The sequence below is a fragment of the Papaver somniferum genome, chromosome 8 (genome assembly GCF_003573695.1).
Source record: "Papaver somniferum cultivar HN1 chromosome 8, ASM357369v1, whole genome shotgun sequence".
NCBI lineage: Eukaryota > Viridiplantae > Streptophyta > Magnoliopsida > Ranunculales > Papaveraceae > Papaver > Papaver somniferum.
This window is the reverse complement of record NC_039365.1, coordinates 68,956,423-69,028,511: the sequence shown is the minus strand read 5'-3', so window position 1 is coordinate 69,028,511 and position 72,089 is coordinate 68,956,423. Positions and strand designations below refer to the sequence as shown.

The 72,089-nt window shown below is 38.3% G+C and overlaps 1 protein-coding gene across 2 annotated transcripts; it reads left to right on the top strand.

Moving 5' to 3' along the window:
* The first annotated feature begins 40,478 nt into the window (after positions 1-40,478).
* LOC113301457 lies at positions 40,479-49,081 on the top strand. 2 transcript variants are annotated; one of them, XM_026550231.1, is made up of 10 exons: positions 40,479-43,468; positions 43,564-43,665; positions 43,763-43,915; positions 44,692-44,855; positions 44,967-45,114; positions 46,152-46,274; positions 46,382-46,469; positions 47,545-48,029; positions 48,642-48,733; positions 48,958-49,081. In XM_026550231.1, the coding sequence occupies exons 1-8, from the start codon at positions 40,910-40,912 to the stop codon at positions 47,709-47,711; spliced, it is 3,504 nt and encodes a 1,167-aa protein (XP_026406016.1). In that variant the 5' UTR covers positions 40,479-40,909; the 3' UTR covers positions 47,712-48,029; positions 48,642-48,733; positions 48,958-49,081. The 2 variants fall into 2 exon arrangements, with proteins under 2 accessions (XP_026406016.1, XP_026406015.1); XM_026550230.1 differs by having other exon boundaries at positions 48,642-49,027.
* The last annotated feature ends 23,008 nt before the right edge of the window (positions 49,082-72,089 follow it).

Genomic DNA, 72,089 nt, shown 5'->3' with positions numbered 1-72,089 from the left:
CATTGGTGAAACACCTTAGGTAAGTGGTAGACTTGACACTTCTCCCTTATCTGTTACAAGGGTAATAAAATTAGCTGAATATATAGTGTGAGTTAGTGGTTGATTTGAAAATCCTAGTATCTTCATTCTCAGTGTTTACACCTTGTGTTATTTGCATAATTTACTTCTATTTACTCTCTGTTATTGAATCTCTGCCAATATCTTGTCGTATCGACACAAACAACCCCTCTTTTTGTTACTACTCATTGAATCAGTATAAAAAGACTTTAGCTTCAACTTTACACCCTCCAAGTCCCTGAGGATCGACCTGTATTTTCACCTTACACAATAAGGCATCGTGCACCTGAAGTTTATTGTAGGCACTCTTTCTAGACCTACCAAGTTTTTGGCGCCGCTGCTGGGGACTCGGTAGCGGTGTAGTTGAATTTGTAGCGTAGCTTCACTGGTTCACAGTTTAATCATGTATATATGTTTTTAGAGTTTTCAAATGTTAGTTGTAGCTAAGTGTAGTTGATATCAGTTGTTGTAGCTGGTAAGTTGTTGTTATTACATTATTAGCTTTATCTTTTGTTTCTATAAGTTCTTGAGTCTGTTCTATTTAATCGCAACCTGTAGTTAGAGTTAATTGCATCTTGTTAAGTTTTCTTTCAGTTTGAATCACCTGCATCTAGGATTATTTGCCGCATCTTTATATTTATGTAGTTTCAGTCATTATATATCAGTCAATTTCATCTGTAATACATTGCAATCAGTAAGTTAACCATTACATGTTTCTATCATTAGCACGACTTAGGGTTTGTTAGTTGTAATCATCTGTTTATATTCCTCAGTAGTAGTAGCTGTAGTTCTTTTTAAAATTCTCAATCATTCTGAATCTGCATCTCAGTATTAGTGTTAGCTGTAACTTTGGATTTTCAGTTACTCCCTTCTCAGTCACGTAGTTTCCTTTTTGTTAGGCTCAGTCTGTGTAAATACCTGCATCATTGTCTTGTCTGTAACATAATTTGCGCATCTGTAGAAGTAGATGTACCGTAGATTTCGTTAGTTAACCACTAGTACAAAAGTTCTCATCCCCCTGTAACCATTCCCATCACATAATTTGTTAAATTTTCATCATTAGCCTGTAATATAGCAGTTAAGCATTGCATCTGTTCCCATTTCCAATTTGTCTGTATTTATGTCATATGAGGAACTCCATTATGTCCTGTTCAACAAACAACTTAATCTTCAATATTTCTTTGCTTTGACTGCACAATTCTGGGAACTGAAATTCTCTTATGAGTAAGCAGGTATCCGTGGTGCTGCTGTACAAACCAAAGAAAAGGAGAAGAAATAGGGCAGCAGAGCACGTTGGATTATCGTGCCTAAACCTGGTTTATACCGACGATATCGTTCTCAAACCATGTTATACTTGATATTTCTGTGAATGATATATGACTGGATGATAAATTAACTGCGTTACTAAGCATCTGGTATTCATGAGAAGGATTCTATGATATCTGAGTAAACTGTTTGCTTAATATCCATCAGTCAATCTCTGATCCTTTTATGCTCTGACTGTTTATGCCATGCTCACCTGAGAAACTCGTTTGCTTATTGTAATCACCCATGCAACATCTTGAGTTCGCATATGAATCTGTGAAGTTTGAATAGCATATCTACTTGTGAAGTTTGTTATTTTGATGTGCATCTCTTAATATCAATAGAGCCTGAACTTTGTGTGCATAATTCTGAAAGAAACCTTTGGGTCACCCGAATACTGCTTCCCTGTTTTGAAGATTGTTTGATTATTTGATTGTTATCATGTCAACTGATATACATTCTACGTTATGATTTTCACCTTCCATGACCAAACCAATCGACTAGTTAGAATCAGTCAAGAGGATATTGTTTATATTCCTAGCTCTGAAGTAGGCAACCCTGACCAATCTGAGACCATGGGTGAAGGATTAAACCAGGACCGTTGTATGAAGGAATACATGTACCCAACTAGGGCAAGCCAGCCCTCTTGCATCATTCTATCAGCTGATATTGGCCAGTTTGAACTAAAAGCAAGCACAATTCATATGTTGCCTGTGTTCAGGGGGGTTGATGCTGAAGATATCAGTGGGACTCTGCTTTTCGACCAAATGCCGGAAAAGTCCCTCAAACTGAGACTTTTTCCTTTCTTTTTAAAAGAGAAAACCAAGTCTTGGCTGAATGCACTACAACCACAGTCCATTGGAACATGGGAAGAGTTAACAAAAGAAATTTTCAAAAAAAAAATTCCAGACCATAAGACCGTGGAAATTCGTCAAAGTATGAATAGTTTTATGCAATTAGAGGGTGAGACCTTGGCCAAATACCTGGAGAGATTTAGTGAATTATTGCTCCAATGTCCTCACCATGGATTTGAAAAATGGAGACTCGTGAAAATTTTGTATGAAAGTCTAAATGTCAGTACCCAATCCACAGTTGAGTCAATGTGCAATGGTGCATTTATTGATAAAAGTTCTAAAGAGGCTTGGGATTTCTTATTCGAAGTTGCTGAAAAGACTCAGCAGTGGGAGTCCATTTGTGAACCAAAAAAAAAAACCCTGTAGTCAATGTCCATAAAATTAAGTCTGACTTTGAGGGAAATGCAAAGATTGCATCCCTAGCAAGGAGAGTATAAGCGTTAGAGCTGCAGAAGAATGTGAAAACTACTGCCCCTACTCTCCGTGAACAAATTGACACAACCACTTGTGCTACATGTCACAATTCAGAACACCTAGTGGATAGTTGCCCAGACCTACATGCATTTCAAGAATCTAAACTTGAGCAGGTTAATGCTTTGTATCATAAGCAAGAGAACAATCCTTATTCTCAGACCTACAACCCAGGGTGGAGGAATCACCCTAATTTCTCTTGGTCTAAAGGGCCCGTACAAGGGGGTACAATGAGTAATAACCAAAGATATGCATATCCTAGAAATCCCCAAGTACAAACACACACACAGTACCTTGTAATGAGATTCCACGTGATCATGTGAACGCTGTCACCACTCTTCGTAGTGGTAAGGTTGTTGATAACAACGTAGGTGTACCACAGTCTATCGAGTCTAAATCAGACTCACCAGTGCATACAACTCCACAGAAAATAACCGTGGTGGAAAAGGAATCTGAGCATGATAGTGACTCTAAGAATTCCACTGATGTTAATGTCCCTGCACCATCTAATGTGCCTGTCGCCCCATTCCCTCAAAGGTTGGTGCAACAAAAAGGTGGTACCTACTACAATGAGATGTTGGAAATGTTTAAACGTGTAAACATAAACATTCCATTTCTCGAAGCAATCAGGCAGATACCTACCTATGCTAAATTTTTTGAAAGATCTATGCACACAAAAACGTAAACATCATGTGCACAAGCGTGATTTTCTTACTGAGCAGGTAAGTTCAATTATTCAAAGCAAAACTCCACCTAAGTTTAAAGACCTAGATAGTCCAACTATCACATGCACTATAGGTGACGATACGGTCGATAGGGCTTTGCTTGACTTAGGTGCTAATGTGAACTTACCGCCATATTCGGTATATGTGCAGTTAGGTCTTGGGGAGCTAAAACCCATTCCTGTTACGCTACAGTTAGCGGGCAAATCTGTTAAAATCCCTCGTGGTATTGTTGAAGATGTGTTAATTAAGGTGGATAAATTTTATTTTCCTGTGGATTTCATTGTTCTAGACACTCAACCTGTACAAAACCCAGACTCCACATTCCTGTCATTTTAGGACGTCCTTTTCTGGCGATGTCCAATGCTATCACAAATTGTCGTAATGGAGTGTTGAACTTGTCATTTGGGAACATGACTGTGGAATTAAATGTTTTCCGGATTAGCCAACAACATATGGATTTTGATGATAATGAATTGCATGAGGTTAATATGATTGAGAGTCTGATCCAAGACTCATTTCCTGACATCTTATCTGTGGACCCTTTGTAAGCATGTTTAGATAACTTTGACTTAGATCTTTTTGATTCTGAGTACATTAGTGAGGTTCACTATTTGCTTGAATCTGTGCCTCCCATGAATATTGCTATATGGCAGACTGCAGTAGAACCACTTCCACTCTCTGATTCCGAATCTGCCCCAATTCATGTCGAACCACCTAAGCTTGATTTGAAACCATTGCCTGATACTTTGAAATATGCTTTCTTAGGTTCTTCTGAGACTTTTCATGTTATTATTGCATCATGTTTAGACTCGGAACAGGAAAACCAACTTTTAGAAGTTCTTAAAAAACATAAAGAGGCCTTAGGTTGGACCATCTCAGACCTTAAAGGTATAAGTCCCACAATTTGCATGCATCACAAAATCTTGAGGAAAATTCTAAACCATCTAGGGAAATGCAAAGGAGACTTAAACCCAACATGAGAGATGTTGTTAATAGTGATATTCTGAAATTGCTTGATGCGGGTATCATATACCCAATTCCAGACAGCCAATGGGTCAGTCCCATTCAAGTTGTACACAAAAAGTCTGGCATTACTATAGTTCAAAATGAAATGAATGAGCTAGTCCCCACTCGAATGACCAAAGGGTGGAGAGTCTATATTGACTATATAAAATTGAACACTGCAACAAAGAAAGACCATTTTCCTTTTCCCTTCATTGACCAAATGTTAGAAAGGTTATCAAGACATAGTCACTATTATTTCTTGGATGGCTATTCAGGTTATAACCAGATTCACATGGCACCTGAGGACCAACCAAAAACCACATTTACCTTTCCTTATGGTACATTTGCTTATCGTCGCATGCCTTTCGAGTTGTGTAGTGCACCTGCTACTTTTCAACGTTGTATGATGAACATCTTTTCTGACATGGTAGATAAATTTCTTGAAATCTTCATGGATGATTTTCCTGTCTTTGGTTCTTCTTTTGATGAATGTTTGCATCATCTTACTCTTGTGCTGATTCGATGTAAAGAAAAGAATTTGGTTTTAAACTGGGAAAAATGTCATTTCATGGTCAATTCAGGGATAGTCCTGGGACGCATCATTTCTGAAAAAGGCATAGAAGTAGATAAAGCCAACGTTTATCTCATTCAAAACTTACTAAAACCTCGCTCTGTGAGGGAGATAAGATCATTCTTAAGCCATGCCGGTTTTTACCGATGATTCATCAAATACTTTAGTAAAATTTTAAGACCCTTGTGTAGTCTTCTTGCCAAAGATGCTGCTTTTTGTATTTGATGATGCTTGTGTGCATGCATGGGAAGAGCTCAAAACTCTCCTCACATCTTCTCCTATAGTCAGACTCCCCAACTGGACTTTACCATTTGAAATTATGTGTGATGCGCCTGACTATGTTGTAGCAACTGTTTTAGGACAGCGAGTAGATAAACTCCCTTATGTGATCTACTATGCTAGTAAAACCCTTAATGATGCTCAACTGAATTTTTCAACAATTGAGAAAGAATTGATAGATGTTGTGTTTGCATTGGATAAGTTTAGATCTTATTTGATAAGATCTAAAGTCATCATATATTCTGACCATGTTGTATTGAAATATCTTTTGTCAAAAAAAGATGCTAAAGCTCGTCTAATTCGATGGATACTTTTGTTACAAGAGTTCAATCTCGAAATTCGAGATAAGAAAGGGTCAGAAAATGTTGTTGTTGATCACTTGTATAGGTTGAATGTTGAATCTGTTGATGAATCCTTGCTTATTAGAGAATTATTCCCTGACGAACAATTGATGCTTGTGTATGAAATGCCCTGGTTTGCCGATATTGTTAAATACCTTGCTACGGGTAGAATGCCTTTTGCATTGGTCTAAACAAGACCGATCCAAGTTCTTATCTGAAGTAGAACACTTCTTTTGGGATGAACCATACTTGTTTAAATACTCCCCTGACCAACTCATTAGGAGATGTGTCCCCTCTGAACAAAGAGATGTCATCTCTTTCTGTCATAACCATGCATGTGGAGGTCATTTTAGTGCCAAGAAAATTTCTGCAAAGATTTTGCAGAGTGGTTTCTATTAGCCATCATTGTTTAAAGATAGTCATGCCTTTTGTGTTGCTAGTGAACGATGTCAGAAATTATGAAGTATCTCAAGAAGAAACATGATGCCCTTACAACCCATTTTGTTTGTTGAATTATTTAATGTATGGGGAATTGACTTCATGGGTCCGTTTCCTAATTCTGAAGGTAAGCTATACATCCTAGTTTCTGTTGATTATGTTTCTAAGTGGGTAGAAGCTATTGCAACCAAAAAAAATGACCACAAGGTGGTACTTTCGTTCTTAAAAGAAAACATATTTTCTCGTTTTGGCACCCCTAAATCTATAATCAGTGGTGGTGGTTCACATTTCTTCAATAGATCTTTTGAGTCTTTAGTATGCAAGTATGGAATAACTCATAAAGTCGCAACCTCATACCATCCAAAGACCGGTAGACAAGTAGAGGTATCTAATAGGGAGATTAAGCATATTCTAGAAAAGACGGTTAACCCGTCTAGAAAAGATTGGTCTTTACGGTTGAACAATGCTTTATGGGCCTACAGAACAGCCTATAAAACCCCTATTGGCATTTCTCCTTACCGTCTTGTGTATGGAAAGCCTTGTCATTTACTTATTGAGTTAGAACATCGACCTTTTGGGCTATCAAGAAACTTAACTTTTCTCTTGATAAGGCAGGTACTCAACGAAAACTTCAACTCAATGAGAAATGATGCTTATGACAGTGCTAAGCTGTACAAGAACAAAATGAAAATGTTCCATGACAAGCGCATTTTTCGCAAGTCATTTACACCTGGCCAAAAGGTTTTATTGTACAACACTCGTCTGCATCTCTTTCCAGGTAAGTTACGTTCTCGATGGCACGGACCATTCCCGGTACGTACTGTTTTCCCTCATGGAGCTGTAGAACTTGAAAATCCAGGAACTAAGAACATCTTTAAGGTCAATGGTCAGAGATTGAAACCATTTCTGGAGCCACTTCCACTAGATGAGACCACCGACTTGGAAGACCCTGTTTATGTGGACTAAACCGGTTCACCTATGTACATACTTATGGATTAAACGTCCATTTTCTTTCCCATGTCTTTTATTTTTGTATAGTTTTCATGTGTGCTAACCGATCTTTTTGTCTTCTCGCAAATGTTGTTTGCTTTCAAAGCACTCATCTTTTTATGGTTTAGCACCATCCTTTTGCATACGGTAAACTCTTTCCTTTAGTCTACTCCGCACTGTTCTCCTGGTATGTTGTTTTAATTATTATTATCTTTTGAAACATTGAGGAAAATGTTAGGTTTAGGTTTGTGGGAGTATTTGCATTATCTTGCATATAGAGTTTTTAATATTTTGCATAATTCAAAAAAAAAAATCAAATTTTTTTTTTTTTGTAAATACTTGCATAAAACCTCCAACTTTTAGAGATTTTAGAGTCACTAGCATGCTTCTAACTATGTTTACATAGACAGTCTGATCGAATAAATGAACTTGGAAGTACTAGAGAACACAATCGGGTTTTTTAGTTGTTAGAGCGTTAAAATTGGATTTAACCATGCTGGTGGGAAAATTAGGTGTTGCAAAGATATGTGGTAGTATAATTGTGATCACCCTTAGTGGAGACTACTTATTTGTACATCAAGCGAGACACCAACCTTCATTTTTTTTGACTATCTAAAAAGTCCTTTTAGAGTGTGTGTCACCGTACGTAAATTACGGGTAGGAATGGTGAGCTACCCAACTTCGCACCACTTTCAGCACTATTTTTGATCTCTTGAGTGCTAATTCCGTCAATCATGAGGATGACGTCTAAAGATGAAACTCCTTCTTGTAGTTTGATTTGCAGTTAGCACCATTCTCTCTCACTCGACAACATCAAACAGATCCATATAAACACACCATCATCAACAAGCAGCGCAACATCAGAATATTTGAAGAAAGTTGAAACAGTCCAACGTTTACATGCAACAATACAAGGAATAGAAAAAAGTTCTTATTCAAAGTGAAGATACAGTACAAAAAGCAGAATTCTATATACAATTGAAGACTTATCTTACAAGATCAAAGAGAACAAAAAAAAGACGAGAATTAGTGAAGTTCATAAAATCAAGACAATACAGGTTGTGAAGAATTAAGTGATAAAGTCCTTCATCCATAGATTTAGTAGTTTTATTATCTATTTTGTTATTTTCAGTTTGTCATCTTATCTTAATCAAAAAAAAAAAAGAATATATATTACAGTTTGTTTTTAGTTTTGTTTAATAAACACCATAATGAAGAAGAATTTAAGAGGAAAATTCAAGCAACAAGGAAATTGAAGAGAAGAATTAGAAATTGTCAAGGTTCTAAGAAGTTTAAGAGTTTATCATCAATAGTTGAAGACCGAAGATTGAAGACGTTTCTATGGATGATGTGAGAGTGGTGTTGATTGCTGATCAAATGTGAAGGTAAGTGAGTACTCCCATCCTTGCTAATGATTGATTTCCTTTCTTAGAGATCATCATAAAAAGATTCTTTTTGTCCACAATTTTGTGGAGTCTCCAGAAATTATTTCGGAAGGTTTCCTTCCCACCATTCAACGTGTGCAGGATTTCTCTCTTTATTCCTATCCGCACACATGAGAGACTAAAAAAGTGGTATTTTTGAGTGCAATTATCATAAAACCCTATTGGTGAGGCAGAAGTCGAGGCATGTGATCACTCTCAAACCCTAATTCTTTCATATGGTATGGTTACTTCTCGCTCAACTCTTAAGGATGAGAATGCGTTCTTTGGTAGTTCTAACTTCTTATTACTAGCATGCAGAAACTCTATGTCCTCATAGCTCCTGGGATGCTTGGGACTCTATTACACTCTGAAGTTGGAGAAGGTTTTGTGGGTACACCTCTGGTAGGCCCTCACGAGACTACAACTCGTCCACTAGGTACACCTGGGGGTTTAAAGGCTTAGTGCATACGCTAAATGCATTCGAGAGACCAGCGACAGTGGTATAGTTAGGGTTTATTAATTTCTGTTTCACTTGAGGACAAGTAAAATTCAGGTTTGGGGGCATTTGGTGAGTGCCAAATATTGCATATTTCTACATCTTTTTATTGGCATTTAATCATCTTTTGTGCTCTAAATCTCTGTTTTATCCCAAATTCTGTATTTTCATTGTTTTCAAGAATAAATACTTGTACTAATTAATTTTGTATTTTTAGGTACTAAATAAATCTTGGATGAATTTAGAAGCTAAAAGAGCATAGGAATGATGGCTAGCGACTACGAAAGAGAAACAATGCAAAGCTCTCACGAGAAGGCCGTGAAGCGCGAAGGAACAACGTGTAAAGAGGATCCGCAATCCGTTTGCACTCGCTCCGCAAGCTGTTTGCAAAGCCTAAACCGAGTCATGGGCTTGGTAGAGAACCCAGAACCCAAACCCAAGATCCAAACCCGTTCCCAACCTAAGCCGTCAGATTTTATTGATCAGTTGCTCAGATCCAACGACTCATCTTCCTGGTACATCAATATTTGATACAACTTCTTTACACCCTATCTCCCTTTATTCTCCACCTTATCGACCAGAAATGTATCCACCTTCAATTTCATCTTCTTCTCTATTTCACAGAGCCAGCACCTTCAATAACTCCTCCGTACACTGAGCCCAGCTTCACCATCATTAACGCCACCATTAACTCCTAATTCTCCATCTCTCTCTATCTTATCTCTATTCTTATCAAGAACAGTAACCCTAGAAGATAAAATCTAGAGAGATAGAGTTAGGGTTAGATGTAAAAGTAGGGTAGCATCGATTCAATGAAGTTGCAGAGGAATTGAAGAAAGGGAAAGTCAAGAAACGCGTTTTGGTGAGTGGGTATTCATTAACTATCAATTTGAAGGTGAATTGAGTGAAACATTGTGTATAAATAGAGGCTTGCTTCTCTGTAACAAGGCATCCGGATTTAGTTGGATCAATTGCTAGTTTTCATAATATAATTTGTGTTTTAATCATCTTCATCATGTTCTAAATTCATATGTTAGGGTTTAGATGAATCCCTAGCTCCCTGCTATGTTATTCATGTTATTTGTGTTGCTCTTGAATGCTTAAAATATTCTAGGACGGATTCAATGTTAGTGCTTCAATACTTTGCTCTCACAGTGTATGTCAGGCATCCATTGTAGTTAGGATAAAACTGCGTTGATTGCGCTGCAGCTCATGCTTTAGAGACTATTGTTAATCTCTTGACTAGTTGTGCTTAATTAGACAGTTAGTGATCCGGATTGATACTTTAGTTGCGATTGAATTATCCATTGGTGAAACACCTTAGGTAAGTGGTAGACTTGACACTTCTCCCTTATCTATTACAAAGACAAGAGTAATATAATTAGATGAATATATAGTGTGAGTTAGTGGTAGATTTGAAAATCATAGTATCTTCATTCTTAGTGTTTATACCTTGTGTTATTTGCATCATTTACTTCTATTTACTCTTGGTTATTGAATCTCTTCCAATATCTTGTCGTATCGACACAAACAATCCCCCTTTTTGTTACTACTCATTGTATTAGTATAAAAAGACTTTAGATTCAACTTTACACCCTCCAAGTCCCTGAGGATCGACCTGTATTTGCACCTTACACACTAAGGCACTGTGCACTTACAGTTTATTGTAGGCACTCTTTAGAGGCCTACCACCTTGCCAGGATGAAGGATGAAATTGTAGGTTTAAATCGCCTGTGTTCTTAAAAAATGGTTTAGAAAATAAAAACTTAATTACTTGTTTGTGTTTCTTAAAATTGGGTTGTTTGTTTAATGAGTTTTTCATGTCTTATTCCATGTATATTACATAGCTGAATTCTAGAATAACATCTATATAAAACCTTGGTGATATATGGTTTATGAGTATCCTTTGACAACGTATGCCATGTATGCATAGTACTTTAGATTTCTATCATTAGGTTGAGAACAAGCATATCCTTTGATGATTCTTGTCTAAAATTCTTAAGCGAAAATACCTTCCATGTATCAATAGTCAGGTTTGCTATTGTACATGAGTTAATACAAGACCTTTATGACAGACATAAGTGAAACCTAGCCTTCAACAGATTTCATCACCTTGACACGTTTAAATCCTTGATATCCCTTATAAATTCCTTTAGTTTATTTTTTAGCTTATTTTTTTAGGAACATTATTTAAATACCCCTCAAAATTCTTCCCTTAAAATATACCCTTATTCAATTTTTAAAAATACCCCTACCTTCTGAAAAGTGGAAACAACTAGCACAAGTTGCTTTCACTTTTTGGAAGCAACTTGTATAAAGTTGACTCCAAAAAAATTATTTATTACCCATCAGGGGTATTTGTGTAAGATCAACAAAAATGGAGGGTGTTCATAACATTTCCACTTTTTTTTTTCCGTAGTACAACAATTTCTAAAATATTGAATTTTGGTTAGTTAGTTCTTGATATTGATTAGTAGTAGTTTTCACGCTCCTTCAGGAAATGAGTCGTGCTTACTATTATGTGCAATTTTGACATCGTGCACTTGCGGTAAAACAAATTCAGTCTACCGACCCATCAACCACCACCTTCAATTCCATGTCATAAGCCCCTTAACTCTATAACATCAACAATCTTCAACTGTGATTTCCATTAGCTTCCCAATTTCAATTAGGGTTAAACATATCACCATCTTTAATCTTTAGCAGAACAATCAAACCCATCTTCTTTGTCTCTGAAAATTCAAACCCATTTTTATATTCAATCTCACATAAATCCGAGTTATACTTCCATGTCCCATCTACACAATCCTACTAGATCTCGAAAACCCCCATTTAATCTCCTTCATTTTTCATTGCAAATCGATAACGACATTATTTCTTTCTTGATTTCTTCATGTACGGAAGCAACAATTCCTCTTCCTTCACCTGTTAGAGCTCATTACCATCATCAGTTTCTTCACCGATTCGGCCGACACAACCACCATATCTTCTTCACCTCTTTTACAGCTAAAGAGAAAAAGGAAAATGTTGTCAGAACATCAACTCTACCTAATTAGGTCTAACTCATTGGGATGGATGTTGGCACTCCTAGAATATATATGGGCCACTAGAAGTGACAAACCCTACTTGTGAAATGATGATTTTGCTCTTCTTGTTCTACTTAAATGATTTCTTCTTCTTTCGCCTCATATGACTCTGAAGTACCTAAAAACTCATAACAATTATAAAATGCATGAATTACAAAAGAAATAACTACAAAAAAAAACATAAATAATAAATAGTAAATCAAGATGTTTTAGACACCCATCGGTGTGACTGGTTGGAATTCCACCCTTTTTTGATCACCCGGGTTGGGTTCCTCCCTTTTTCAGTCACTTAGTAAATCCCATGGTCTCTCTCTTTCCCCAAAAACTATTCTCGTTTTTTCTTATCTTCTTCATCCTGAAATTTAGATTTTTTCTCGGTTTATGATATGAGATTTCATATCTGTCGAGCAAATCTAGATAGCATTATTACCACACACCTTCTATAAATAAATAAAATAACATTTTTTGTGAATTAGGTTTTGGTTTTATGTTTTTCTTTTTTTCCTGTTTAAATGAATAATATCTCTATGGCAAATCTATGTCATATGATGTTTCTATCCGCTTTCACAGTGATTTATTATAGTCCTTGGGTTTCTATGAAGGGCGTTTATATCGATTTCAATTATCGGTTCAAATGGATCACTAAAGATAATTTCTTCTGGCATGACGTAGATCGATGTTTCTATTAAGATCCATGGTTATCTAGTTTGATAGTGATGATGATTTACTGTGCATATTACTCTCCATCCATGAGAGATTTTAATCTTATTGAAGAAGAAGAAGAAGAAGAAGACAAGTTCAAATGGCTGATAGGTTGTCAATCGTCAAATATAATTTCACTTTCTTACTTAACTACAATAATATAGTAAGTGGTAGGAAAGAGTTCGTATCCACAGAGAGGCTTTTGTTGTTATGTAATTTTCAGTTTCTAAGATAACCAAGGGGGATTTTTGTTTTAGCAAATATAATAAAATAAAGTAAAGCAAAGCAAATAGTTGGAATAATCAATAAGGAGAAGATATTGGTCATGGGATAGTATCATTCACAAACATGTATTTTCATCAATGACTAGAATTGATATTTTAATCTCTCATCTATTAAAAGCCCTACGATATCTTGATCGCAAGAATATCCCGCTAATTCCCTAATTTCATCACAACCACATTAAAAGATGCATATGTGAATTCTTCCTAGAAAGTAACCCAAAGTGTAAAAGCACAATTAAGTTTAACTCCCTAAAAGCTTTAAGATTTATGGAATAAGACTAATCAAAGCAATCAAACGTGTAAAAGTACTAATTGATTTAACCAAGGTTATGATTCATATGTGACTAGTAGGATATATCGCTACAAGCACTAACCAAAATTATGCTACTTAAAATCGGGGACAAACAACTTTTTCGTATTGAAAACCCTAATATAGCTTTAGAGATGAATGCAAATCGGATTGATTCCGGACTCAACCAATCAAACAATCAAATCCTATAACAATATAGACCATGAATAAAAACAATAAAATATTGAGACAAAACTAATCCATAGATTCAAATAACATATTTGAGAAATCAACTTTTATCCCATAACCAATAGTAGTATTTAATTACTCATAATAATGGAGCTCATCATAATCATTTTCATAAAATAATGAAATGAAAAATAAACGAAAAGCATACCCTAGTAGAATCGCCGCTCTCCTCCCAAAACTCCAAGTAGTAATACGTGATATATAAAGGAAGTAGAAAACCTTCCTTTTTGTAGATCTTCTTGTTTCCAAAACTAGGTCTTCAAAGCCCAAAGCCCAAGTGTTCCAAAAATCCCATATGTGAGACAAACCCATGTAGAAAAAATGCCCAGAGAATCTGACTCAGTCAACTCAGCTGAGTCAGGGTCTAACTGGTTTGCCAAGTGATGGACACATTTTTGTGTCTAATTTTTCCTCAATGTTTCGTATTGTTAGTACTCGATTTCGTACTTATTATGGTGTTTTGTGTGTTTGTAGGTATTTTTTTGGAAATAAATATTGTAGGAAAATTCGGCTCGAAAAGTTGCTCGGAGCACCCGGGAGGACATTTGCTATACGGACCCCCATTTTTGCTAAATGTCCCATTTTTGTCCACAACACCCATCTTCTTCAAATCAAATTTTTATTTTGGCGGGAAAGCTTTCCAAGACAGCAGCATCTCTTCTGATTGGATTTGTGGCGAGTTTTAGGGAGATTAGAGCGTGTAAATTGGTTGGAGTTATCCTGTTTCGATTAAACAAGACTGGTATGCCAGTTGGATTCGTCTAAATTTGGCTGCAATCTCGTGTGGAAGCAAACAGAGGAGGAAGATACTCGGAATTGTGTTGATGCTGATATGGAAAGATTGCATGCATTTTCAACGTCGTGACCCATTCCTTGATGATCCGGGAGCATGTTGACATCCACAGACGCGTGAAGGAAGCAAGAATTCGAAGAAAATATTCCCAAGAATATTTTTCTTCAATGCCGATAATGGAATATTTGCTGGAGTTATGGAGGATTATTTTCGGTTCTAGAAGGCTACATAAGATGTATAGGAGCATTAGAGAGTTTGGGAGAGGCGGAGAGCAACAACAGAAGAGAAAAAAATCGCACCAGAGAACCACCATTTCTGCTGCTGCTGAAGAACACGAAGAACAAAAGACCACCAGAGCCAGTCGTTCATGATACAGTGACAACGACAGTCACACGAGGGTCGCAGAGATACATCAACATCAACAGTTCAATTTTATCGTTCTTTGTTACAGTGTTTTGCAACAATTATAAATGTTGCAAACACCCGATTTTCATTATTTTCTCTCCATTTCATCTTTGTAAACAAATTTTGAGCATGAATCAATATTTTGAGCAAGTTTACACAATGATGAGCTAAACCCATCCTCTGGGGCGACAGAGGAAGCTATTTCGCCAATGAAATGTGGTAATCTCTATTTTATTTTATTTATGCAATTATTATATGATTATTTGCCTTGATAAATAAATAGATAAAATGTTTTTTGTTAAACAATTGTTATTTCAATTGATGGAGCATGCTAGCCTAGGGTTTTGATGTCCCATACTTTCGATTTACAATTGTTATTTCTAAAAAATCAACTTTTGCAATATTAAGAATCAATTTGAATGAAGGATTTGCATAATTATAATTAGAGAATATAAATCACTTTGATATTGGTAATTAGTGGAATCCATAGCCCCAGTCTTCTCCATATTTTCCATATCACTTTTATTTAAGTTTCCTATATTTTTTTATCTAAAATTAAGTCTAAAATCTGCTTTCACAAGTCTTGAACGAATCTTATTTCTACAACAACATTGAAAATATCATCAATTTTTGGCGCCGCCGACGCGGAATTTTCTTTAGGATAGAGTTTTTAGATTTTGTTTTTTTTAGGTTTTTTTATTTATTTGTTCTTCTTTACGTTTTTGGATTTTTGTCTTTTTCTTACAGAATTCGGAATTTGGAGCGAAAGAAAATTTTGCCAAAGATTTTGGTGAATACTTAAAGACTTCGAGTAAAAGGTAAAGCGAAAGGAGCGAAAGAAGAAGAATTTTTTATTTTATAAAAAAAAAGAGAGAAAAAAAAAGAGAGACATTTTTATTTTTGTAGATTCTTTTTTTTTAGACTTTCTTTTTCTTTTGCACTTTATATTTTTGGACTTTGAACTTTAAATTTTGGGACATTATTTTTAAACCCTACGGAAGGGTAGTTTAAATATAAACTGTTTGCAGAGAAGGACGGTGATTACGATATCACCTCGGCCCCTCGGGTTCGTACATGACATATGAGTCGTGGCCCGAGTCGACTACAAAGGTTCATCCCCCGTCTGGTACGGGAGGTAAGTTTGTCGAAACACTCGCGAATCCCCTGTCAGCGAGTTACTGTCTTCCTTCGTATGCATATATGTTGAGGACTTGAAAACGGCTGCTTTAATTTCCTAGTAAAGGAAAAGGACAAGCCATACAAGATAAGGGTTCAGATTTCATCACCGTTCTCTTCTTGCCCGCCTTAGGAAAACGACACCAAACGCGAACCTAAGCCTAAAATTTTGACTAGAACGAGATTGATAGGGTAACGAGCTTAACAGGAAAGTCATTCGAAAAATATTGGTTACTCTTTTAAGCATACTTCGAAGTTCTTGACGGTTTCTGTAAGTTGAATGCGTGACTGCGCCGCCTTGTAATACTGGTGAGGCCTTGGGTATCAAAGCTCCACCGAGCTTCCCTCGCCTCTATTCAACTTACTTTAACTCGGATTGATTCCAGAGGGGTTTGATTAAATAGTAACGAATTCCCGTTTGAAGGATTAGAAGCTGGTCTAGAAACAATCTAAGTGGAGCCATCATGCTTTTTGTTTGCTAGAAATCAGTAGGTTTGCTGTGGTGGAGTCAGCCTTGTTTGTGTTTGCATAGAACATACCTTCCTTTTTAGGACTTTTCTTTTTAATTTTGTTTTTCTAGTGTATGCCCGAAGTTTTTAAACGGGCTTGGAAAAGAAAAACTCTAGGTCGTTTGATTAGTGACAAACCTAGTAGTTCTTCTTGTGAAGGCGGGGAGCTCGAAGACTCTTCTTTTGAGAGCCCTGTTTTTGGAAACTTCAATTTTGAGAATCTGTCTCTTCGTGAGGAAAGTACCCCTAGTACTCCTAGTCCTTTGGTAGTGCCAGAAATGACAACTTTGAAAGCTTTGCTAAACCCAACTAGGACCTCTCGTCCGTCTTGTATCAAGTTAGCTGAAACCGAGGCAAATTATGAACTGAAACCTGGGACTTTACAGATGCTCCCAATATTTTTAGGGAAGGAGAATGAGAACCCCTATTTTCATGTTAGAGAATTTGAGGAAGTTTGTAGTACTCTGAAAATTAAAAACCTAAGTGATGATGCGTTGAAACTTAGGTTATTCCCCTTTTCCTTAAAAGATAAAGCCAAATCTTGGTTGTATAGTTTGGACTCTGAGTCAGTTGAAACCTATGACCAACTTACTTATGCCTTTATACATAAGTTTTTCCCAAGGAATAAAACATCGTCTATTAGGACACAAATATGTACTTTTTCCCAACAAGAGGGAGAATCTTTATATAGGTACTTAGAAAGGTTAAATGACTTGATATCTCAATGTCCTCATCATGGTTTGGAGAAGTTTAGGTTAGTTCAGATCCTCTACGAGGGTTTAGATTATTCAACAACAACCATGGTTGAGTCCTTATGCACAGGTGGGTTTGAGAATAAAACTGTTGATGAAGCGATGACATTTTTGAATGAAATCGCCGATAAGACCCAACAATGGGAAAATAGTAGGGAACCCCAGAAAACAATTCTTCTAAGTAGAGGAAATGTTAATAGGGTAGAAGGATCTTATGAGCCAGATGCCAAAATAGCAGCTATAGCCAAAAGGTCAGAAGCCTTAGAATTAGGTCATTCTAGTGGTAGTAGTGGAAGAAATGAGCCTTTTTGGGAAGGCCATGCTGTTGAAGAGCAATCCAATGCTCTTTATAACAACACTAGGTTTGATAACCGACAGAAATTTTGACCCATATTCAGAAACCTATAACCCTGGCTGGAGAAACCATCCAAACCTTTCTTGGTCCAAGGACCAGAATCAAGGTCAGTCTAGTAATGCTCAGGTTCCCCCAGGTTTTGGCTATACTAAGAATCCTTCAGCTCCGACACAGTTTCAGAACCCTTCAGATAAGAAGATTATGAGTTTAGAAGAGTCTCTTGCTGTGTTAACTCGTAACACTATGCAGTTTCAGCAATCTGTTGCTCAAGGTTTAGAACAAAATAAGAGAATAGGTCAGGCTAACTCTCAGGCTATTTCCGAGTTGAAAACCCAGGTTAGTCAGATAAATGAGTCTTTAAGAGAAAGAGGGAAGTTTCCTAGTCAGACTCAACCCAACCCTAGAGGAATTAATGAAATAGGTGAAAGACCATCTGATCATGTGAATGCTACTAAAACCCTTAGGAGCGGTAGAATGATAGACAACAAGGTTTCCATGCCTGATAGTGAACATGTTGTAGTTCACCCTTCTGAACCAGAAACTGAGGAGACTGATAGAGTCTCTAAAGAGACCAATAAGGGTCATATTGAGCCCGGATTTGTCCCTAGAGCCCCATTCCCACAGCTGCTAGTTCCAACTAATAGGGAGTCCAATTTTAATGATATATTGGAGGTTTTTAAGCAGGTAACTATCAACCTTCCACTACTAGATGCAATTAAGAAAATTCCCTCTTATGCCAAGTTTCTCAAGGATATGTGTACGCGAAAGGGAAAGCTTAATGTCCAGAAGAAATCCTTTCTAGCTAGTCAGGTGAGTTCTATTATTCAAAATACCACTACTCCTAAGTATAAAGACCTAAGGTCCCCTACCATTTCTTGCACAATAGGTAAATACCGTGTTGAGAAAGCGTTGCTTGACTTAGGAGCTAGTGTGAACTTACTACCATATCATATGTACCTTAAGCTAGGACTTGGTGAGATGAAACCTACCCAGATGACACTTCAGTTAGATGATAGGTCCGTTAAAATTTCTCGTGGTGTGATCGAGGTTGACAAGTTAATTTATCCAGTGGATTTTGTTATCCTAGATACCCAACCTGTCCCTGACCCAGAGAACCAGATACCGGTAATTTTAGGTCGCCCGTTTTTAGCTACATCCAATGCGATCATCAACTGTCGAAATGGTATTATGAAATTGTCTTTTGGTAATATGACTATTGAGCTGAATATTTTTAATATTAGTAAGCTACCCTCTGAACTAGATGACTCGAACATAGAAGAGGTGAACATGATAGGAACATTAGTCGAGGAGTCATTACCAAACACTTTGTTAGAAGATCCATTAGAGAAATGCTTAGCTCACTTTGGGATTGATTTTGATGATGATAATGTGATTAATGAGGTGAATGCTTTGTTATATTCAACCCTTTTGTTAGATACTAGTAATGGATGGAAACCTAAGTTCGAACCACTACCAGTTTCTAAGTCTACCCTAGTTCTTTCGTTAGAAGAGCCTCCTAAGTTGGAGCTAAAACCATTGCCAGATTTCCTGAAATATGTGTTTTTAGGCCCGTCTGAGACTTTACCTATGATTATTTCTTCCGTCTTGGATAGTAATCAGGAAAGTAGGCTAGTAACCATACTTCAAAACAACAAGGAAGCTTTAGGGTGGACCATAGCTGACATTAAGGGTATAAGTCCCACTGTTTGTATGCATCAGATCTATTTAGAGAGTGATACCAAACCTTCTAGGGAGATGCAATGTCGACTAAACCCTAATATGAAAGAGGTAGTTCAAAACGAGTTCCTTAAGTTGTTAGATGCAGGCATTATCTACCCCATTTCAGACAGTAAGTGGGTCAGCCCCGTTCAGGTTGTACCCAAGAAATCCGGTATTACTGTAGTCCATAATGATAACAATGAGTTAATCCCGACCCGAGTGACCACGGGTTGGCTTGTTTGTATTGACTATAGGAAATTGAACAAGGTCACTAGGAAGGACCACTTTCCCCTTCCCTTCATCGACCAGATGCTAGAGAGATTAGATGGACATAGTCACTAATGATTTTTATATGGATACTCTGGATATAATCAGATCGTTATTGCCTTAGAAGACCAGGAGAAAACCACTTTTACCTGTCCCTTTGGTACCTTTGCGTATAGACGCATGCCTTTCGGGCTTTGTAATGCCCCTGCGACTTTTCAGCGTTGCATGATGAGCATATTTTCGGACATGGTTGAACGGTTCTTAGAGGTATTTATGGATGATTTTTCAGTGTTTGGTTCGTCTTTCGATGAGTGCTTGCATCATTTGTCATTAGTGTTGACTAGGTGTAAGGAAACAAATTTAGTGCTTAATTGGGAGAAATGTCACTTCATGGTTCGTTCAGGAATTATTTTAGGGCATATCGTATCTTCTAAGGGTATAGAGGTAGATAAAGCCAAAGTTGACCTTATTAAGACTTTACAGGTCCCAAAAACCGTAAGAGATATTAGGTCATTCTTAGGGCATGCAGGTTTTTATCGTCGATTCATTAAGGATTTTAGCCTAATTTCTAGACCTCTTTGCAATTTGCTTGCAAAAGATGTTAAGTTTGTCTTTGATGATGCTTGTTTAGAGGCTTTTGAGAAGCTTAAGAATTTATTCACTACCTCCCCCATAGTCCAGGCACCCAACTGGAACCTACCCTTTGAGATCATGTGTGATGCTTCAGATTATGCTATTGGTGTTGTGCTAAGTCAGCGAGAAAAAAATTACTTCATGTGATTTACTATGCTAGCAAAACTCTGAATGATGCCCAGTTGAACTATACCACTACCGAGAAGGAACTGTTAGCCATTGTGTTTGTCTTAGACAAGTTTAGACCATATCTCTTAGGTTCTAAGATCATCATATATACTGATCATGCTGCTTTGAAGTATCTTTTGTCTAAGAAGGATACAAAACCTAGATTCATTAGGTGGATCCTTTTGTTGCAAGAGTTTTCTCCAAACATTAGAGACAAAAAGGGTGCCGAAAATTTTGTAGCAGACCACTTGTCTAGGCTAGTTGTTAGTTCCCCTGATGATTCCCTTCCTATAAGGGATAGCTTTCCTGATGAACAATTGTTCTTTGTTACCCAATTACCTTGGTATGCGAATATAGTGAACTATCTTTTTACTGGTCGAATGCCCCAACATTGGGGTAAACAAGATCGTTCTAGGTTTTTAGCTGAGGTTAAGCACTTCTTTTGGGATGATCCTTATTTGTTTAAGTATTGTCCAGACCAGATTATTAGGAGATGTATACCTGAGAGTGACCAGTTCAGTATTATTTCCTTTTGTCATGATCATGCTTGTGGGGGTCACTTTTGTGCTAAGAAAACTGCTGCTAAGATATTGCAGTGTGGATTCTATTGGCCTTCGTTGTTTAAAGACTCCCACAGTTACTGTGTGACTTGTGAACGTTGCCAGAAATTAGGAACCATTTCCCGTAGGAACATGATGCCCTTGAACCCTATTTTAGTTGTGGAGGTCTTTGACGTGTGGGGTATTGACTTTATGGGTCAGTTTCCTAATTCTTTTGGTAACTTATACATCCTTGTCGCTGTAGACTATGTCTCTAAGTGGATTGAGGCGGCTGCGTGTAAAACCAATGACCATAGGGTTGTGATTGAGTTCTTGAAAAATAATATACTTACACGTTTTGGTACACCGCGAGCTATAATTAGTGATGGAGGGTCGCACTTTTGTAATGGACCTTTTAGGCTTTTGATGAAAAATATGGTATTACACATAAGGTAGCTACCCCGTATCATCCACAGACTAGTGGTCAGGTAGAAGTTTCCAATAGGGAGATAAAACGTATATTAGAGAAAACAGTTAATCCTAATCGGAAAGACTGGTCGTCTAGGCTTACTGATGCCTTATGGGCTTACCGTACTGCGTTTAAGACCCCCATTGGAATGTCACCTTATCGTGTTATGGAAGGCATGTCACTTACCTGTTGAGTTAGAACATAGAGCTTATTGGGCTGTTAAGCAGCTAAATTTTTCACTCGACAAGGCAGGAGCCCATAGGAAACTCCAGCTCAATGAGTTGGAAGAGATTCGTAGAGATGCATACGATAGTGCTAAGGAGTATAAGAACAAAATGAAACTTGTGCATGATAGAAATATCTTAAGAAAGTCATTTTCTCCAGGTCAAAAAGTTCTTCTGTATGATACCCGCTTGCATCTTTTCCCTGGGAAGTTACGTTCTCGGTGGACGGGTCCTTTTATTGTTCGCACTGTCTTTCCTCATGGAGCTGTTGAGATCGAGACACCGGATGGTAGTAGTTCTTCGAAGGTTAACGGTCAGAGATTGAAACCCTTTTTAGAGCCCTTTCCTACAGGTGATATTGAGGAGGTCCCTCTGGAGGACCCTGTTTACCCTTGATTGACCATCGAGGCGATTGTATGTTGTTTTATTAGTTTTTGATTTCTCTCTTCACCCTACTATCTTTCCGACTTCTCTCTTTACTAATTCCTCATGTTACTTTACTGTTTGGTATTGCTCTTTCATTAGAAACATTGAGGACAATGTTAGATTTAAGTTTGGGGGTGGGGAAGAAACTTTTTGTTAGCTTTTAGTTGCAATAAATAAACTCCAGAGCCTAGAAATTTATGCTTATTAAGGTTGGCACTAACCAATCTAAGTGGATGGGAACATCTTGGTTGTAGGAGTTGAGGAACCAATCTGATTAGATGGAAACATCTAAAGAGTCTATTCATAAAAGCACAGAGCTCAGGTGTTAGAATTAAAAAAAAACATGGTAGTTTCGCCATATCTCGTTGAATCCTAATCCTTCTGTTTTTTATTTTTTAAGTGATTTGGTGGGGCACACGATTCAAGTTGTTACCTTTGCTAGGGTGGAATAGAGTGATTGAGATACCACAAAAAAAAAAAAGAGACCAGACCATTAGACCAACCGGAATAAATTCAATAAAGTCGACCACTGGTGCCCTTGTATATGCCAGTTGTGTTGACCTAGAGTTAGGTTTATCGACCACTGGTCCCCTTGTATATGCCAGTTGTGTTGATATTAGTCAGACCGGTATCTCAGTCCATTAGGATAGGTTCACCTTGGCAGAGGCCTTCAGACAGATATGGGAAACACCGTTCACTTTTAACCATCTCTTTATCCATCTTCTTAATCTTTCCATGTGATTGGTTGACTCCGGTTATGATGTACAGAAACTATCTGAGTAGAGCTCTGTCACTTATATATGAATTTTAGTATGCTGAGTGCAAACTCGTGTACAACAATTGGAATTTCGCATCAGGGTACTTCCTCCTGCAGTCAATGAGAGTATGCCAACCAAGGAGATTCTTTAGTGCCTTCCAAGGTTCTGCGTAGATAGCTAGGGTACGGAGTAAAGGTTTTGTGGGTACACCTCTGGTAAACTCTCCGGAGACAACACTCCGCCACTAGGGCCACCTAGTGGTTTAACGGCTTGCTGCACGTGCTAAGTGTAGTCATTTTATTTTCTAGATTAGATTTGCTCGAGGACTAGCAAATAATAAGTTTGGGGGTATTTGATGGACACATTTTTGTGTCTAATTTGTCCTCAATGTTTCGTATTGTTAGTACTCGATTTCGTATTTATTATGGTGTTTTGTATGTTTGTAGGTATTTTTTTGGAAATAAATATTGTTGGAAAATTCAGCTCGAAAAGTTGCTCGGAGCACCCGGGAGGACATTTGCTATACGGACCCCCATTTTTGCTAAATGTCACCCACGGCTATATGTAGCCCATTTTTGTCCACAACACCCATCTTCTTCAAATCAAATTTTTATTTTGGCGGGAAAGCTTTCCAAGACAGAAGCATCTCTTCAGATGGGATTTGTGGCGATTTTAGGGAGATTAGAGCGTGTAAATTGGTTGGAGATATCCTGTTTCGATTAAACAAGACTAGTATGCCAATTGGATTCGTTTAAATTTGGCTACAATCTCGTGTGGAAGCAAACAGAGGAGGAAGATACTCGGGATTATGTTGATGCTAATATGGAAAGATTGCATGCATTTCCAACGTCGTGACCCATTCCTTGATGACGGGAGCATGTTTGGAGCATGTTGACATCCACAGACGCGTGAAGGAAGCAAGAATTGGAAGAAAATATTTCTGAGAATATTTTTCTTCAATGCCGATAATGGAAGATTTGCTGGAGTTATGGAGGATTATTTTCGGTTCTGGAAGGCTATATAAGATGTATAGGAGCATTAGAGAGGGAAGGGAGAGTTTGGGAGAGGCGGAGAGCAACAACAGAAGAGAAAAAAATCGCACCAGAGAACCACCATTTCTGCTGTTGCTGAAGAACACGAAGAACAAAAGACCACCAGAGGCAGTCGTTAATGCTACAGTGACAACGACAGTCACACGAGGGTCGCAGAGATACAACAACAACAGTTCAATTTTATTGTTCTTTGTAACAGTGTTTTGCAACAATTATAAACATTGCAAACACCCGATTTTCATTATTTTCTCCCCATTTCATCTTTGTAAACAAATTTTGAGCATGAATCAATATTTTGAGCAAGTTTACACAATGATGAGCTAAACCCATCCTCTGGGGCGACAGAGGAAGCTATTTCGCCAATGAAATGTGGTAATCTCTATTTTATTTAATTTATGCAATTATTATATGATTATTTGCCTTGATAAATAAATAGATAAAATGGTTTTTGTTAAACAATTGTTATTTCAATTGATGGAGCATGCTAGCCTAAGGTTTTGATGTCCCATACTTTCGATTTACAATTGTTATTTCTAAAAAATCAACTTTTGCAATATTAAGAATCAATTTGAATGAAGGATTTGCATAATTATAATTAGAGAATATAAATCACTTTGATATTGGTAATTAGTGGAATCCGTAGCCCCAGTCTTCTTCATATTTTTCATATCACTTTTATTTAAGTTTCCTATATTTTTTATTTAAAATTAAGTCTAAAATCTGCTTTCACAAGTCTTGAACGAATCTTATTACTACAACAACATTGAAAATATCATCACCAAGCCAAAGCTTTGCACAGGCTACAACCAATAATGTGCAATTGCGGTGCTTCACTCTTCACAGCCATGCATTGTAACCTCAGTTCAAACACCATTATCTGCAGCACAACCTTATTACTTCTTGAACCTCTTTGACAATTCAATCCACCTGCAACTTCTTCTTTTAATCATCTCAGACCCATTCTATACACCATAACCCATTAACTCCATGGCATCAGTTCCACATTTGCATCAAACCAGCTAGCATCATCACTTGTTACTCAGCTCTGCAACATTCAACACACAGCTTCATTCAGCACTGCCTCAAACTCACTTAATTCTGCAGCTTTATCAGTTCAATTCCAAGCCATCTTCAACAGCCGACAGCTCCATCTCTGCCTAAGACTAAACCATGGCAGCACAGCTCATATGTTCCCTGTCTCAGCTGCAAGCATCACCAATTCTGCATTTCAGTTCATACCCACATAGCACACAGAAACTGCACCATACCCAGTGCTCCATCATGTTCAGTAGCTGCTGCACTGCCCTGCCCTGTACCAACAACTCCAGCTGCATCGTGTCACACATCATCAAGCTTCATAATCTCCATAACCAGCTGCCTTGCATAACTCCCCAGCTGCAGCTTCTCTCAATTCCTGATTCAATCACATAACTCAGGCCACCTCAAAGCACCTACGGAGTCTTCCAATTCTATCACCCGCAGTGCTTGTTCTCTTCCATGAGCTCAAGCACTAATTCAAATCCCATTTCTACAGAACAATCACCACCATCTCAAGTTGCTCCTGCAACAGTTACAGACTCAAGCCTTTGCATCTCGCACCTGACCTGAACATTCATGTAAACACACTCCTTCCAATCAATTCCACTTGCCATCAGTAGCCCATGTCCTATCCTTTCAGCATTATCCACCATGTCCCTGCAATGCTTCTTAGCTTCAGCTGCTCAAAAGACATACCACCAATACCAGTTGCTCAAGACCCATCTCCTGAAATTCATTAGTACCAGCCACAACTTCTGCTTCTTCCCCGCATTACAACTGCAATTCTATCAACATTCTATTCACCTTGATAACTGCATCTTCACCACTTAAGCTTCAATGCCACAAACATTCAACTGGTGGCAGTTCAGTTCAGTTCATTGTCTGCAATCATAACCTGCATCTGTATTTCAGCACAAAACCCATTTCATTTCCATGGCAGCAACAACACAACCAGTTTGCAATTTCATCTCCAAATGCTCAAAAAGTATCACAGCACCATCAAGTTTCAGTCATTGCGCATTACAGTTCAGCTGCACATCTCCATAATTATCATTTAACTCATTCACACGGACACCTTCAACTGCATCTTAGTCATAGCTCCAACTCAGAAACACCACAGATTCATCTCTCAACTGCAGTTAACAGCCCTGCACTCTCCCATTAACATCAGCTGTAGCTCCTTCTCTTCATTTGAACCACCAACATACTCGCTACAGCTCTTGTATCCAACTGCACCTGCCATCTCCTGTATTCCATACATTCACAGCTCAGCCAATTCCATTTTCCATTTGAAGCACCAACAAGCACACTACCACTGCAACCAACCACTTCAGTATCTTCTTGTACACCACCTGCAATTCAGTAAACACATGCAATTATACCCAGTTTCTGGCAGTTGCTCTCTCTCTCTATCACTTCAGTTGATATTCAACCATCACCACCAAGCTACATCTCATACAGCCACACATGTCTCGGCTTTAGCATCACCACCAGGGCCATTTCTTCCACTGCAACCGCTCAGCTGCAACAATTCTTATCAACTGGTTTCTTGACTCCATCTACAGTTCACTTCACAGCCCCAAGTTCATCTGCAATAACTGCAAATTTAATCCAGCAAACCCATTTCAACTCCGTCAATCATTTGTACTTTCTGTAGCTTCAATCATCAACAGTCGCTGCTGTAATTCTCATCCATCTCATGTTCTTGATTGCAACAGGTGCAAAATCCCCATTGATTCAGACCTGCAATTACTCGATTTCATCATAGATACGAATAATGCTTCATATAATTCCACCGATTCATCTACTCTGAAACCCTAACTTCTTTGTAATACCTCCAACAACAAACTCGACCAAAACCCATTCTTAGGTATCTTGTTGAGCTTTAGATATGTAACAAGAAATCAAATCCCTGTAACAATCATCATTGACTTCTCAAATCAATCGATACCATCATCTTCATAAACTTCCCAGCTCAAAACCCTTTTCTTCCTTCTCAGATCTCTCTGATTCAAGTCTCCAACAATTTCCATTCTCTCAAATTTCCAACTCTCAGACAACAGCCTCTCCTCTCAGTCTCTGAATTTGATTTGTGAATATAATTGAGACTCTAAATTCTAGGGTTGTGTATGAATGGGAGTGGCTACACCCACTCAGGTGAAATAGATAAGGGGTTACCCAGAAATGACTCTAGGCACCCATAAGTAGGAAAAAGGGCCAACCAAATGAGAGTCCCTGTGTTGATTTGGCTCGACTCCCATGTCCATCGCCTGCGAAATGATCTTCTTTTTTCCTTTACGCTCCAAATGGACGATTTCTCGTTCTTTTGTTCCAAATGACTCCAAAGTACCTAAATGCTCAAAAGCAAACATAAGCTACATATTTTACAAGAAAACTCGCAAAGAAAGCATAAACAATAGATAAATATCAAAGTGTTTACAACACCTATCAAATTCCCCCACACTTAGACTTTGCTAGTCCTCAAGCAAATCAAATTTAACTAAAATACAAACAACTCCCTTTCGTTGAGGATACGGTCAAACTTAGCATGTGTGACAAGCCTTTAAACCCCTAGGTGTCCCTAGTGAACGAGTTATAGTCTCGTGAAGGTTTACTAGAGATATACCTACAAAACCTACTTTTCCAACTTACAAGTTCTCCGAAATGATAGCATCCAACGCGCTAAGAAGACATAGAGATTCTGCACACTAGTTATAATAAGTTAGACACATATATGAACACATTCTCATCCTTAAAAGTTGAGAGAGAAATAACCATCCCTTATCGAAAGAAATTCGGGTTCAAAGTGATCGAAAGTCCTGACTCTGCCTCACAAGAAAGGGTTTTATGAAGTTGCTCTCAATAATAAATAGCTTTTTATGGGTCACACATGTGTCCAGGTAGGAGTGAAGAGAGAATCCTGCGACACGTTGAATAGTAGGAAGGCCAAACCCTCCGAAACGTTTTGAAAACCCACATCTTTTATTCATTTTGAAAACTCTTTTTCTAACGATCTCTAAGAAAGGAAATCAACCACTTAACGAAGGTGGGAATATGCTTACTTACCTCGTTATCCGTTCGACGTGTAGCTAGCACCACTCTCACAGCATCCATAGAAACGTCTTCGGTCTTCATTCCTTGTCTTCATCTTCGTCTTCGGTCTTTAACTCTTGATGATAATTCTTGAACTTCGTAGAATCTTGACAATGTGATTCTTTTCCTCTAAATCCTTGTTGCTTGAAACTTCATTATGAATATTTTTTCTTCCATTGGCTTTATTGAATGAATACAAAACCAAAATCGAATTAAACAAACCAAAATATGTGCAATGATTTTTTTTTCTTTTTTTCTTTTTTCTTTTTCTTTTCAATTTTTTTTTTAGACAAAAAAAAAAACAAAAACAAAATGAAAACAAAATAATAAAACTAACAATGAACCTAAACAAATTTTCTCTTGTCTTTTTTTTCTCTTTTTTTTTTGAGACAAGAGAAAATAAAATACAAACAAACAAATAAAATAAAAATACAAGTACAAAAGTCATGGTGTAAGTACTTTACCGCTCAATTATTCACAACTTGTATGTCTCTATATCATAAACTTCTTGAATTCTCATCTTGATAACCTTCACTCTTGTACAATAGTCTTCAACTTGTAAAAATTCTGCTCCTTATTTTGTTGCTGTACTTGAATCTGAAATCTGCTCAATTCTGTACTGTTGCTTGTAAACCTTGAACGTCTTTAACTTTCCTTCGAATTTGTGATGCTCTTCTTGTTGATGGTGTTTCTATGGACCTGTTGATGTAGAGAGAGATAAAGTGGATGGTGCTAACTGCGAACAAGATTACAAGTGGTATGTAAGTTAGCAATTCGATGTCACCATCATGATTGATAAAATAGCACTTAAGAGACCAAAATAGTGCTTCTATTGGTGGGAGGTTGGGTAGCTCACCATTCTACCCAGAGTTTAAGTACGGTGACACACACTCTAAAATCACAAATTTAGACACATACAAAGAAGTGAAGGTTGGTGCCTCTCATGATGTAACATGGGTAGTCTCCACTATAGGGGACCACAACTCTACTACCGAATTCAGTCTGCACCTCATTTTCTCTGTCATCTCTAAGTTTCCAACTTTAACTTTCATACAAGTAAGAAACCCGATCATGTTCTCTGTCATCTCTAAGTTCAATCACTCTTATGAGAATCTCGATGTAATCTTAGCGACATGTATACTATGTGACTCTAAACTAACTACAAGTGTGAGTTTTTTATTCACTAATTTAAACAAAAGTTGAAAATTTTGAAAATTTTACAATGCAAATGCTTAACCACTCCCCAACACTTAAACTTTACATTGTTCTCAATGTAAATTGAGTCACCCTAAGTAAGTCAAGGTGTGAAATGCTACATGATAATGTGATAAGAAATCAGAAAAAGTAAATGCAAGACAAGACAAGAAAAAGAAAAAAAATCTAAAAATAAGACAAGAAAATAAAAATAAGTAAGAAATACTCATCCTATGGGTTGCCTCCCATTTAGCGCTTGGTTTAAAGTCGTCATCCCGACTATCTCCTTGCTTGCTAAGCCTCCTCCATAGGGAGTGCATCCACAAAATTAACTCCTTCCACAACTTTGGAAGTGAAGTTCTCGTAATATGGCTTCAATCGGTGCCCATTAACTTTAAGTTCCTTGCCTGTAGCTATGCTACGAATTTCGACTGCACCATGAGAAAACACATTAGTAAGAATGAAAGGTCCAATCCAACGTGACCTTAATTTACCCGGAAATAATTGCAAGCGAGAATTAAACAAAAGCACTTTCTGCCCAACACAAAATTGTTTTCTAGAAATCATAGTATCATGAAATGCCTTCGTTTTCTCCTTGTAAATGCGTGAGCTTTCAAATGATCATTGCGAACCTCCTCTAGCTCTTGGAGTTGTAACTTCCTTTGCTTTCCAGCACCATCCATCTCCATATTGCATTGCTTAATAGCCCAAAACGCCTTATGCTCAATCTCCACGGGTAAGTGACAAGGTCTACCATACACAAGCCTAAAAGTATACATCCCAATAGGTGTCTTGTATGCGGTTCTATAAGCCCACAAAGCATCATTAAGTCGCATGCTCCAATCCTTCCTTGTTGGATTCACCGTCTTCTCAAGTATGGATTTCACCTCTCGGTTGGAAACTTCGGCTTGTCCATTTGTTTGGGGATGATAAGGTGTTGCAATCTTGTGCGACACATTGTACTTCTTCAACAAGTTTTGTAAGAACCTTTTTTTGAAGTGAGAACCCCCATCGCTAATTATGGATCTTGGAATTCCAAACCTTGCAAAAATATTAGCTTACACAAAATCTGAAACCACTTTAGAATCATTAGTTGGGGTGGCCTTAGCTTCCACCCATTTAGAGACATAATCAACAACAAGTAAGATATAAAAGTTCCCATGGGAGTTGACAAAAGGACCCATAAAATCAATACCCCATACATCGAAAACTTCAATAAATTGAATAAAAGTTTGTGGCATTTGATTTCGAGCATCTAGATTGCCTGTTCTTTGGCACCTATCACAAGTTGTACAAAATATATATGCATCCTTAAACAAGGTTGGCCAATAGAAACCGCTTTCAAGCACATTGTGAGCGGTTCTCTTACTCCCAAAATGTCCTCCGAAGCATAAGAGTGACAAAAAGACAATATATAATTAAATTCACATTCGGGAACGCACCTTCTTATTACTTGGTTGCTGCAATGTTTCCATAAGTATGGATCATCCCATATGTATTGGTTTCCCAACTTCTTAAGTTTGTCCCTCTCAGAACGAGACAAGTTCTTTGGAATTTGTTTAGACACCAAGTAATTGACAATATCAGCATACCATGGTTCTCCAAAGGCAATTGAGAATAGTTGCTCATCCCGGAAGCTTTCACGCAATGGGATAACTTCCTTGTCCACAACAAGACGGCTCAAGTGATCCGCAACGGTGTTCTCAATTCCTTTCTTGTCTTTGAATTCAAGATCAAACTTTTGCAAGAGTAAAATCCATCGTATGAGCCTCAGTTTCGTTTCTTTCTTCATTAGCAAGTACCTAAGTGCTGCATGATCAGAAAAGTCAACAAATTTTGTACCAATTAGATAAGAGCGAAACTTTTCCAAAGCAAAAACAATGGCTAACAACTCTTTTTCAGTGGTTGTGTAGTTTTGTTGGGCCTCATTTAACGTTCTAGAAGCATAATAAATAGCATGAGGTATCTTCCCCACACGCTGCCCAAGCACTGCACCAACCGCATAGTCACTTGCATCACACATGAACTCAAAAGTCTTGCTCTAATCCGGTGGTTTATTGATAGGGTCTGAAATCAAAAGCTCTTTCAAGCGATTGAATGCCTCCACACACTTTTCATCAAAGTTAAAAACCACACCTTTTTGCAGTAAATTACAAAGTGGTGACGCTATCTTCGGAAAGTCCTTGATAAACCTACAATAAAAACCTGCATGTCCAAGAAAAGAGCGTATATCCCTCACCGTAGTGGGAGGGGTTAGAGCACGAATAAGGTCAATCTTAGATTTATCAACTTCCAAGCCTTTAGAAGATATTATATGGCCTAAAACTATGCCATGAGTTACCATAAAATGGCACTTTTCCCAATTCAGCACAAGATTTGTTTCAACACATCGTTCAAGGATTAGTGACAAATTGTTCAAGCAAAGGTCAAATGAATCACCAAAGACACTAAAGTCGTCCATGAACACTTCGATTATGTTTTCAACATATTCTGAAAAGATACTTATCATACAACTTTGAAAGGTAGCTGGAGCATTTCACAAGACAAAAGGCTTCATTCTATAAGCAAAAGTACCGAACGAACAAGTGAAAGTAGTTTTCTCTTGATCCTCCGGTGCTATCACAATCTGATTATAACCTGAATAGCCATCAAGGAAGCAATAGTAAGAGTGTCCAGCTAAACGTTCAAGCATTTGATCAATAAAAGGTAATGTAAAATGATCTCTCCTAGTGGTGGCATTCAATTTTCTATAATCAATACAAACCCTCCAACCGGTTTGCACACGAGTTGAGACGAGTTCATTCTTATCATTCCCACCACCGTCACACCTGATTTCTTTGGTACCACTTGCACCGGGCTTACCCACTTGCTATCAGATATGGAGTATATAACACCCACTTCCAAAAGCTTGAGTATCTCCTTTTTCACAACTTCCGTCATGAGAGGATTCAAACGACGTTGCGCTTCCCTTGTAGGCTTTGCATCGTCCTCCAAACGAATCTTATGCATACAAACGGTGGGGCTTATACCCTTGATATCAGCGATTGTCCATCCAATGGCCGTCTTGTACTTCCTTAGCACCCTTATAAGTTTTTGCTCCTGTAATTCACTAAGCTCGTTAGAAAAAATCACAGGTAACTCTTCCTTGTCACCCAAGTACAAGTACTTTAAGTGACTTGGGAGAGGTTTCAATTCTAATTTTGGAGATTTAATAATAGATGGTAAAAAAATTTCATCGCTGCATGGTAAAAAAATAAAAGAAATATTATGAGTTTTCGGGCATCCTTGTAGTGAATTAAGATCACCAAGGGCTTCCTTGACTTCATTACCACACTCTACACCATTATCCATGGATGTAGTAAAAACGGTTTCCAAGGCATCATCACCATTCAATTCGAACACTTGTTGTGCCAATGTATCCATAACATTAATGGAGAAAAAAGAGTGGACATCACTAGGATATCTCATCGTCTCGAAAATATTGAAATGTATTATTTTTCCATCAAACTCCATAGTCAACGTTCCCTTATCCACATCAATAATGGTTTTCGCCGTTTTCATGAAGGGACGCCCAAGTAGCAATGGAAGAGACGAGTCCGGTGAACCTTCATTCATCTCTAACACGCAAAAGTCAGCTGGAAATACAAGTTGATTAACCTGCACAAGAACATCCTCAACAATACCCATTGGGTAAACATTAGATCGATCGGCTAATTGCAACACAATTCCAGACTTTTTAAGAGGACCTAACTCAATTGAATTATACATGGACGCAGGCATAACATTAATGGATGCACCTAAATCCAATATAGTTTCTTAAATGTAGTGTTACCAATTATGACGGGAATGTCAAAGCTACCCGGATCCTTGCATTTCAGTGGGAGTTTGTGTTGTAAGATTGCTGAAGCATTCTCCCCCACACTTAGCACTTCATTGTCTTTGAGCCTTTTCTTGTTGGTACACAAGTCCTTCAACACCTTTGCATACTTTGGCATTTGCTTTATAGCATCTACAAGCGGTATGTTCACATGAAGCTTTCTTAGAACGTCTAAAATCTCTTTTTCTAGTTCCTCCATATTGGACTTTGCGAATATGCGAAGATAAGGTAAACGAGGAACATAAGTAGAAACCGGAGTTTTAGAGTTAGGAATAGGTACCTCAGAAGTTTGGGGAGAATCCTCATTCTTGTCCTCCCAAATAGGTTCCTTTGGTGTTTCCACCTTGCCCGGATCAGTAACTTCGGGTTGCACAAGTTGTGTACCACTTCTCAACGTAATAACATTCACATCCCCTTTGGGGTTAATAGGTTGAGAAGGGAGTTTCCCACTATTTTGTGCCTTTAATTGATTCAACTCAATAGCCATAGAACCAACTTGAGTTTGCAACTCCTTAACCGTGCTCTCCGTCCTTTGCATAAAAGATTTCAGCAACTCTTCCATACTTGACCCCTGATTTTGAGGTTGTTGTTGTTGTTGTGGTGGTTGGTGGAATTGTTGACGCGGCTGGAATTGTTGTTTTTGAGGTTGAAATCCACTCGGATGGTTGAAATTTGGTTGTTGAATCGTTCCTTGCTTGTTCGCATATCTAAAATTGGGGTGATCTCTCCATCCCGGATTGTAAGTGTTGGAGTAGGGATCATACCGTCTTTGCTGATTTGGGAAGATCACATTAGCTTGTTCATTGGAGTCTTCATACCCTTGAGAAGAACTTGGTATCACCGCGGCTGCAACTTGTTGCATCATAGCTGTCATGTTACCCATTTGTTGACGAAGTTCCTCCACCTCGCTCACTTCATTTACTCTCTTGAGAAGCACATCTGAACCACGACTCAAGAATTGTTGGGAGTTTGCTGCCATGTTTTCAATTAATTCTCTAGCTTGTACCACCGTTTTGCTCACTAGTGCACCACCACCCGCAGCGTCAAGAAGATTCCTATCGCTTGATTGGAGTCCTTCATAGAAATATTGGATAATCATCGCGTCGCTGAATTGATGGTGAGGGCAGCTTGCCACCAATCTCTTGTATCGTTCCCAACATTCATATAAAGATTCTCCCACATTTTGCTTCAACCCATTCCATGTTGTGATACTTCCGGGAGGTAAATAACACAACCAATCCTTAGCACTATCCATCAACGAGAATCGAAAAACTTTCAACATTGCACCATCCGCTGGAAGCATGGCCATGACAATGGTGTGGAAGTCCATAAGATGCTTGTTTGGGTCTTCATTCACCATGCCATGGAACTTTGGTAATTCTCTAAGCAACCCCAGCTTGATTTCAAAAGTAGAGTTTGTTTGAATACACCCTTGTTGTGTATCCAACTTGTGAGATGCCTAGTCCTTGAGTGTACGATTTGCATCACTCATTGCTTCTTCTTCTTCAAAAGGTGGTTCTTGTTCAACCGTTTCATCTTGTTATAGAACTTCTTGTTGTAACTCTTCTTCCACTTCTAACTATTGTTCTTCCGATGTACCTTGACTTGGTTGGAGTACTGTGCCTCTTCGAGTGGCTACTCTGCACCTTGGATAGTTCCAATCTTTAGAAGCCAGGGATTAGGTACCTGAAAACAATTCTCGCAAACAAGTGAGAAACAAGACAAGAAACAAAAAGCAAATATGAAAGCGGAAGTAATGATAAGAAACTAAAAACTTAATAACAAGCCGTATGCCTCCCTGGCAGCGGCACCAAAATTCGATCGGTTGTCAATCGTCAAATATAATTTCACTTTCTTACTTAACTACAATAATATAGTAAGTGATAGGAAAGAGTTCGTATCCACATAGAGGATTTTGTTACTATGTAATTTTCAGTTTCTAAGATAACCAAGGGGGATTTTTGTTTTAGCAAATATAATAAAATAAAGTAAAGTAAAGCAAATAGTTGGAATAATCAATAAGGAGAAGATATTGGTCATGGGATAGTATCATTCACAAACATGTATTTTCATCAATGACTAGAATTGATATTTTAATCTCTCATCTATTAAAAGCCCTAGGATACCTTGATCGCAAGAATATCCCGCTAATTCTCTAATTTCATCACAACCACATTAAAAGATGCGTATGTGAATTCCTCCTAGAAAGTAACCCAAAGTGTAAAAGAACAATTAAGTTTAACTCCCTAAAAGCTTTAAGATTTATAGAATAAGACTAATCAAAGCAATCAAACGTGTAAAAGCACTAATTGATTTAACCAAGGTTATGATTCATATGTGACTAGTAGGATATATCGCTACAAGCACTATCCACAATCATGCTACTTAAAATCAGGGACAAACAACTTTTTCGTATTGAAAACCCTAATATAGCTTTAGAGATGAATGCAAATCGGATTGATTCCGGACTCAACCAATCAAACAATCAAATCCTATAACAATATAGACCATGAATCAAAAACAATAAAATATTGAGACAAAAATAATCCATAGATTCAAATAACATATTAGAGAAATCAACTTTTATCCCATTACCAATAGTAGTATTTAGTTACTCATAATAATGGAGTTCATCATAATCATTTTCATAAAATAATGAAATGAAAAATAAACGAAAAGCAAACCCTAGTAAAATCGCCGCTCTCCTCCCAAAACTCCAAGTAGTAATCCGTGATATATAAAGGAAGTAGAAAACTTTCCTTTTTGTAACTCTTCTTGTTTCCAAAACTGGGTCTTCAAAGCCCAAAACCCAAGTGTTCCAACAAGCCCATATGTGAGACAAACCCATGTAGAAAAACTGCCCAGAGAATCTGACTCAGTCAACTCAGCTGAGTCAGGGTCTAACTGGTTTGCCAGGCCAAAGCTTTGCACAGGCTACAACCAATAATGTGCAATTTCGGTGCTTCACTCTTCACAGCCATGCACTGTTACCTCAGTTCAAACACCATCATCTGCAGCACAACCTTATTACTTCTTGAACCTCTTTGACAATTCAATCCACCTGCAACTTCTTCTTTTAATCATCTCAGACCCATTCTATACACCATAACCCATTAACTCCATGGCATCAGTTCCACATTTGCATCAAACCAGCTAGCATCATCACTTGTTACTCAGCTCTGCAACATTCAACACACAGCTTCATTCAGCACTGCCTAAAACTCACTTAATTTTGCAGCTTTATCAGTTCAACTCCAAGCCATCTTCAACAGCCGACAGCTCCATCTCTGCCTAAGACTAAACCATGGCAGCATAGCTCATCTGTTCCCTGTCTCAGCTGCAAGCATCACCAATTCTGCATTTCAGTTCATACCCACACAGCACACAGAAACCGCACCAGACCCAGTGCTCCATTATGTTCAGTAGCTGCTGCATTGTCCTTCCTTGTACCAACAACTCCAGCTGCATCGTGTCACACATCATCAAGCTTCATAATCTCCATAACCAGCTTCCTTGCATAACTCCCCAGCTGCAGCTTCTCTCAATTCCTGATTCAATCACATAACTCAGGCCACCTCAAAGCACCTCCGCAGTCTTCCAATTCCATCACCTGCAATGCTTGTTCTCCTCCATGAGCTCAAGCACTAATTCAAATCCCATTTCTACAGAACAATCACCACCATCTCAAGTTGCTCCTGCAACAGTTACAGACTCAATCCTTTGCATCTCGCACCTGACCTGAACATTCATGTAAACACACTCCTCCCAATCAATTTCACTTGCCATCGGTAGCTCATGTCCTGTCCTTTCAGCATTATCCACCATGTCCCTGCAATGCTTCTTAGCTTCAGCTGCTCAAAAGACATACCACCAATACCAGTTGCTCAAGACCCATCTCCTGAAATTCATTAGTACCATCCACAACTTCTGCTTCTTCCCTGCATTACAACTGCAATTCTATCAACATTCAATTCACCTTGAGAACTGCATCTTCACCACTTAAGCTTCAATGCCACAAACATTCAACTGGTGGCAGTTCAGTTCAGTTCATTGTCTGCAATCATAACCTGCACCTGTAGTTCAGCACAAAACCCATTTCATTTCCATGGCAGCAACAGCACAACCAGTTTGCAATTTCATCTCCAAATGCTCAAAAAATATCACAGCACCATCAAGTTTCAGTCATTGCGCATTACAGTTCAGCTGCACATCTCCATAGTTATCATTTAACTCATTCACACGGACACCTTCAACTACATCTCAGTCATAGCTCCAACTCAGAAACACCACAGATTCATCTCTCAATTGCAGTTAACAGCCCTGCACTCCCCCATTAACATCAGCTGCAGCTCATTCTCTTCATTTGAACCACCAACATACTCTCTACAGCTCTTGTATCCAACTGCACCTGCCATCTCCTGTATTCCATACATTCACAGCTCAGCCAATTCCATTTTCCATTTGAAGCACCAACAAACACACTACCACTGCAACCAACCACTTCAGTATCTTCTTGTACACCACCTGCAATTCAGTAAACACATGCAATTATACACAGTTTCTGGCAGTTGCTCTCTCTCTCTATCACTTCAGTTGATATTCAACCATCACCACCAAGCTACATCTCATACAGCCACACATGTCTCGGCTTTAGCATCACCACCAGGGCCATTTCTTCCACTGCAACCGCTCAGCTGCAACAATTCTTCTCAACTGGTTTCTTGACTCCATCTGCAGTTCACTTCATAGCCCCAAGTTCATCTGCAAAAACTGCAACTTTAATCCAGCAAACCCATTTCAACTCCGTCAATCATTTGTACTTTCTGTAGCTTCAATCATCAACAGTCGCTGCTGTAATTCTCATCCATCTCATGTTCATGATTGCAACAGGTGCAAAATCCCCATTGATTCAGACCTGCAATTACTCAATTTCATCATAGATTCGAATAATGCTTCATATAATTCCACCGATTCATCTCCTCTGAAACCCTAACTTCTTTGTAATACCTCCAACAACAAACTCGACCAAAACCCATTCTTAGGTATCTTGTTGAGCTTTAGATATGTAACAAGAAATCAAATCCCTGTAACAATCATCATTGACTTCTCAAATCAATCGATACCATCATCTTCATAAACTGCCCAGCTCAAAATCCTTTTCTTCCTTCTCAGATCTCTCTGATTCAAGTCTCCAACAATTTCCATTCTCTCAAATTTCCAACTCTCAGACAGCAACCTCTCCTCTCAGTCTCTGAATTTGATTTGTGAAAATAATTGAGACTCTGAATTCTAGGGTTGTGTAGGAATGGGAGTGGCTACACCCACTCAGGTGAAATAGATAAGGGGTTACCCATAAATGACTCTAGGCACCCATCAATAGGAAAAAGGGCCAACCAAATGACAGCCCCAGTGTTGATTTGGCTCGACTCTCATGTCCCTCGCCTGCGAAATGATCTTTTTTTTTTTTTCCTTTACGCTTTAAATGGATGATTTCTCGTTCTTTTGCTCCAAATGACTCCAAAATACCTAAATACTCAAAAGCAAACATAAAATACATATTTTATAAGAAAACTCGTAAAGAAAGCATATACAATAGATAAATATCAACGTGTTTACAATACCTATCAATGGCAGAATCAGAATTCAAATGCCATCCCCTCAATATCATCAGTATTGTATTACGGTGTTTTTGTGATACATGATATATGTATTTTTTCATGTTTCTCATCTCTGGTGTATTTGTTCTACAACTATTGAAATTAAAAAATTTACTCGTTCAAAAAAAATAAAAAATCCAAGTATACCAATAATTTTTGATAACCGAATATCCAAAAAAACTCAAACTACCTCCTCTTCTTCTTCTTCTTCTTCTTCTTCTTCTTCTTCTTCTTTTTCTTCATCATCATCAATTCCTTTTACAAATCTTCAATTACATATCAATTTTTTAGTAGATTTTTGTGTGTTGCCAAGATTTACTTTAATATTAATTAGGGTGAATTTGGATAACATTTAAATTAGTTTTTTATGCTTTCAATAAAATTTGTCCTTGTTTTACAGGGATCTTAAAGTCAGGTTTTGTATATATTTCTCCTGATCGTCTTCTAGTGGCTGACTATTGTCACTACGAAGAATATAATAGCCTTGATGGCACCTTGTTAACATGTGATGGTATGTTCATGTATATTGTTGAGACGATTTCCCCCGGCATGACATAGGTCTCCGCAACTCGATACAAGATCCATGACTACCGGTTCTAATCGTGATTATGATGTTATGTACTTATTACTCCTTGCTACGGGAGCATCAAGATTTGAAGAAGTTATCCAAATGGTTGGAAAACATCTGTTTTCTATTTGAATATGTACTCAATACCTTTAATGGGTGTTAGATCTTCTGTATTAAGGGCTCTCATTGAATGTATTTTTAACTATTCTTTGTTGATGATGTATGAATTTCTGTCACTTGTTGACCATTTTATTAATATAATTGATCTAGGGGATCTGCAGCCCCTTGTTCCTTAAAAAAATCATTTTTGTAAAATGTAATATTCTTTATGGCCTTGTTTGGCAAAATTTATGATTATCTATTTATGATTATAGATAATCAAAAATAGATAAATGATTTTAGTATAATCATTTTTATAATAAATTTTCACAAACACCTTTATCAAATAATTGATTATCTTTAAAAAATGCTCCCTAAAAGTAGTGGAAAAAATAATGATCTAGAACTTTTTTTTAAGTTTCCTAGTGTTTTTTTAACCCTCTCTTGATAGTTTATAGAAAATAAGAGGAATAAACACAACTCAATTTTATTAAGAAAAAATAATTGATTATAATAATTTTTAAACAACTTTTTTCTGTTTATGAAAATAATGGATTTTTTCAATTATGATTAAAATAAGCAATTATTATAATGGTTACCAAACGCATATAGAATCCATTATAATCTGTATAATGGATTATGGGATGATAATCCATTAAAATAATGGTTACCAAACAGCCCCTATATTAAATAAATAATAAATTATGTGAATTACAAACTTTTGTTCGACAATCTAGCAACAAATTGGGGTAGTGCTTCAAAAACAAAAAAAACCGAGTCCAATACCTTTTTAAATAGCAATACCTTTTCTAAAAATTATTGTACTGTGACGCAACCCTAGAAACATATCAGAAAGAAAATAAACAGTTCGTGGGGAATTGGACTGTTTGGGATACGTGTCGAGCAGAAGTTTAAGGCGAGGCTTATCAAGTACATCCGACTCCAGAGCAAAACCAACCGTAAAGTTCATCTCCACCGTCAGTTTGATGATTTAAAGCGGGACCCATAATTATTATTAAGTTTAGAATATTTGTCGAATATATCAAAGAATTATTCGCCTTGAATGATAAAAGCGAGTGACGCCATAAAGCGAGTGGGAGATAAATGTTTGGTTAAACCAAATAGCGCCACGTGTAACACAACCTGGCAGCTAGCCAGTGCATCTTGCAATCTCAGACGAAACTCTCCTCTCTCTACGTGAAAAAATGGCGGTTTTATTTACTCACTGTTCGCCGCTTTCCATCTCTCCCTAAAACAACAAAATTGTCGTTCTCTCTCTGCAATTCTCTGATCCTCAATTTCGATTTCTCAAAAAAGTAAATAAATCCCTAAAAATCGAATCCTTTTTAAAAAAAAAAAAATTTATATTCGCAAATTTCTAATCCTCAAAAGTAATACTCTATCTATCTAATTCCCACTCTTTTCCCAATCTATCGGAGATAAATGGGAATTTAGGGTTTTCTCAGTGAGAAATTTAGGGTTTGATGATTCCTGAGGATATCGATTGGTTTGGTTTATACAGTTTCTTAGATATTTACATGGAAGAAATTTCTTCTAAACTCCTTCTATCTCATGTGTAATCAAGGATTCGGATTGTCATCATCGTCAACAACAGCAACGACATCCGAGACGCTAATGGATACTCCGGCCAATATAACACCTTCATCACCAGAAGAACAACAGAAACTGAAGATGTTATGTAGTTTCGGTGGAAGTATATTACCAAGACCGCAAGATGGTAAATTAAGATACGTAGGAGGGGAAACAAGAATTGTAAGTTTAAATAGAGATATAAGTTATGAAGAATTATTGTTAAAAATGAAAGATTTCTTCGAATTAGCTAATTTAATCAAGTATCAACAACCAGATGAAGATCTTGATGCTTTAGTATCAGTTGTTAATGATGATGATGTTACTAATATGATGGAGGAATATGATAAACTTGGTTCTGGTGATGGTTTTACTCGTCTGAGGATATTTCTATTCAATTCTACTGCTATTACTGATAATAATCACCATCACCAGTTTAATGATTCTTTATCTGCTTCATTAGCTCATTTTGAAATAACAGGGTCTACAGTTGATGATAGAGGAGAGACCGAAAGAAGGTACGTTGATGCCTTAAATAGTTTAAATGATAGTCCTGAGCATCATCAGTTTAGAAGACAACAATCACCTGATTCACCACCAGCCCCACCACCACCGCCTCTTGTTGTTGGTAACAATCACGATCAGTATTTTAATCAAGTTAATTTGGATTTTGGAATTCATAGTAACAATAATAATCAGCAGAGGAATTGTGAAGTTAATTCGTTACAATTTAATAACTTAAGACAACTTACGATCCCTCGGCAAGGACAACAACAGCTTGAGACTCCATGGAGTCCTGGTTATTTTTCTCCAAGGTATCCTGGTTCTCCGTCGTCTAGTCGTTATCGAATGCAATATGGAGAAGTGTTACCAGAACAACAGATGGGTCCTCCACAATATGAACAACACCAATCTCCATTCCTTGAAAATGTTGTATGGCTTCCACCAGGAGCTGTACCAGTTGACAAGGGTGGTTTTCCAGGGAATTTGAGCAGTGCCCAAAGTGTTACGGACGGGGGACATAGTAGTATCTGTGATAATTGCAGAGTGACTTTTCAAAGGGGGCAGAATTTGCCTGAATCTGCTCGTTATACTGATTCGCGCTGGAAGCAACAACCACATATAGAACCACCACCAAGTATGGGAAATGAATATCATCAGTTTGCCAATCCTTGTGTCCAGTGTACACATAGTAGGGAGGGTTATGTAATTAATTCTGACGGAAGGTTGGATCATGGGGTTTACCCTAGAGAGCACAATGATCCACAGTCTTTCTATAACGATGCTCACAGTCATGAGAGAGGATGGGCAATGCACCACCAAATGAATAATCGTGGAGACGAACCAAGAGCACATATATCTGGAGCTGGAAGGATGAATGAACACTATCTTGTAGATGGTTCTGGTATGAATCTCCCTCCTTTACATGGTAATAGTGGTGATGGACATCAGATGCCTTCCACTTGTGTCAGCCACGAAGATCCACGCTACATTCGAATAGGACCGGAATTGGGGAACGAGGGGTTTCATGAACAGTCTCTGAGTGGTGTTAGGCCTCAAATTCATATTCCCACCCCTGAAGATCGTGGGGTCAGGTACGGGAACGTACCTGCTGTTTATGGAGCTGATAATCTTTATCAAGTATCACATGCACCTGCACCAGTTCCAGTGCCGGCACCAGTGCTCGCATCTTCACCAACACCAGCTTTGTGGATAAAGGTGCGGAACCCGATGCAAAGTGTATCATCTTATGAAGCGCTGAATATGTTGCCGCAAGGCAATGGCTCGGGATATGTAAGGGGTGTGCAGCAGAGCAGTCCTAGCTTTCATAATGGGTTGGACAGTCCAAACCCTTGGGCTGGGAATCAACAGCAGACATTTGGTTTTGATGGATCTGCAGCCCCACCTGCAGAATTTGTCCATGGCTATGCTTCAAAGTTGAATATGAACACAATTGGTCAAGATAATCTACATCCATTTACTGCTGACCTTGTTTGTCCTGCAACTGATAGGTTGGAGTTAGCTAATCCAGCTGAACCTGTACCCCAGGTGTATTCTCCTCCAGCTGCAAGTGAAGGGAGAATTCTTTCTGCAACTGTTTCAACGCATAGCCATTGTCTCCCAAATTTAACTGATACTTTTGGACCAGTATCTCCAGAGGAGAAAAGCTCTCCTGAAGGGGGTCATGGAACGACCTCTTTCAGCAAGGCCGAAAACTTGGATACTCAAAATAACTCTTCTCCTGGCAGAAGTGATGTGAATAAGAAAGGAGAGGCAGGTTTGGATTCAAAGGATCTGTTGACTTCTACGCTAGAGAGTGTCGAGAATATGAAACTTGGCGAAACTCACGACTCCAATCCAATTGATCCCAAGGAGCTCTCTATTAAACGTTTGAGTTTTTTACCTGAGTTGATTGCATCAGTGAAAAAGGCTGCATTAGAAGGCGTGGAGGAGGTGAAAGCTGGAGTGGAGGAAGGAGAAGTTGTGGGTGATTTGGATTCTTCAGCGAAGGAAGCAGCTTCTAAAGAACATGAATCTGTTGTGAGATTCTTTTTTTTTTTTTTTTTAAAATTTAGATTCCTTGCATGTCTGCCATATTATTTTGAGTAACTCTGATTTTCGTGTTTGTTGCATAGAATATGCATGATGTGGAGGTTGACTCTGACAGCGAGCACAAAAACATTTCCAAGATCGAGCCAACAAAGGCCGAGGAAGAAGCCTTGGCTAGAGGGTTACAGGTACTTGTTTTTTTGTCTTATCTTTGTGAATACGACCACTCGAATATGAATAGATTTTTTTGTCTATCATCTCAATATTCCTTTTCTTCGTTTGTAGACAATAAGAAATGATGATCTTGAGGAAATTCGTGAATTGGGTTCTGGAACATATGGTGCTGTTTTTCATGGGAAATGGAAAGGTTCCGATGTAGCTGTCAAACGAATAAAGGCTAGTTGCTTTGCAGGGAGGCCGTCTGAGAGAGAACGTTTGGTTGTTTCTCTATCCTGTTTACTTATTTATACATTATGTGACTTGTGAATCATTTGCAAATAGCTTTTCCACCTCAAGTGTAGAAGTGTAGTACATGGCTCTTTAAGGCGTCCTTGTTTGACGTCATTGGTCACTTCTAGATTATAATGTACTGTAAATAAATTTCTGAACTCTGGCTAGTGGTTATGGTACCTCTTGGTTCAAGCACAAGGCATAATCTCTTGATTACATTACATAGGGTTCTTCTAAGTCATACGTATTCAAAAGTATGAGACAATTGAAGTTGTACTGGTCAATCAACTTGGCCGATCTGCTTGTTTATGTTCCCATGCACCTTTTGTCAAGGGTATTCTCAATGGGAGCCATCTTTTGGCAGGGTCAACTCTTTTCTATCTGGGTAGTCTAATTTTGTGTCTTCGGAAGTAGGCGAGTTTGCATACCTTGCACGTGCCACAGTTGGAACTGTACCATGGTGACCAATAATGTGCTCTAGTTCATTTCTGTCTTTAAGGTGCTATTAATTCTTCGTGCTTCGTTTCTGTATGAGCCCCTGATTGATAGTATACATTTTTAGAAATTGTAGTTGTTTTTAGTGTCAATGCGCAAACCTTTTCCTATTTATTCATTGTCTTCTATATCATCTTCTATATCTTCGTTTTAAATCTATTTCATGTACTCTAATGAATTTTGTAAAATGTTAAACTTATGGAAAGCAGGAATTTGTAGAGTAAACTATCATGGATATTAAATGTCACAAAACTTATTTTGTTTAATAGATTGCTGATTTCTGGAAGGAGGCCTTGATTCTCAGTTCATTGCATCATCCGAACGTTGTTTCGTTTTATGGTATAGTTCGTGACGGTCCCGACGGATCTCTAGCTACTGTAACTGAGTTCATGATTAATGGATCTTTGAAACAATTTATACAGAAGAAAGACAGGTATATTACTTTCTTGATTAACAATGGTTTGTCCCTTCACTCTCTTCTTTCCAGGTTTGTAAGATGATGGATTCGAATGCCTAGTTCTGACCTTTCATTGCTACCATGCAGAACTATTGATCGTCGCAAGAGGCTCATTATAGCTATGGATGCCGCGTTTGGGATGGAGTACTTGCATGCAAAGAACATTGTTCATTTTGATTTGAAGTGTGAGAATCTTCTAGTCAATATGAGAGATCCTCATAGACCTGTTTGCAAGGTATGATTGTGAAATATGTTTCTCTTGTTTCCTATGAGATCGAAGTACACGTGTTTAGAACTTCAGCTATAATGTAGGTTTATCGTGTACGGTAGCTAAATTTATCTTCTGTTTTTTTATTTGTACTTGAAAAACTTGAAGATTAATCTCTGTAAAGATGTAGACACATGTCAGGCCATCAGTAGGCAGGTTGGTAATACTACCGATACTTCATTACAAGATATATGAGTCTTCATAAGCCACATTCGGTAAGTTTGGTCCGTGTTTCTCGCTCAGTATTGTTAAGGGAAGGAGCTTCAAACTAGAAAGGAATGTGATCCCTCATGTGGTAGGTATGACCCAAAATTTCCAGGAAAAAGGAAATTTGTATGGCCTGGGTTTTTTATATGTAAGAGTTTTCTTACATTTAAGAGTCTGTTCAAACTTCAAGCCTTTAACAGTTTAACCTGAGCGCAACTAAGCCATCCACTAAATTATCTTCCGAACTGGTTAAGCTGAATTCCTTCCTCTTTAAGTAATCATACTTTCTTGCTCATGCCCCTCACTCTTCTTTCTGCCGTGTGTTTGAGCCTTCATAGATTTCTGGTATTCTCAATACACTCTACTCCCTCCGTCCAAGTTATATATGCCGAGAAGTGATCTTTGCTTGTCCAACTAGATAGGCGGAGTTCGTATTTCTAGGTTATTTTTGACATATATGCCCTTATTAATGTTGCATGAATATCACCACAATCAACTTGATGTTTCTGGTATTAGGAGTGTAACAAGGGGTAAAAGAAGAAACTAGATGAGTTTTTATAAAACCTAGATTTTTTCTTAATCTAGGATATTTGGGTTCACCACCTATATAACTTGGACGGAGGGAGTGTTATGTAGCCATGTGTTGTGGCGTGTATCTATTATTTCGTCTTGAAACTTTGGTTACAAGCTTGCCTGCATCATAAATTTTAAACACTTGTTCATGTATACTCAACAGAATCACTCTCAGCAGGCATAGAGCTTTTCCTTCTATGAACTTTAAATATTCTTTCTTTCAGATTGGTGATTTGGGCTTATCAAAAGTAAAGCAACAAACATTGGTGTCAGGAGGTGTTCGGGGAACGCTTCCATGGATGGCACCTGAACTTCTTAGTGGGAAAAGCAACATGGTAACTGAGAAGGTATGGAATGTATCATATGTGCAATGTGTTGTTTTGTTCTTTCTCTGACTCTTATCTTTTCCTTTCTAGTCTCTTTTACATTCTATGCCATTTTGTTCTGCTTGTAGATTGATGTGTATTCATTTGGAATCGTCATGTGGGAATTACTTACGGGCGAGGAACCATATGCGGATATGCATTGTGCTTCTCTGATTGGTAGGCACAGCTGTTTAAGCTCTTCATTCGTGTTTTTATCAGCAATGAAAAAGTTCCTGTTCATTAGGGATTTAGTTATATCCTAAAACTTTCATTTCTAAGTGGAGAAAAAAAATATACATGTTACGGGATTTAGTTACCTTCAATCATCAAATATTGTGTCTTCGGATTTAAGTTTGATCCGCTTAGTAATCTATCCATCGTTAGCGTGCCTTGGAACTTGCAGCCGGAAATCTAATTTAGCTGAAAGTTTTGTTTGAAAAGTTCCAAATGTTAAAGGCGCACAGGCGGTTGTTTGTTTGGTATCTCAAATTTAGTACTCCAGTTTTAAATTTTAAATTCACTTTATGCGATTATCCTAGTTTGTTATTCTAGATTAGGATGGGTTTAAGGATATTCTCCCACCACATACTTAATTCTTGGATTAATTCATTATGTCCTGAACTGTTCTAGCCCCATAAAATGATTGTTGCGAACAGATGATACACACAGAGTGCCCATAAATTACCCAACCTGATACGTTTAGAGTATTTAGAATGTCGTAATTCTTTTACAAGGATTAGTGATGTTACTGGTGATCCTCCTCACTAAGTGAGCCATTTGAAGGTACCAAAATCTCGTCCACTAGCTTTGTTACTCTTAATTCATGCAGAATCTTTATTATTCTCGGCGTATTAAATCATGCAGAAGCTTTACTGTTCACGGCGTATTAAATCACAAAGTGGTGTAACATAAAAAAAAAGTGTCGGGTTAGATGGTTAGTCATGTGGAGTGAGGATCTAATTACTCATCAATGAATAAGCAGGCTGAGACAGGACTGTATTTTTGCGAACCTGGGATTTGGAAATAAACAGACCATCGATATTGGTTCCAATTGTAGTGGTTCCAATTGTAGTGTAATGTGTTGCCAGTCCATATTTGAGCGATTATCTGATTAACTTGGATATTAACATGACTGCACTTAATTGTTTGATTAGTATTTCAACCAGATAAATGCAGCTTATTATATGTCCTATTTTGTATGGTTACAGTTACAAGATTGGTTTGTTTTTGTTTGCTTTTTCTTGTTTTGCAGGGGGGATTGTTCATAATTCGTTGCGTCCTGAGATTCCATCATGGTGCGATCCTGAGTGGAAAGCTTTGATGGAAACTTGTTGGGCTTCTGAACCAGGGGAGAGGCCATCTTTCTCTGAGATTTCTCAGAGGCTGAGGAAAATGTCTGCTGCAATCAACGTGAAGTGATCCATATCCTGAATCACTGAAATCTTTTGTACCTGCCATGTATATCTACCTGATTTATGACGAAAAAGGAAAAACAATGCATATAGGACCGCGCAGTGTCAAGATCAGTTACTATTTTAAGAAGTACACGGGCTTATAGTTACAATATATTATGTCTGCAGCTAAGTGTAGTAGTGTACTGCTAAGTGATCCTTTGTTCCACAGCTATACGAGGTGTATTTTCTCTTGCTAGATTTTTCCATAAATTATTCAACTGAGATTGGAGTACACAGTAGACAACAATACACAAAGGAGAGCTCCGAATGCTTATAATAGAATGTGAGTGGTCCTGTCTCTTACAGTTTATTTGTTTCCTGTATTATTTGGATTCATGTCATATTTATGAACACCACATGCCTTTGGAAATGCTGATTGGGATATTCAATCGTGTGTTGTTGTTGATGATTCTTTCATCATGTAAAACATCGACACAGTAAGACCCAGATCATACTGTACCTTTATGAAGGCTGAAATTTTTGATCCTATAGTGGTATATCGAACTACAAGGAACTACTTGATTTAATAGATTTATGACTTGTCTGTTGGAACTTAGTCGTAGATCTTAAGTAAAAAAGTAGGCAATGAGATTTAAACCGATCAAAAGCCAGTTCCCATGACTTGTTTCTGATGCCTAAATTTGATATAGCTGATGCTGTGCTAAGTTAATTATTTTAAGATTCAAATTCTAGTTACAAGCATCTGAAAATCTTTAAAACTATTTTACAACTACCTTAGCACAACTGGTCTACAAAGTGAAGCCACTAGATCATAATAGTTCCCCTGTGGCATATCATCATATCAGAATTCAAGGTTTTAACGAGTATTTGATCTTTGGTTTATAGATTTTTCCTCTTAATCTAAGTATTGTATATTCGATTTTTTCTTGAGCAGGTTCCTACTATTTCTGTTGCGAATGGAGCAGTTGTATAAAACTTTTAGATGCTGGTGATTTCTATCCACCGATTGGCGCTGTAGAATTACTGGTATGCATGGTGTAATTACAAACTTGTGGTTACAGTGTTTTGAAGTTCTATTTTAAATTGCAATAATGCATTAGGTTATGCATTTAGGGTACTCGCTTAGAACTCGGAACCCCAAATTTTTGTTATGATTTTCTTTCTTTTTTTTGGTCTTCTGGTATATGTTTATGAAACGTATACACAACGGAGGACGACTTATTTTCCGTGTTGCGACTCATTATTTTCAGGCAGATGTATAAAAGAGGAATAAAAACGTTAAAAAACAGAAGAAAAATACTACTATTATTTTGTAAGTAATTCACAACTTTCCTCGGAGGTCCTGCCGCTGCAGGGATGCCGCCTTCTGTGTGGTCAAGCTTTTTATCCCTCCTTTTACCATGGATTCTCTTAGGATTGTGTGGTTCAATTATCCATCCCTTCATAGTGGCGTATGCCAGCCGAGAGGGACTGTATGGTTCTTCCACTCAGGCTGAGATGATACAAGGACCTGTATTTCTGAATTTAACTTTTAGCGTTCACTTTATGTGTTCCATACCTAGACGTATCAGTAGCGGCTTGTGTTGCAAGTTTTTAGGTGTTGGGATTGCTTGCAAAGATTAATTTCTTGTTTTGTGCAACCTCTTTGAATACAAGAAAACAAGAGCGCACAGTTAACATGTTGGAATTCCTGAGCCAGACATCCGTTTATGAAGTTTGTGTAGTTGGATGCAGAAATCCAGCATGACACTACTTTTGATTTATGCCCTTCTATGTTTCTTAAGCCAACAGAGTAACGCTAGGATGTTAGGTGAAATGCGAGGATTGGGGATTGTGGATGAGCATTTCTTCAGGTGTCTTTTCATATTTGTATAAACTCAGCTGGTGTACTGTCTTTTCATGTCATGTCTAAATAGGATCAATAGTTTACTGAGTGGAAGCTAGGAAATACTGGCCTTCCATCGAGGTGGTTACATAGTGGGGAATCTGGGGATTCTTCCATGTTATTCTGTTTATCTTACTATTTTGATACGTGAAGTTCTAATAGATGCCTCTGTTAATTTTTGTTTGTTTGTTCCTTTGATAAGTAAACTTTAAATTAATTAGAAGGGAAAATTACATTAGCCTTATTTTGTTGAATACCATGAAGGCTACCAAGCCCTATTCAAATGGTCCTAAATAAGGTTACATTAGCAGGATTTCGTGATAGATGTAATAGCCGCCAGATTTAAAGAGTTTGGAGGAGCTGGCGATTCGCCGTGTTGGTTCACATTTAAGATTAGAATGATTTTTTGGGCACTACTCTATTGTTGCAAGGTTCATTTTCCCCATTTTACTAGTTCATTTAGAAGTAATTTGAAACACTTTAGATGTGTTGGTTCATTTAAGATTAGAATGATTTTTTGGGCACTACTCTATTGTTGCAAGGTTCATTTTCCCCATTTTACTAGTTCATTTAGAAGTAATTTGAAACACTTCATATTTTTCCCTAATGGCCAAAGTACCTTTTCTAAACTAAGGGTAAACTAATTAGTAATTAATGTTAGATTAAATTAATGTGTTACTGTGAGAGAAGATGAGTTTTTTTCTTTTTCCAGATGGTTCGATTTGAAATGGGTGATTCGAATCAGCTCCTCCGAATTCGAACCTTCAACTCCTACAATAAAGTTTGTATTCGTTATCGATCTGGAAATGAGTGATTCGTTTGATGGTTGGTGAGTGTATTTTTTTCCCAAACGATCTGGAAATGAGTGATTCGTTTGATGGTGAGTGTATTTTTTCCCAAACTCAATTTCAATCTCAATATGACGATTTTTATAAGAAGTGGAGGATCATGTGAGGTTCATGTTTTGAATATTCAGGTATACTTCAAAATCAGTTTGTGTTGCCTGAATTGGCTAGAATTTCCTGAATATAAGAACTTTTATAGCTGGATTTCAACTAGGTCAAATACCTGGCTACTTGATCTGAAGGACAGTTAGCCGAGCTTATCTGCCAATGTAGCTCGGCTATTGTTTCCGAAGAACAGGTTGTCGAACTTAGTTTCAGTGGAGTTTTTGCTTTGTTCGCCTATCGGATTTTTAGAACATGTAGTTGAACTTATATTATGGAGTATACATAGTAATGTTTGGTTTGGTCGACTCAGCCATTTTTGTAGCCGAACTCTCAGTTTAGAGTTAACGGGGAGTGTGGAGTATTAAGTTTGGCTATCTGCTCTAGCCGAACTCTTCATAAGTCTATGTTCAGCGTGGGCGGTAAAATTTTCTACCTGCCGAACTTTGACACTAATAAACAATCTGAAGTACCGGCAAGGTAACCAATTTTGCAGGTAGCCGAACCCGGCATGGTTTTACCAGATTTTGTTGTTGCCGGATTTTTGACAAGAATATAAACATTTGCAGGTAAACAAACCTAGCTCAAAATGGGAAGGTTGCTGACTCAAAATTAAACCGCGGATGGTATCAAGTTGAGCTTAACGATTTCACCTTCTTGCTAAGCTACATAATCATTTATCCATAAAAAAAGATCATATCAGTTGCATTTTGAGGCATACAGTTGATATGTGTCTCCATTTACAACAACAATAAGAAGCCATACCATCGGTAATAATATTGACAATAAAGTTTATAAAATGCAAGTTGCTGACGAAGTAAACTTAAAATAGTTCATAATTTTGTCTAAACATGTAGGCTCATCACAAACTGCATAATATTGTCTAAAATAACTTCAGACCCAACAACACCGAAAGACATTATGTTCTCGTCCAGGTGGGATTTGAGGTGTGAAATATATCATATTGGATGAAACTGTAACCTATTACTGAACTCAGGTTGCAAGATTACCATATACAGACCCGATGTTCTCGTCCCGGTGAGGCTTGAGGTGTGAAATACATCAGAACGAATGAAACCGCAACCTATTACTGAACTCAGTTTGCAAGATTACCATATAAAGACCCGATGTTCTCGTCCAGGTGAGGTTTGAGGTGTGAAATATATTACATTGGATGAAACTGCAACCTATTACTGAACTCAGGTTGCAAGATTACCATATACAAACCCGATGTTCTCGTCCAGGTGGGATTTGAGGTGTGAAATATATCAGATTTGATGAAACTGTAATCTATTACTGAACTCTGGTTGCAAGATTACCATATACAGACCCTATGTGCTCGTCCAGGTAGGATTTGAGGTGTGAAATATATCAGATTGGATGAAACTGTAACCTATTACTGAACTCTGGTTGCAAGATTACCATATACGGACCCGATGTTCTCGTCCAGGTGCGGTTTGAGGTGTGAAATACATCAGATTGGATGAAACTGCAACCTATTACTGAACTCAGGTTGCAACATTACCATATAAAGACCCGATGTTCTCGTCCAGGTGGGATTTGAGGTGTGAAATATATCAGATTGGATGAAACTGCAACTTATTAATGAACTCAGGTTACAAGATTACCATATACAGACCCGATGTTCTCATCCTGTTGAGGTTTGAGGTGTCAAAATATATCAGATTGGATGAAACTGCAACATATTACTGAACTCAGGTTGCAAGATTACCATATACAGACCCGATGTTCTCGTCCATATGGGATTCGAGGTGTGAAATATATTAGATCGGATGAAACTGCAACCTATTACTGAACTCAGTTTGCAAGATTACCATATAAAGACCTGATGTTCTCGTCCAGTGTGGTTTGAGGTGTGAAATATATCACATTGGATGAAACTGCAACCTATTACTGAACTCAGGTTGCGAGATTACCATATACAGACCCGATGTCTCGTTCATGTGAGGTTTGAGGTGTGAAATATATCCGATTGGATGAAACTGCTACCTATTACTGAACTCAAGTTGCAAGATTACCATATAGGGACCCGATGTTCTCGTCCAGATGGGATTTGAAGTGTGAAATATATCAGATTGGATGAAAGTGTAACCTATTACTGAACTTTGGTTGCAAGATTACCATATACAGATCGAATGTTCTCGTCTAGGTACGGTTTGAAGTGTGAAATATATCAGATTGGATGAAACTGCAACCTATTACTGAACTCAGGTTAAAAGATTACCATATACATACCCGATGTTCTCGTCCAGGTGAGGTTTGAGGTGTGAAATATATCAGTCTGGATGAAACTACAACCTATTACTGAACTAAGGTTGCAAGATTACCATATACAGACCCGATGTTCTCGTCCAGGTTGGATTTGAGGTGTGAAATATATCAGATTGGATGAAACTGCAACCTATTACTGAACTCAGGTTACAAGATTACCATATACATACCCGATGTTCTCATCCTGGTGAGGTTTGAGGTGTCAAAATATATAAGATTGGATGAAACTGCAACATATTACTGAACTCAGGTTGCAAGATTACCATATACAGACCCGATGTTCTCGTCCAGATGATGTTTGAGGTGTGAAATATATCAGATTGGATGAAACTTAAACCTATTACTGAACTCAGGTTACAAGATTACCATATACAAACCCGATGTTCTCGTCCAGGTGGGATTTGAGGTGTGAAATATATCAGATTGGATGAAACTGTAACCTATTACTGAACTCAGGTTGCAAGATTACCATATACATACCCGATGTTCTCGTCCCGGTGAGGCTTGAGGTGTGAAATACATCAGAACGGATGAAACCGAAACCTATTACTGAACTCAGTTTGCAAGATTACCATATACAGACCCGATGTTCTCGTCCAGGTGAGGTTTGAGGTGTGAAATATATTACATTGGATGAAACTGCAACCTATTACTGAACTTTGTTTGCAAGATTACCATATACAAACCCGATGTTCTCGTCCAGGTGGGATTTGAGGTGTGAAATATATTACATTGGATGAAACTGCAACCTATTACTGAACTCAGGTTGCAAGATTACCATATACAAACCCGATGTTCTCGTCCAGGTGGGATTTGAGGTGTGAAATATATCAGATTTGATGAAACTGTAACCTATTACTGAACTCTGGTTGCAAGATTACCATATACAGACCCTATGTGCTCGTCCAGGTAGGATTTGAGGTATGAAATATATCAGATTGGATGAAACTGTAACCTATTACTGAACTCTGGTTGCAAGATTACCATATACAGACCCGATGTTCTCGTCCAGGTGCGGTTTAAGGTGTGAAATACATCAGATTGGATGAAACTGCAACCTATTACTGAACTCAGGTTGCAACATTACCATATAAAGACCCGATGTTCTCGTCCAGGTGGGATTTGAGGTGTGAAATATATCAGATTGGATGAAACTGCAACTTATTACTGAACTCAGGTTACAAGATTACCATATACATGCCCGATGTTCTCGTCCATATGGGATTCGAGGTGTGAAATATATTAGATCGGATGAAACTGCAACCTATTACTGAACTCAGTTTGCAAGATTACCATATAAAGACCTGATGTTCTCGTCCAGTGTGGTTTGAGGTGTGAAATATATCACATTGGATGAAACTGCAACCTATTACTGAACTCAGGTTGCGAGATTACCATATACAGACCCGATGTATCGTCCATGTGAGGTTTGAGGTGTGAAATATATCCGACTGGATGAAACTTCTACCTATTACTGAACTCAGGTTGCAAGATTACCATATACAGACCCGATGTTCTCGTCCAGATGGGATTTGAAGTGTGAAATATATCAGATTGGATGAAAGTGTAACCTATTACTGAACTCAGGTTGCAAGATTACCATATACAGACCCGATGTTCTCGTCCAGGTGGGATTTGAGGTGTGAAATATATCAGATTGGATGAAACTGTAACCTATTACTGAACTGTGGTTGCAATATTACCATATGAAGACCCGATGTTCGTTCTCGTCCAGGTGCGGTTTGAGGTGTGAAATATACCAGATTGGATGAAACTGTAACCTATTACTGAACTCCGGTTGCAAAATTACCATATACAGACCCGATGTTCTCGTCCAGGTGCGGTTTGAGATGTGAAATATATCAGATTGGATGAAACTGCAACCTATTACTGAACTCCGGTTGCAAGATTACCATATACAGACCCGATGTTCTCGTCCAGGTGGGATTTGAGGTGTGAAATATATCAGATTGGATGAAACTGTAACCTATTACTGAACTCTGGTTGCAAGATTACCATATACAGACCCTATGTGCTCGTCCAGGTAGGATTTGAGGTGTGAAATATATCAGATTGGATGAAACTGTAACCTATTACTGAACTCTGGTTGCAAGATTATCATATACAGACCCGATGTTCTCGTCCAGGTGGGATTTGAGGTGTGAAATATATCAGATTGGATGAAACTATAACCTATTACTGAACTCTGGTTACAAGATTACCATATAAAGACCTGATGTTCTCGTCCAGGTGAGATTTGAGGTATGAAATATATCATATTAGATAAGACTGCAACCTATTACTGAACTCAGTTTGCAAGATTACGATATACAGACCCGATGTTCTCGTCCATGTGAGGTTTGAGGTGTGTAACCTATTACTGAACTCTGGTTACAAGATTACCATATAAAGACCTGATGTTCTCGTCCAGGTGAGATTTGAGGTATGAAATATATCAGATTAGATAAGACTGCAACCTATTACTGAACTCAGTTTACAAGATTACGATATACAGACCCGATGTTCTCGTCCATGTGAGGTTTGAGGTGTACAGTATACAGACCCGATGTTCTCGTCCATGTGAGGTTTGAGGTTTGAGGTTGTCACATTGGATGAAACCGCAACCTATTACTGAACTCAGTTTGCAAGATTACCATATACAGACCCGATGTTCTCGTCCAGGTGAGGTTTGAGGTGTGAAATATATTACATTGGATGAAACTGCAACCTATTACTGAACTCAGTTTGCAAGATTACCATATACAAACCCGATGTTCTCTTCCAGGTGGGATTTGAGGTGTGAAATATATCAGATTTGATGAAATTGTAACCTATTACTGAACTCTGGTTGCAAGATTACCATATACAGACCCTATGTGCTCGTCCAGGTAGGATTTGAAGTGTGAAATATATCAGATTGGATGAAACTGTAACCTATTACTGAACTCTGGTTGAAAGATTACCATATACAGACCCGATGTTCTCGTCCAGGTGCGGTTTGAGGTGTGAAATACATCAGATTGGATGAAACTGCAACCTATTACTGAACTCAGGTTGCAACATTACCATATAAAGACCCGATGTTCTCGTCCAGGTGGGATTTGAGGTGTGAAATATATCAGATTGGATGAAACTGCAACTTATTACTGAACTCAGGTTACAATATTACCATATACAGACCCGATGTTCTCATCCTGTTGAGGTTTGAGGTGTCAAAATATATCAGATTGGATGAAACTGCAACATATTACTGAACTCAGGTTGCAAGATTACCATATACAGACCCCATGTTCCCGTCCATGTGGGATTCGAGGTGTGAAATATATTAGATCGGATGAAACTGCAACCTATTACTGAACTAAGTTTGCAACATTACCATATAAAGACCTGATGTTCTCGTCAAGTGTGGTTTGAGGTGTGAAATATATCACATTGGATGAAACTGCAACCTATTTTTGAACTCAGGTTGCGAGATTACCATATACAGACCCGATGTCTCGTCCATGTGAGTTTTGAGGTGTGAAATATATCCGATTGGATGAAACTGCTACCTATTACTGAACTCAGGTTGCAAGATTACCATATACAGACCCGATGTTCTCGTCCAGATGGGATTTGAAGTGTGAAATATATCAGATTGGATGAAAGTGTAACCTATTACTGAACTCAGGTTGCAAGATTACCATATACAAACCCGATGTTCTCGTCCAGGTGGGATTTGAGGTGTGAAATATATCAGATTGGATGAAACTGTAACCTATTACTGAACTCTGGTTGCAATATTACCATATGAAGACCCGATGTTCGTACTCGTCCAGGTGCGGCTTGAGGTGTGAAATATATCAGATTGGATGAAACTGTAACCTATTACTGAACTCCGGTTGCAAAATTACCATGTACAGACCCGATGTTCTCGTCCAGGTGCGGTTTGAAATGTGAAATATATCATATTGGATGAAACTGCAACCTATTACTGAACTCCGGTTGCAAGATTACCATATACAGACCCGATGTTCTCGTCCAGGTGGGATTTGAGGTGTGAAATATATCAGATTGGATGAACTGTAACCTATTACTGAACTCTGGTTGCAAGATTACCATATACAGACCCTATGTGCTCGTCCAGGTAGGATTTGAGGTGTGAAATATATCAGATTGGATGAAACTGTAACCTATTACTGAACTCTGGTTGCAAGATTACCATATACAGACCCGATGTTCTCGTCCAGGTGGGATTTGAGGTGTGAAATATATCAGATTGGATGAAACTGTAACCTATTACTGAACTCTGGTTGCAAGATTACCATATAAAGACCTGATGTTCTCGTCCAGTTGAGATTTGAGCTATGAAATATATCAGATTAGATAAGACTGCAACCTATTACTGAACTCAGTTTGCAAGATTACGATATACAGACCCGATGTTCTCGTCCATGTGAGGTTTGAGGTGTGAAATTTATCACATTGGATGAAACCGCAACCTATTACTGAACTCAGTTTGCAAGATTACCATATACAGACCCGATGTTCTCGTCCAGGTGAGGTTTGAGGTGTGAAATATATTACATTGGATGAAACTGCAACCTATTACTGAACTCAGTTTGCAAGATTACCATATACAAACCCGATGTTCTCGTCCAGGTGGGATTTGAGGTGTGAAATATATCAGATTTGATGAAACTGTAACCTATTACTGAACTCTGGTTGCAAGATTACCATATACTGACCCTATGTGCTCGTCCAGGTAGGATTTGAGGTGTGAAATATATCATATTGGATGACACTGTAACCTATTACTGAACTCTGGTTGCAAAATTACCATATACAGACCCGATGTTCTCGTCCAAGTGCGGTTTGAGGTGTGAAATACATCAGATTGGATGAAACTGCAACCTATTACTGAACTCAGGTTGCAACATTACCATATAAAGACCCGATGTTCTCGTCCATGTGGGATTCGAGGTGTGAAATATATTATATCGGATGAAACTGCAACCTATTACTGAACTCAGGTTGCGAGATTACCATATATAGACCCGATGTCTCGTCCATGTGAGGTTTGAGGTGTGAAATATATCCGATTGGATGAAACTGCTACCTATTACTGAACTCAGGTTGCAAGATTACCATATACAGACCCGATGTTCCCGTCCATGTGGGATTCGAGGTGTGAAATATATTAGATCGGATGAAACTGCAACCTATTACTGAACTCAGTTTGCAAGATTACCATATAAAGACCTGATGTTCTCGTCCAGTGTGGTTTGAGGTGTGAAATATATCACATTGGATGAAACTGCAACCTATTTTTGAACTCAGGTTGCGAGATTACCATATACAGACCCGATGTTCTCGTCCAGGTGGGATTTGAGGTGTGAAATATATCAGATTGGATGAAACTGTAACCTATTACTGAACTCTGGTTACAAGATTACCATATAAAGACCTAATGTTCTCGTCCAGGTGAGATTTGAGGTATAAAATATATCAGATTAGATAAGACTGCAACCTATTACTGAACTCAGTTTGCAAGATTACGATATACAGACCCGATGTTCTCGTCCATGTGAGGTTTGAGGTGTGAAATTTATCACATTGGATGAAACCGCAACCTATTACTGAACTCAGTTTGCAAGATTACCATATACAGACCCGATGTTCTCGTCCAGGTGAGGTTTGAGGTGTGAAATATATTACATTGGATGAAACTGCAACCTACTACTGAACTCAGTTTGCAAGATTACCATATACAAACCCGATGTTCTCTTCCAGGTGGGATTTGAGTTGTGAAATATATCAGATTTGATGAAATTGTAACCTATTACTGAACTCTGGTTGCAAGATTACCATATACAGACCCTATGTGCTCGTCCAGGTAGGATTTGAAGTGTGAAATATATCAGATTGGATGAAACTGTAACCTATTACTGAACTCTGGTTGAAAGATTACCATATACAGACCCGATGTTCTCGTCCAGGTGCGGTTTGAGGTGTGGAATACATCAGATGGATGAAACTGCAACCTATTACTGAACTCAGGTTGCAACATTACCATATAAAGACCCGATGTTCTCGTCCAGGTGGGATTTGAGGTGTGAAATATATCAGATTGGATGAAACTGCAACTTATTACTGAACTCAGGTTACAATATTACCATATACAGACCCGATGTTCTCATCCTGTTGAGGTTTGAGGTGTCAAAATATATCAGATTGGATGAAACTGCAACATATTACTGAACTCAGGTTGCAAGATTACCATATACAGACCCCATGTTCCCGTCCATGTGGGATTCGAGGTGTGAAAATATATTAGATCGGATGAAACTGCACCTATTACTGAACTCAGTTTGCAAGATTACCATATAAAGACCTGATGTTCTCGTCCAGTGTGGTTTGAGGTGTGAAATAATCACATTGGATGAAACTGCAACCTATTTTGAACTCAGGTTGCGAGATTACCATATACAGACCCTATGTCTCGTCCATGTGAGGTTTGAGGTGTGAAATATATCCGATTGGATGAAACTGCTACCTATTACTGAACTCAGGTTGCAAGATTACCATATACAGACCCGATGTTCTCGTCCAGATGGGATTTGAAGTGTGAAAATAATCAGATTGGATGAAAGTGTAACCTATTACTGAACTCAGGTTGCAAGATTACCATATACAGACCCGATGTTCTCGTCCAGGTGGGATTTGGTGTGAAATATATCAGATTGGATGAAACTGTAACCTATTACTGAACTTGGTTGCAAGATTACCATATAAAGACCTGATGTTCTCGTCCAGGTAGGATTTGAGGTGAAATATATCAGATTAGATGAAACTGTAACCTATTACTGAACTCTGGTTGCAAAATTACCATTACAGACCCGATGTTCTCGTCCAGGTGCGGTTTGAGGTATGAAATATATCAGATTGGATGAAACTGCAACCTATTTACTGAACTCATGTTGCAAGATTACCATATACAGACCCGATGTTCTCGTCCATGTGGGATTCGAGGTGTGAAATATATTAGATCGGATGAAACTGCAACCTATTACTGAACTCAGGTTGCGAGATTACCATATATAGACCCGATGTCTCGTCCATGTGAGGTTTGAGGTGTGAAATATATCCGATTGGATGAAACTGCTACCTATTACTGAACTCAGGTTGCAAGATTACCATATACAGACCCGATGTTCTCGTCCAGGTCGGATTTGAGGTATGAAATATATCAGATTAGATAAGACTGCAACCTATTACTGAACTCAGTTTGCAAGATTACCATACACAGACCCGATGTTCTCGTCCATGTGAGGTTTGAGGTGTGAAATATATCCGATTGGATGAAACTGCTACCTATTACTGAACTCAGGTTGCAAGATTACCATATACAGACTGGATGTTCTCGTCCAGATGGGATTGGAAGTGTCAAAATATATCAGATTGGATGAAACTGCAACATATTACTGAACTCAGGTTGCAAGATTACCATATACATACCCGATGTTCTCGTCCAGGTGGGATTTGAGGTGTGAAATATATCAGATTGGATGAAACTGTAACCTATTACTGAACTCTGGTTGCAAGATTACCATATAAAGACCTGATGTTCTCGTCCAGGTAGGATTTGAGGTGTGAAATATATCAGATTAGATGAAACTGTAACCTATTACTGAACTCTGGTTGCAAAATTACCATATAGACCCGATGTTCTCGTCCAGGTGCGGTTTTGAGGTATGAAATATATCAGATTGGATGAACTGCAACCTATTACTGAACTCTGGTTGCAAGATACATTTAAGACCCGATGTTCTCGTCCAGGTGGGATTTGAGATGTGAAATATATCAGATTGGATGAAACTTTAACCTATTACTGAACTCTGGTTGCAAGATTACCATATAGACCCTATGTGTGTCCAGGTAGGATTGAGGTGTGTAACTATATCCGATTGGATGAAACCGCTACCTATTACTGAACTCAGGTTGCAAGATTACCATATACAGACTGGTGTCTCGTCCAGGTAGGATTTGAGGTGTAAATATATCAGCTTGGATGGAAAATGTAACCTATTACTGAACTCAGGTTGCAAGATTACCATATACAGACCCGATGTTCTCGTCCGGTGGGATTTGAGGTGGAAATATATCAGATTGAGAAACTGTAACCTATTACCGAACTCAGGATGCAAGATTCCCATATACAGACCCGATGTTCTCGTCCCGGTGAGGTTTGAGGTGTGAAATATATCAGATCGGATGAAACATCAACCTATTACTAAACTCAGTTTGCAAGATTACCATATACGACTCGATGTTCTCGTCCCGGTGAGGCTTGAGGTGCGAATACATCAGAACGGATGAAACCACAACCTATTACTGAACTCAGTTGCAATATTACCATATACAGACCCGATGTTCTCGTCTAGGTGCGATTTGAGGTGTGAAATACATCAGATTGGATGAAACTGAACCTATTACTGAACTCAGTTTGCAAGATTACCATATACAGACCCGATGTTCTCGTCCGGTGGTTTGAGGTGTGAATATATTACTTGGATGAAACTGCAACCTATTACTGAACTCAGGTTGCAAGATTACCATATACAAACCCGATGTTCTCGTCCAGGTGGGATTTAAGTGTGATGAAATATATCAGATTTGATGAAACTGTAACCTATTACTGAACTCTGGTTGCAAGATTACCATATACAGACCTGATGTGCTCGTCCAGGTAGGATTTGAGGTGTGAAATATATCAAATTGGATGAAACTGTAACCTATTACTGAACTCTGGTTGCAAGATTACCATATACAGACCCGATGTTCTCGTCCAGGTGCAGTTTGAGGTGTGAAATACATCAGATTGGATGAAACTGCAGCCTATTACTGAACTCAGGTTGCAAGATTACCAAATAAAATTTCAATGTTCTCGTACAGGTGGGATTTGAGGTGTGAAATACATTAGATTAGATGAAACTTCAACCTATTACTGAACTCTGGTTGGAAGATTAACAAATACAGACCCGATGTTCTCGTCCAGATGAGGTTTGAGGTGTGAAATATATCAGATTGGATGAAACTACAACCTATTACTGAACTAAGGTTGCAAGATTACCATATACAGACCCGATGTTCTCGTCCAGGTTGGATTTGAGGTGTGAAATATATCAGATTGGATGAAACTGCAACCTATTACTGAACTCAGGTTACAAGATTACCATATACAGACATGATGTTCTCATCTTGGTGAGGTTTGAGGTGTCAAAATATATCAGATTGGATGAAACTGCAACATATTACTGAACTCAGGTTGCAAGATTACCATATACTGACCCGATGTTCTCGTCCAGGTGGGATTTTAGGTGTGAAATATATCAGATTGGATGAAACTGTAACCTATTACTGAACTCAGGTTGCAAGATTACCATATACAGACCCGATGTTCTCGTCCCGTTGAGGGTTGAGGTGTGAAATACATCAGAACGGATGAAACCGCAACCTATTACTGAACTCAGTTTGCAAGATTACCATATACAGATCCGATGTTCTCGTCCAGGTGAGGTTTGAGGTGTGAAATATATTACATTGGATGAAACTGCAACCTATTACTGAACTCAGGTTGCAAGATTACCATATACAAACCCGACGTTCTCGTCCAGGTGGGATTTGAGGTGTGAAATATATCAGATTTGATGAAACTGTAACCTATTACTGAACTCTGGTTGCAAGATTACTATATACAGACCTGATGTGCTCGTCCAGGTAGGATTTGAGGTGTGAAATATATCAGATTGGATGAAACTGTAACCTATTACTGAACTCAGGTTGCAATATTACCATATATAGACCTGATGTTCTCGTCCGGATGGGATTTGAGGTGTGAAATATATCAGATTGGATGACACTGCAACCTATTACTGAACTCAGGTTGCAAGATTACCATATACAGACCCAATGTTCTCGTCCAGGTGGGATTTGAGGTGTGAAATATATCAGATTGGATGAAACTGTAACCTATTACTGAACTTTGGTTGCAAGATTACCATATAAAGACCTGATGTTCTCGTCCAGGTAGGATTTGAGGTGTGAAATATATCAGATTAGATGAAACTGTAACCTATTACTGAACTCTGGTTGCAAAATTACCATATACAGACCCGATGTTCTCGTCCAGGTGCGGTTTGAGGTATGAAATATATCAGATTGGATGAAACTGCAACCTATTACTGAACTCTGGTTGCAAGATTACCATTTACAGACCCGATGTTCTCGTCCAGGTGGGATTTGAGATGTGAAATATATCAGATTGGATGAAACTTTAACCTATTACTGAACTCTGGTTGCAAGATTACCATATACAGACCCTATGTGCTCGTCCAGGTAGGATTTGAGGTGTGAAATATATCAGATTGGATGAAACTGTAACCTATTACTGAACTCTGGTTGCAAGATTACCATATACAGACCCTATGTGCTCGTCCAGGTAGGATTTGAGGTGTGAAATATATCAGATTGGATGAAACTGTAACTTATTACTGAACTCTGGTTGCAAGATTACCATATACAGACCCGATGTTCTCGTCCAGGTGGGATTTTAGGTGTGAAATATATCAGATTGGATGAAACTGTAACCTATTACCGAACTCAGGATGCAAGATTACCATATACAGACCCGATGTTCTCGTCCCGGTGAGGTTTGAGGTGTGAAATATATCATATCGGATGAAACATCAACTTATTACTAAACTCAGTTTGCAAGATTACCATATACAGACTCGATGTTCTCGTCCCGGTGAGGCTTGAGGTGCGAAATACATCAGAACGGATGAAACCACAACCTATTACTGAACTCAGTTTGCAATATTACCATATACAGACCCGATGTTCTCGTCTAGGTGCGATTTGAGGTGTGAAATACATTAGATTGGATGAAACTGCAACCTATTACTGAACTCAGTTTGCAAGATTACCATATACAGACCCGATGTTCTCGTCCAGGTGAGGTTTGAGGTGTGAAATATATTACATTGGATGAAACTGCAACCTATTACTGAACTCAGGTTGCAAGATTACCATATACAAACCCGATGTTCTCGTCCAGGTGGGATTTAAGGTGTGAAATATATCAGATTTGATGAAACTGTAACCTATTACTGAACTCTGGTTGCAAGATTACCATATACAGACCTGATGTGCTCGTCCAGGTAGGATTTGAGGTGTGAAATATATCAAATTGGATGAAACTGTAACCTATTACTGAACTCTGGTTGCAAGATTACCATATACAGACCTGATGTGCTCGTCCAGGTAGGATTTGAGGTGTGAAATATATCAGATTGGATGAAACTGCAACCTATTACTGAACTCAGGTTGCAAGATTACCATATAAAATTTCAATATTCTCGTACAGGTGGGATTTGAGGTGTGAAATACATTAGATTAGATGAAACTTCAACCTATTACTGAACTCTGGTTGGAAGATTAACAAATACAGACCCGATGTTCTCGTCCAGATGAGGTTTGAGGTGTGAAATATATCAGACTGGATGAAACTACAACCTATTACTGAACTAAGGTTGCAAGATTACCATATACAAACCCGATGTTCTCGTCCAAGTTGGATTTGAGGTGTGAAATATATCAGATTGGATGAAACCGCAACCTATTACTGAACTCAGGTTACAAGATTACCATATACAGACATGATGTTCTCATCTTGGTGAGGTTTGAGGTGTCAAAATATATCAGATTGGATGAAACTGCAACATATTAATGAACTCAGGTTGCAAGATTACCATATACAGACCCGATGTTCTCGTTCAGATGAGGTTTGAGGTGTGAAATATAGCAGATTGGATGAAACTTAAACCTATTATTGAACTCAAGTTACAAGATTACCATATACAAACCCGATGTTCTCGTCCAGGTGGGATTTTAGGTGTGAAATATATCAGATTGGATGAAACTGTAACCTATTACTGAACTCAGGTTGCAAGATTACCATATACAGACCCGATGTTCTCGTCCCGTTGAGGGTTGAGGTGTGAAATACATCAGAACGGATGAAACCGCAACCTATTACTGAACTCAGTTTGCAAGATTACCATATACAGATCCGATGTTCTCGTCCAGGTGAGGTTTGAGGTGTGAAATATATCAGATTGGATGACACTGCAACCTATTACTGAACTCAGGTTGCAAGATTACCATATACAGACCCAATGTTCTCGTCCAGGTGGGATTTGAGGTGTGAAATATATCAGATTGGATGAAACTGTAACCTATTACTGAACTTTGGTTGCAAGATTACCATATAAAGACCTGATGTTCTCGTCCAGGTAGGATTTGAGGTGTGAAATATATCAGATTAGATGAAACTGTAACCTATTACTGAACTCTGGTTGCAAAATTACCATATACAGACCCGATGTTCTCGTCCAGGTGCGGTTTGAGGTATGGAATATATCAGATTGGATGAAACTGCAACCTATTACTGAACTCAGGTTGCAAGATTACCATATACAGACCCGATGTTCTCGTCCATGTGGGATTCGAGGTGTGAAATATATTAGATCGGATGAAACTGCAACCTATTACTGAACTCAGGTTGCGAGATTACCATATATAGACCCGATGTCTCGTCCATGTGAGGTTTGAGGTGTGAAATATATCCGATTGGATGAAACTGCTACCTATTACTGAACTCAGGTTGCAAGATTACCATATACAGACTGGATGTTCTCGTCTAGATGGGATTTGAAGTGTCAAAATATATCAGATTGGATAAACTGCAACATATTACTGAACTCAGGTTGCAAGATTACCATATACAGACCCGATGTTCTCGTCCAGGTGGGATTTGAGGTGTGAAATATATCAGATTGGATGAAACTGTAACCTATTACTGAACTCTGATTGCAAGATTACCATATAAAGACCTGATGTTCTCGTCCAGGTAGGATTTGAGGTGTGAAGTATATCAGATAAGATGAAACTGTAACCTATTACTGAACTCTGGTTGCAAAATTACCATATACAGACCCGATGTTCTCGTCCAGGTGCGGTTTGAGGTATGAAATATATCAGATTGGATGAAACTGCAACCTATTACTGAACTCTGGTTGCAAGATTACCATATACAGACCCGATGTTCTCGTCCAGGTAGGATTTGAGGTGTGAAATATATCAGATTGGATGAAACTGTAACCTATTACTGAACTCTTGTTGTAAGATTACCATATACAGACCCTATGTGCTCGTCCAGGTAGGATTTGAGGTGTGAAATATATCAGATTGGATGAAACTGTAACCTATTACTGAACTCTGGTTGCAAGATTACCATATACAGACCTGATTTCTCGTCCAGGTGGGATTTGAGGTGTGAAATATATCAGATTGAATGAAACTGTAACCTATTACTGAACTCTGGTTACAAGATTACCATATAAAGACCTGATGTTCTCGTCCTGGTGAGATTTGAGGTATGCAATATATCAGATTAGTTAAGACTGCAACCTATTACTGAACTCAGTTTGCAAGATTACGATATACAGACCCGATGTTCTCGTCCATGTGAGGTTTGAGGTGTGAAATTTATCACATTGGATGAAACCGCAAACTATTACTGAACTCAGTTTGCAAGATTACCATATACAGACCCGATGTTCTCGTCCAGGTGAGGTTTGAGGTGTGAAATATATTACATTGGATGAAACTGCAACCTATTACTGAACTCAGTTTGCAAGATTACCATATACAAACCCGATGTTCTCGTCCAGGTGGGATTTGAGGTGTGAAATATATCAGATTTGATGAAACTGTAACCTATTACTGAACTCTGGTTGCAAGATTACCATATACTGACCCTATGTGCTCGTCCAGGTAGGATTTGAGGTGTGAAATATATCAGATTGGATGACACTGTAACCTATTACTGAACTCTGGTTGCAAAATTACCATATACAGACCCGATGTTCTCGTCCAAGTGCGGTTTGAGGTGTGAAATACATAATATTGGATGAAACTGCAACCTATTACTGAACTCAGGTTGCAACATTACCATATAAAGACCCGATGTTCTCGTCCATGTGGGATTCGAGGTGTGAAATATATTATATCGGATGAAACTGCAACCTATTACTGAACTCAGGTTGCGAGATTACCATATATAGACCCGATGTCTCGTCCATGTGAGGTTTGAGGTGTGAAATATATCCGATTGGATGAAACTGCTACCTATTACTGAACTCAGGTTGCAAGATTACCATATACAGACTGGATGTTCTCGTCTAGATGGGATTTGAAGTGTCAAAATATATCAGATTGGATAAACTGCAACATATTACTGAACTCAGGTTGCAAGATTACCATATACAGACCCGATGTTCTCGTCCAGGTGGGATTTGAGGTGTGAAATATATCAGATTGGATGAAACTGTAACCTATTACTGAACTCTGGTTGCAAGATTACCATATACAGACCCGATGTTCTCGTCCAGGTGGGATTTGAGGTGTGAAATATATCAGATTGGATGAAACTGTAACCTATTACTGAACTCTGGTTGCAAGATTACCATATAAAGACCAGATGTTCTCGTCCAGGTGAGATTTGAGCTATGAAATATATCAGATTAGATAAGACTGCAACCTATTATTGAACTCAGTTTGCAAGATTACGATATACAGACCCGATGTTCTCGTCCATGTGAGGTTTGAGGTGTGAAATTTATCACATTGGATGAAACCGCAACCTATTACTGAACTCAGTTTGCAATATTACCATATACAGACCCGATGTTCTCGTCCAGGTGAGGTTTGAGGTGTGAAATATATTACATTGGATGAAACTGCAACCTATTACTGAACTCAGTTTGCAAGATTACCATATACAAACCCGATGTTCTCGTCCAGGTGGGATTTGAGGTGTGAAATATATCAGATTTGATGAAACTGTAACCTATTACTGAACTCTGGTTGCAAGATTACCATATACTGACCCTATGTGCTCGTCCAGGTAGGATTTGAGGTGTGAAATATATCATATTGGATGACACTGTAACCTATTACTGAACTCTGGTTGCAAAATTACCATATACAGACCCGATGTTCTCGTCCAAGTGCGGTTTGAGGTGTGAAATACATCAGATTGGATGAAACTGCAACCTATTACTGAACTCAGGTTGCAACATTACCATATAAAGACCCGATGTTCTCGTCCATGTGGGATTCGAGGTGTGAAATATATTATATCGGATGAAACTGCAACCTATTACTGAACTCAGGTTGCGAGATTACCATATATAGACCCGATGTCTCGTCCATGTGAGGTTTGAGGTGTGAAATATATCCGATTGGATGAAACTGCTACCTATTACTGAACTCAGGTTGCAAGATTACCATATACAGACTGGATGTTCTCGTCTAGATGGGATTTGAAGTGTCAAAATATATCAGATTGGATAAACTGCAACATATTACTGAACTCAGGTTGCAAGATTACCATATACAGACCCGATGTTCTCGTCCAGGTGGGATTTGAGGTGTGAAATATATCAGATTGGATGAAACTGTAACCTATTACTGAACTCTGATTGCAAGATTACCATATACTGACCCTATGTGCTCGTCCAGGTAGGATTTGAGGTGTGAAATATATCAGATTGGATGAAACTGTAACCTATTACTGAACTCTGGTTGCAAGATTACCATATACAGACCCGATGTTCTCGTCCAAGTGCGGTTTGAGGTGTGAAATACATCAGATTGGATGAAACTGCAACCTATTACTGAACTCAGGTTGCAACATTACCATATAAAGACCCGATGTTCTCGTCCAGGTGGGATTTGAGCTGTGAAGTATATCAGATTGGATGAAACTGCAACTTATTACTGAACTCAGGTTACAAGATTACCATATACAGACCCGATGTTCTCATCCTGTTGAGGTTTGAGGTGTCAAAATATATCAGATTGGATGAAACTGCAACATATTACTGAACTCAGGTTGCAAGATTACCATATACAGACCCGATAATCTCGTCCATGTGGGATTCGAGGTGTGAAATATATTAGATCGGATGAAACTGCAACCTATTACTGAACTCAGTTTGCAAGATTACCATATAAAGACCTGATGTTCTCGTCCAGTGTGGTTTGAGGTGTGAAATATATCACATTGGATGAAAATGCAACCTATTACTGAACTCAGGTTGCGAGATTACCATATACAGACCCGATGTCTCGTCCATGTGAGGTTTGAGGTGTGAAATATATCCGATTGGATGAAACTGCTACCTATTACTGAACTCAGGTTGCAAGATTACCATATACAGACCCGATGTTCTCGTACAGATGGGATTTGAAGTGTGAAATATATCAGATTGGATGAAAGTGTAACCTATTACTGAACTCAGGTTGCAAGATTACCATATACAGACCCGATGTTCTCGTCCAGGTGGGATTTGAGGTGTGAAATATATCAGATTGGATGAAACTGTAACCTATTACTGAACTCTGGTTGCAAATTTTACCATATAAAGACCTGATGTTCTCGTCCAGGTAGGATATGAGGTGTGAAATATATCAGATTAGATGAAACTGTAACCTATTACTGAACTCTGGTTGCAAAATTACCATATACAGACCCGATGTTCTCGTCTAGGTGCGGTTTGAGGTATGAAATATATCAGATTGGATGAAACTGCAACCTATTACTGAACTCAGGTTGCAAGATTACCATATACAGACCCGATGTTCTCGTCCATGTGGGATTCGAGGTGTGAAATATATTAGATCGGATGAAACTGCAACCTATTACTGAACTCAGGTTGCGAGATTACCATATATAGACCCGATGTCTTGTCCATGTGAGGTTTGAGGTGTGAAATATATCCGATTGGATGAAACTGCTAGCTATTACTGAACTCAGGTTGCAAGATTACCATATACAGACTGGATGTTCTCGTCCAGATGGGATTTGAAGTGTCAAAATATATCAGATTGGATGAAACTGCAACATATTACTGAACTCAGGTTGCAAGATTACCATATACAGACCCGATGTTCTCGTCCAGGTGGGATTTGAGGTGTGAAATATATCAGATTGGATGAAACTGTAACCTATTAATGAACTCTGGTTGCTAGATTACCATATAAAGACCTGATGTTCTCGTCCAGGTAGGATTTGAGGTGTGAAATATATCAGATTAGATGAAACTGTAACCTATTACTGAACTCTGGTTGCAAAATTACCATATACAGACCCGATGTTCTCGTCCAGGTGCGGTTTGAGGTATGAAATATATCAGATTGGATGAAACTGCAACCTATTACTGAACTCTGGTTGCAAGATTACCATATACAGACCCGATGTTCTCGTCCAGGTAGGATTTGAGGTGTGAAATATATCAGATTGGATGAAACTGTAACCTATTACTGAACTCTTGTTGTAAGATTACCATATACAGACCCTATGTGCTCGTCCAGGTAGGATTTGAGGTGTGAAATATATCAGATTGGATGAAACTGTAACCTATTACTGAACTCTGGTTGCAAGATTACCATATACAGACCTGATTTCTCGTCCAGGTGGGATTTGAGGTGTGAAATATATCAGATTGAATGAAACTGTAACCTATTACTGAACTCTGGTTACAAGATTACCATATAAAGACCTGATGTTCTCGTCCTGGTGAGATTTGAGGTATGCAATATATCAGATTAGTTAAGACTGCAACCTATTACTGAACTCAGTTTGCAAGATTACGATATACAGACCCGATGTTCTCGTCCATGTGAGGTTTGAGGTGTGAAATTTATCACATTGGATGAAACCGCAAACTATTACTGAACTCAGTTTGCAAGATTACCATATACAGACCCGATGTTCTCGTCCAGGTGAGGTTTGAGGTGTGAAATATATTACATTGGATGAAACTGCAACCTATTACTGAACTCAGTTTGCAAGATTACCATATACAAACCCGATGTTCTCGTCCAGGTGGGATTTGAGGTGTGAAATATATCAGATTTGATGAAACTGTAACCTATTACTGAACTCTGGTTGCAAGATTACCATATACTGACCCTATGTGCTCGTCCAGGTAGGATTTGAGGTGTGAAATATATCAGATTGGATGACACTGTAACCTATTACTGAACTCTGGTTGCAAAATTACCATATACAGACCCGATGTTCTCGTCCAAGTGCGGTTTGAGGTGTGAAATACATAATATTGGATGAAACTGCAACCTATTACTGAACTCAGGTTGCAACATTACCATATAAAGACCCGATGTTCTCGTCCATGTGGGATTCGAGGTGTGAAATATATTATATCGGATGAAACTGCAACCTATTACTGAACTCAGGTTGCGAGATTACCATATATAGACCCGATGTCTCGTCCATGTGAGGTTTGAGGTGTGAAATATATCCGATTGGATGAAACTGCTACCTATTACTGAACTCAGGTTGCAAGATTACCATATACAGACTGGATGTTCTCGTCTAGATGGGATTTGAAGTGTCAAAATATATCAGATTGGATAAACTGCAACATATTACTGAACTCAGGTTGCAAGATTACCATATACAGACCCGATGTTCTCGTCCAGGTGGGATTTGAGGTGTGAAATATATCAGATTGGATGAAACTGTAACCTATTACTGAACTCTGATTGCAAGATTACCATATAAAGACCTGATGTTCTCGTCCAGGTAGGATTTGAGGTGTGAAGTATATCAGATAAGATGAAACTGTAACCTATTACTGAACTCTGGTTGCAAAATTACCATATACAGACCCGATGTTCTCGTCCAGGTGCGGTTTGAGGTATGAAATATATCAGATTGGATGAAACTGCAACCTATTACTGAACTCTGGTTGCAAGATTACCATATACAGACCCGATGTTCTCGTCCAGGTGGGATTTGAGGTGTGAAATATATCAGATTGGATGAAACTGTAACCTATTACTGAACTCTGGTTGCAAGATTACCATATACTGACCCTATGTGCTCGTCCAGGTAGGATTTGAGGTGTGAAATATATCAGATTGGATGAAACTGTAACCTATTACTGAACTCTGGTTGCAAGATTACCATATACAGACCCGATGTTCTCGTCCAGGTGGGATTTGAGGTGTGAAATATATCAGATTGGATGAAACTGTAACCTATTACTGAACTCTGGTTGCAAGATTACCATATAAAGACCTGATGTTCTCGTCCAGTTGAGATTTGAGCTATGAAATATATCAG

Coding starts and splice junctions, on each gene's coding strand:
- LOC113301457 (XM_026550231.1), top strand. CDS start 40,910: ATGTGTAATCAAGGATTCGGATTGTCATCATCGTCAACAACAGCAACG. Junction 43,916..44,691: donor CGTCTGAGAGAGAACGTTTG/GTTGTTTCTCTA, acceptor TTTGTTTAATAG/ATTGCTGATTTCTGGAAGGA. Junction 44,856..44,966: donor TTTATACAGAAGAAAGACAG/GTATATTACTTT, acceptor GCTACCATGCAG/AACTATTGATCGTCGCAAGA.